Source organism: Arabidopsis lyrata (genome assembly GCF_000004255.2).
Source record: "Arabidopsis lyrata subsp. lyrata unplaced genomic scaffold ARALYscaffold_1, whole genome shotgun sequence".
Lineage (NCBI taxonomy): Eukaryota > Viridiplantae > Streptophyta > Magnoliopsida > Brassicales > Brassicaceae > Arabidopsis > Arabidopsis lyrata.
The window spans coordinates 32,748,521-32,820,609 of record NW_003302555.1 but is presented as its reverse complement, the minus strand read 5'-3'; the positions used below and the strand labels follow the sequence as shown (position 1 = coordinate 32,820,609).

The window sequence follows — 72,089 nt, the reverse complement described above, 5'->3', positions numbered from 1 at the left end:
TTGGTTGTCCCATCAAACTTCCGATGTAGGACTTGGATTGTATCTCCAACACGTTCATGCCACTAGCACTTCTGGATGGGCAGAAGAAGAAGAAGTTGCTGTTTTATTCTAGTGAGTCAAGGCGAACACTGGTTTTACACGATCCTGAGACCCAATCATATGATGCTGATTTTGCTACTAACTCCTTCGAAAATCTCATTTGTTATTTTCAGAGTTTAATCTCATATATGAAAGTTGCTGCTTTTCTTGTCTTATGTAGTCTGCATGCAAAGCCGCAGTTGTTCACTGCAAATCAAAGGGTAAGAAAATCACAAAGTTAGCTCTGCAATACAGTTTAGTAAACAAGGAGATTTCATCGGTGTTGATTGGGATGAGCTCTGTCTCACAGGTATTCAAGTTTCGGGTTCCCTCTTGAATCCTTCAACTTAAAAGTGGAAGCAGCTTTGAGATAGTAGAGGGGTTCTCAATGTTCTGGTCTCTTTCTTTGGATAATAACAACGACTGGAATCAGAGTATCACCAGAGGCTACTATGGATTAGACCTCAGTTGCTGTGCTGTGTGACATTTCCTGATTTGAGGAGGTCATTCAAGCTCTTCAATGGTTTTAGAGCTCTTAAGTATGAAATGGGTTTGTCTCTGTTGTGGTTTGGTATGCACTTGAACAGTCTACAGAACAAGTTACACACATGTGAATTGATTCTGAAGTTACTAGTCTCCTTGTAGAGTCAACACAGCTAGTGTCATTGCAAGAGTGGTTTCAGTGTCGTCCTTGCATCTGAGGCTACGGGCCACTATCAAACCACGGTTGGAAGAAGCGAACCAACGGATCCAAGTATGGATGATGCAGAGCAGAGGTAAGTATGTAGCAAAAGACGAACCAACACCAATGAGAAATCCCATCATTTTTAAAATAAAATAATAATAGTAATAAGTGTTTACCATAAACAAATCTCTCAAAACTATATATGTAACATAAAAAGAAAAAAGTCTTTTAAGAGTAAAAAATAATTAAATTACATATTAGCCATAATGCTTTCTAATATTTGCAAGTCGTAAATTATTCAGTCCACTATTCATGGTAAATGTAATAATTTCATCATTATAAAAATAAAATAAAATAATAATAATAGCTTTTTACCAAAAAAAGGTTTCAAAAAAAATATATGTATGTTGTCCTCTCTGTAGCACCTCGGTGCGTTCCTACCGAGGCCGACCGGATCAGCCGATAGGGTTTATCCAAAAAATAATATATATGTAATAGTTTTGCACTGATTTGGTTCTCTTCTCATTGTTGCTCTGTTTTATTATTTCCACTGCACACTATCTTTTTCTTTTATTAATGAAAGACGTTAAAAGAAAGGGTATCTACATGTGGTGCCAATGCAAAACTTAATAATTAACACAATACTGTCCTATTCAGCCGTCTACAGTTCTCGACATAGAGACCATTAAACCCCTACAAATCTATGGTCGTGTAAGAGAGAGGAAATAGGGTTCAGAGGTTGTGTGTGTCAGGGTTTAGATATGCGATCTCTCTTTAGATATCATTTTCTAGATTTTTTGGAAACCAACGAAGAAAATAAATATGGAAATCGGGAGAGTCGCATACTTTCGTCTCTTTTTAATCGGAAGAAGGACAAGAGCAGGAGGCAGCTTCTTAGACTAGTGTTGTTGCAGTTCCTCCGGGGCGAAGGAGTAAAAGACTCATGACCATTTCTAGCAAGCTAGATGGCCGTTTTCAGTTTGACAAGAAAACCAAGGGTTTGGTTGGTCACCCTTCCCCCGCAGCTAATATCCCCAAACTACCCTTGTCTCCAATTGACCCGTAAGAGCAATTCAACAATTCTATGAAGAAACTCAAAGCTATAAGGTTTGTATATATTTGTATACGTTGGAGTTAGATGTTTTTGCTAATTATTATCCACTAATAGTATTCTAACCATCTTGTTATCCGATATAGTTCTGTTTCCCTTGGGGGCGAGGTATCCCTTGCGAGCAAAGACATTCTTGAGTTGGCTGAGAGGAAGAAACCAATGGCAAACATGATAAGGATAACTTTGATATTAGCAGGCACCTACTGAGGACAGACGACTTAGATGGGGAAAAGCTTCGAGTTCATGTCCTTGTTTCTAAGTTTGTCTCCCAATTATGTCGCCTATATCCGAAGTATTCAAAAGCTCATTCACCTGAGGAATTTCAGTTTCCATCAGTTATGATTGATATTGTCTGTGGTGTCGGGGAGGTTGACCGGGTGTAGTTATATACTGAAGTTGACTACCTATACTTGCCCTTCAACTTTGAAAAAAAGCATTGGGTGGCTTTAGTTGTTGATTAGAATTCTAGGAAGATAACTGTCCTTGATTGCAACGTCCATCTGCGCACCGACAAAACTATCAAGTTGGACCTATAACCCATTACGGCAATGCTTCCGGTGCTATTCAAACAAGCAGCAGCTAATCCAAGAGTGAGTCAACTATTAACTTCTCCATTTACCATTGAAAGGTCCGCATCCCTCAGGTGGCTACGTCTGTTGATTCCTCATTCATGCCCATGCAACCAGTGGGATGGAACAATGTCATGACTTTCACCATAAAAGTCTTATCTCCGAAACCAAAAAACTTGTGTCTGCTATTATATTTGCTGGTGTCCCTTAGACTTATCTTTATTTTACCGCCTTTTAATTTTGTTTCTTGTTTTCTATGTCTTTCGTATCGCAAACATTATTATACTTACCCTGGCTACTTAATTGGTAATTGTTTTGTTATCTACTTAAATGTTAACATATCTTTTACCTTTTTTCCACTGTGTCCAGTATAAAAATTTGTTTACATTGATTTTACTCAGCCTTCCAGACGCTATTTACTAATAATGTTAACCGTTACTTATATTACCGATTAAAATTTTATTTAAACATTTTTTATTTTTTATTTTTCGTTTCTCTACTTTTTACGGCCGGATCTATTTGAAAACAATTTTCGTACCGACTACAATTTGCTAATTATAATATTATTTGGTACTATTTATGTCTTCGCTTATATATAATAAGTGTACATTTGTTATCGGGTCTTTAAAACTATAAGGTTTTCTTCTTTCTTTGAAAATCATTAAATTTACATTATTAATATATTTAGCATCGCATACCCGTGTTTTGGTTTTTTATTTCCAACACTTCCTAATTATTTTACCAGTCACATACGTTACCGGGTAACATTTATAGGTAAAATACTTTTGTTAAGAGATATTTTAAGAAAATAAATTAATTTATTTTACCGGAAATATTTGGGTTACTGTATTTTGCATTCGTTACCTTTTGTTTTACCAGTTTAACGATTCTAAAAGTTTTTCTGTCTTAGTTATAAAAAAAAAAGTTTTCTGTCTTATCTCTTTCTCTGAAAACGCATTACTTATTGTCTACTGTTTTGGTTACCATATAGATCATACTTTTGTTAAGTGATTGCTGACTCTTTCTTCTCAATCCGTTAACTTATTTACCCGGCATGCAATTTGTGTGTTACTGTTTATTGCATTTGTTACCTTTTCTCTTACTGGTTTAACGATTCTTAAAGCTTTTTAAGTCTCACCTCTTTGTTTGAAAACACATTTGTTAACGTCTACTGGTTTTATTACTATATAGATCACACTTTTAAATTGCTAGTTCTGTTAACATATAAGTAACGACTAATAATTTGGGTCACATATTCTTATGAATACATTTATTTACCTGGTCATATATTTATTACAGTTTATTGCATTAATTACCTTCTTTTGTACTGGTGTCGAGATTGTTTTTACTATTTTCTGGCTAACTTCATTATTTGAAAATAAATTTGTTAGCTGTTAACCTATTAATTTAGTTGGTTGGTTACGTCTGCTTTCTCATCCCTTTATCTCCGAAATGTCAGAAATTGCTTACTCTTCATTGCATTTGTTTCCTTATGTACTGGTTTCGAGATTCTATCAAGTTCTTTCTATCTTACTTCTTTTTTAAAAATAACTAGGATCGGACCCGCGGTCCACCGCGGGGAATATTAGTTTACATACGTTGAGTTTAATATTGTGTGTGTTTTTAGTAGAGCGAATCGTATAGTATACTTATAAATATTTATAATAACAAATTGTAAAAAAAATGTTAAATTGTTTATAAATAAACTCATCGTATTAATTATGATTTACAAAATAGAATTTTGTGTTTTAGAATTCTAAAATTAGACGATTCATGGGAAATAGAGCAGTCACTTAAGGTCAAAAACCGCGGATCGAGCCCAAATCATCTCACTATGGGGCAGAATTAGGAAAATATATTAAACCCGCAAATAAGCGGACCACATGGATTAATTCGCAGTGGATCATAGGTTTAATGGGTTTTTATCCGCAGATTGGCGGATCATCCCGCATGTTAGTATTTATTGATAAAATTATAATTTATTAAACATGTGGTAATTTAAACAAACTTTTAATAGTATTTTTATTTATTTATTTATTTTAGTAGTATTTTAAATTTTGGTTACTTTAAAATTATTTAAACAAAATTCACAGACAATTCCGCAAATCCGCATACATTCGCGGGATGGGTTTGTATTTCATATATGCTATATGCGGGTCGTGCGGACCGACTAACTACAAGTCAAAATATTTTTTGCCTTTTCGCAAAACGGGCTTAACGGGACGAATCAATTCGGTTTGACAGCTCTAATGACACTACAAGAAAACAGACCGTTTGCGACTCCCATTTTAGTCGCAAAACAGTCGCAAATACTCTATTTACGACAGTTTTGCGACTAATTTAAATGGTCGCTAAAAATTGGTCGCAAAATAAATCAGTCGCAAATTAGTCACTTATTTGCGACTAGTTTCTGACCAACATAAATAGTCGTAAATAAGCGACTCATCTGTGACTAGTATTGGAAGTTGTAGATACCCGACTAAAACGCAACGAGGCTAACTACGAGACCGATTTGTGACGATAATTACCAGTCTTATCTTGCAACGGTTTTGGGACTAACATTAGAGTCCGAGTTATGCGACAGATTAGAGACTAAGATTTCGTAGGTGAAAAAATTAAGTAGTCCCACTTTAGTCGCTATATACGTTTCTTTAAGTTACAATTTGGTCGCAAGAGAGTCTTTCTTATTTGCGACCTTTGTAAGACACTGTTTTATAGTCTCGTATTAGCAACCATATTGTCACAAGTTTTATAGTTTGTGAAACTTAGTTTAGTCACATAATCGTCACAGCTTTGTAGATGGTCGGTCACAAAGTGGTCACATATGTGGAATAGTTTTGGTCACAAAATGGTCATTTGTTTCTTATTGGTCTGGTCACAAATTAGTGACATGTTAACAGTCATAAACCTAATTAATTTCCGAATTGAAAAGCCATTAATCAAAGAAAAATATCCATAAAACACAGTAATCAAGTAAACATTCCAGAAATTATCATCCTACATAAGTTATCATCCTAGATTCCTAGTCATACACAAAAGGATCATCATCCTACATACCAACAAATAATTCAAGTTCATAAGTTAGAAGAAGTAGACAAAGTAGGTGAAGTGGAGGATGCTACTCTCTTGGCCAATCCTGTCTCTTCTGTGGTGCCTGCGGTTGGGATGGCTGGTTGGGTGGTTGTAGCTGTTGTGGTTGGTAAAATGCTTGTAGGTGTGGTGGTTGCTTGGTTGGGTTGTTCAGGTGCTGTAGAAGCAGATGACAAGAAAGCTGCCAACTCAGGATCTTTCTCCTTCATGAATTCAAGAAGTTTCTCCAAGCTGGAGATACGAGATTGAGATTGGCGGTGCTCCTCATCAGGTCTTGCATTTTCAGCATCGTGTTCAGATATCTTGCGCCGCAGCTGTTCTTGAAGCTCCACAGTGGTTGATGTAGAAGAGCTCGCATAACTCTCCTTCCTCTTTCCTTTGTTCAACGTCTCCACAAGTGATCCAATACCATAAGGAGTGCCTTTGTCATCTTTATGAGTACACTAAAACAAAAGACAAAGATTCAGTGAACAAGAACAGGGATGTCAGAAAACGAAATCCAGAAACAATTTAAAGGCATATACACTGATTATCCACTTTAAAGGCATATACAATTTTAATATATCACATAATCAACATCAAACCAACATTATATGCATCATTGTAATTTGTGGACATAAAGAAAAATAGGTCACAGTTAATCGATTATCATTCTGATTAAGTAACCATAATGCACATATAATAATCAGACTCAGTCTTAAAAAAAACAGAGAAAGGAATGCATAATTACTCATATCATCAGAACAAGACAATCAGATACTAAGCAAAATAAAAACAGAAATCAATTACCTTAAGAAAGATCTCATTCTTTTCATCAATGCTGAGCATACGGTCAGTGGAATGTTCAGAGGAATTAGCAGAATTCTGAGGACCCTCCTCGTCCAATTCAGACATCCTGTCTTCAATGCCCTTCGCATACGCCTCAGCAACTTCTTTAGCTTTTTGATCCACAAATGATCCATCAGCCCTTGTATGTGTTTGCATAAACACTTCGCCAAGTGATACAGGACGCTTGAGATTTTCCTCCTACAGTTAAACTCAAACAGATTTAAATCATGGAAGCAATATTAGAAAATCAAAGAAATGATTTGTTTGGATGGAAAGAGAATTCTTACCATTTCTTGATGAACTTGCACAAAAGATTTCTGACCGGCTAAGTGTTTGTGCACTCCAAGACCTCCACGATTAGAGTTTCTGCACTGTGAAGCATTCTCACTCCTCTCAATAGCATCCTCAGTGTTCCAATACACCCACATCTCAGCCCAAAGTGTATCACGGATCCACGGTGGTTGTACACCACTCTGCTTTGCTTGACTGACAATCCCTTTCAACCGTTTCTTGGCTATCACCAAGAATCCTTCTCTAACAAGCTTAGTAATCCCGACATCCCAATTATACTTCCGCTACACAACAAGTAGTTAAGTTAGCAAAGTTACTAAGTCATATATAGTAAACAATAACAGAATAAAAAGTATATATGACATTACCGCAAAACTTCTGAAGTATCTCTCTCGAATGGGTATTGGAGTAACCTTCCAGCTGAAGTAAGGCCCATCAAACTTCCTCCGAAAGATTCCAGCAATCACTCTAGACAGCTTTCCATTGTGCCGATTAAACCTGTAATGAAAGACAGAGTATTAAGTCTATATAAAGTACCTTTCATGTTAGTTAAGCACTAAGACATTGCAAAAATACTCCTAATTATATTCATTTGTTGAAATCACCGACTTTAGATGATGCAAAACAACTAAGAGAGAGTCAGCGAGAATGAAATGTGTTTGATTATATGGAGAATCCACTAAAATAAGTTGTATTTAGTGAAGAAAGTCTGAAAGCTTGAATATAAACCATAGAAAGTCTGAAAGCTTGAAGAATCAGACTCAGTTTGGATCAACTAAAATAATTCTCCAAACTTCTACTAAAGGACATGACTAGATGACTTCACAGTGTTTAAAAAATAGAGATAAACTGTACACAGATGCTCCAATACACCAATATACCAATACACATGCTCAATATCAATCACAAACACAAGTAACTCCAATACAGATGCTAATTATCAATCACAAAATCATCACAATATGGTCAATGACAAAAGTATATAAGGAGAGAGATTACCAGAGAGTCTCAACTTCTGGTATCCGGTTCGGAGACAGAAGTGGAAGATGTTCTCGGCCTGGAAGGGCTAGCAAACGATCCAACAGTTCTTGGTAGTCGACATTTGGATCTTCATTCTGTTCCTCAGGGTTATCTTCATTTACATCTTCCTCAAACTCGTCTTCACTATTATCGTTTAGCTCCATTGGTAAGTTCTGTTGCTCCGGTGGATCCTGACGAGGAGGCTATTGTTGAGGACGAGGCTGTCGTTGAGGAGGAGGAGGCTGTCGTTGAGGAGGAGGAGGCTGTTGTTGAGGAGGAGGAGGCTGTTGTTGAGGAGGCTGTTGTTGAGGAGGTTGTTGTTGAGGAGGAGGTTGTTGTTGACGAGAAGAAGAAGGCTTTTGATGACGGCCTTGAGGTTTTTGTTTCCGACGAGCTGCAGGTGGTTGTTGAGAGCCAGCAGGCGGTTGTTGAGAGCCAGCAGGCGGTGTTTGTTGAGAGCCAGCATGCGTTGTTTGGAGAGAAGGAGTCGAGTTTTGGGTAGATGGCGGATACTGTGAAGGACGACGACTCTGAGATTGGGTTACTGACTGTGTCGCCGAATTAGGGTTCGACGAGTGAGAGGAGGCTCGGACTGGACTCGCAGGTAGAAGTGGATTTTGACCATGGAAGACTCTTGGACCACGGCTGGTCGATTTGCCTCCGCGACCTCTGGAAGCCTTGCCCTTACCAGGAGCCATTAGAGAATCGAAAGTGTTATAGTCGAGAGAGGGATTCGAAAGAGAGAATTTGAAGAAAGGAAGGATTGAAAGAGAAGCAGAGAGGTGAAATGAAAACCCTAGAAAAGTGTTGAAGAATCGATTGGAGTAGATAGAGAAGAGGAGAGAAGAATCGATTCGTAGAATTAAACCCTAGAACTGCGAAGAAGAATCGATTCGAAGAGATTGAGAAGAGGAGAGAGGCGAGAGCTTTTTCGGCAAAAACCTAGATCTAGGATGAGAAAATGAAATGTCTAGGTCGTGTTTGTTTACTAATTAACGATAAAAGTCCCACTTTGGTCGCAAAAGAGTAGGTCCTTAAAATATTTGGTGGGAATCTTAAGCGCCCAAAGACTTAGTGAAATTTTGATAAAATTTTACTAAAATTTGGAAACGTTGCAAGACAGTGGCAAAATAAGTCGGCAAATAGTCACAAAGATTGTCCTAAAATAGTCGCAACATTTGTACGAGTCGCGTTAAAGTTACAAAATAGTCACAATGTGTGACTAAATTGTGACAGACTAGAACACGTCACAACATAAAATTTAGATATCTATGGATTTTGTTTCATTCTATTGATTGTAATCAAAGATAAACACTCATTTTAGTAGCATAAAGTACATATATAAGTCTTAGGTAGGTAAAAAATTGCTTCCACAACTTATTTCATAATTTGTTATAAATTCCCTATCATTCTCTTAAAAGAACATGTAACACTTCATATGGATTAGGTATTTTTGCATGTTTGGTTTTTAATCATTGAAATTCAAGAGGTTGGTTAAGTATTTATAACTAAATTCGATCATATCACACTAGTAACGTATAATGGAACATATAAACAAACCCCAAATTAGAAATTTGGATTGTTCAATATCGAGAGTTGGTAATATGTAGCAAAGTAGTCGCTAGGTTTCAGGTGTTAGACGGAAAATGGTGGCAGAAGTATGACCTTCTTGCGACTGTTTTGAAAAATGGTGATATATTCTCATTTTTAGTCGCTAAGTCTCAGGTGTTAGATGCAAAAGGGTGGCAAACGTGTGACGTTTTTGTGACCGTTTGGTAGATGTGATCGTTTATCTTGTTTAGTCGCAGAATGGTGGCAAAAGTGCGACTGTTTTGTGACTGTTAGTAAAATGATGGAAAAAAAAGCTCTACTTGACTCGAACTGAGAACCTGCTTTCAAGTATGGCAAGTTTGTAACCAAATTGGCTGTTTAATTAATCGTTAAATGTTTACCAAAACTAGTAAATAAACATATCAAATCATCAAGCCATTTAATTAAAATATATTACAAAACACACATTAAAATTTAGTCAATTATTTTACAAATGACTTATATTTATAATTATTCTTCATCTTCACCTTCTTCTTCATCTTCATCTTCGGATGTTGATGAATTACAATGAAATTCGTCTTCTCCTTCAGCATCTTCAATATCAAAATCGATAGGTTCATCTTGATGATTTCCGTCAACTAAGCTCTCCACTATAACTTCTTCAATCATGCTCGTAGGTGCATCATCAACAGATTGTTGCAGTATAACCTTATCATTTTCAGTAAACTTCCCTTGAACAACATTCCTTGGATTAACGTTGCAAATTGAAAGCCACGTTTTTCGAGGTCGTTTTGTGTTCGGGTATGACAGATAACACACTTGATCAGCTTGAGACCCTGTACAAAGCCAAAAATTTGAAATAAAATAAGATCGTCTCTAGCAAATACTTGAAAATAGGATGAAAAATTACCTAAAATAAATGGTTCGTAATTTTGGTATCTCTTTGATTGTAGCACGTCTACAACGCCTCCATCTGAAATACGAATTCCTTTGCCAACCTTTGGGTCAAACCATTCACAGTAGAAAAGTGTGATCTTTAAGTTAACCAGTCTTGGATACTCGAGCTCGATTATCTTTTCCACAGTCCCAAAAAAATCTTCTTCGTGAGATGCTTCAGAATAATTTTGTCCTCGAACACATACTCCATAATTCATTGTCTTTCTTGTGCGCCCATGATTCCGCGTGTGAAACATATATCCTCTAGTAAAATACATGGGCCATGACTTGACTTTGTTTTCAGGACCTTCCACTAGTTCATGAACCCATGGAGGAAAATTTTGATGATTTCTCGTTGCTTCCACCTAAAATGAAAATTATATAGATTATAGTAAAGATATATCCAATCCATGAGTCGATTTAAAGTGAGATCGTTAGTGTATACGACGTACGTATTGGCGAATCCATAAATGAAAATCTTCGTCTCTTTTAGAGGTGACCTCATCATCAGAGAGTTCTGGATATTCATCCCGAATTTGCGCGTCCAACATACTGTTGTTGGATGTGTAAAAAGATATTCTCATTAGTCGATTAATATAGAGAACACTCTTAAAACTAATATTATTACTTGGTAAAAATGTACGTATACCTTTCAAACGGTCGAAAATAGTCACAATTACGCAAAACATATGCATGTGCGCATGTATAATCTTGCTCAGTTAACCAGAACTCACTACTTTTGCCACTTGGACGACTCACTACTTTTGCCACTTGGACGACCGACTTGTGTGAATATGTCTGGTACCGGGACAGGATATACAGGAACTTCACCTTCATCATACCGACTTGTCCTGCGAACATAAGTATATATATTAATTCATAAAAATATTTGCTTTTATTAAAATAATGGTATTCTCATTATAATATAGTATGAAATACCTTTTTCTAATAGCTGTAGAAATGTGCGATGCAAAATAGTGTTCCGAGAAGTATGATATCTCATCATTCATGTACGATTGAACGATTGAACCCGCTGGATATCTTTTGTTCTTCGCCTTGCCTTTCAAACGTTTAAAAAACCTTTCGAAAGGATACATCCATCTATATTGAACTGGACCGCCAAGCTCTGCTTCGTATGGTAGGTGTACAGGTAGGTGCTCCATCACATCAAAGAAAGAAGGTGGGAATATTTTTTCCAAGTTGCACAAAATCATGACAATATTCTCCTTCAAAAGTTGGATGCGACTTAGCTCCAATGATCGAGTACTTAAATCACGGAAAAATGCTCCAATGCCTACAATACAAATAAAATAAAATTAATAGTCATATTATTTTATATATAGAGCAAACATATATTTATAAATTAAATATATTTACCTGATAATGCAAGATGTACGTTTCGCGGCAAGAGTTCTACAAACACAAACGGAAGCAAACGTTCCATAAATACATGGCAGTCGTGACTTTTCATTCCCGAAAACTTGCCAGCATTGATATCTGCACAACTAGCTAAATCTGCTACATAGCCATCTGGAAATCTGACCTCTGATTTGACCCATTCAAGGAGACTTTTTTTTGCTTTCGCACTCAATCTCCAAATAGGAAATGGAGCTCTCCCTCGATCATCAACATGCAATTCAGGCCGATCACAAAATCTGGAAACATCTATTCTTGACTTCACAGTGTCTTTTGATTTGTCTTTCACATTCATCACAGTGTACATGACGTTATCGAGAATATTTTTCTCAATATGCATCACATCAAGATTGTGTCGTAGATTTAGATCGGTCCAGTAAGGTAGCTCCCACAGTATGCTTTCTTTGTGCCAGTTATGCCAATCTCCATACCCATCCACTTTATTTTCATGCCCATTTCTTCCGCAGTCAGATGTCTTAGGCGGCTCGGCAGTCTTTATAAGCTCATATAAAACTTGTTCACCAGTCAACGATTGAGGTGGATACTCGTTCACTGCATTTTTACCCTTCACAAAGTGCTTTTTGTCCTTCCGTAAAGGATGGTTAAGAGGAAGAAATCTTCTGTGGCAATCAAACCAACATGTCTTCCGACGACCTGGCAACCAAAATGATTTTGTATCCTCCATACAAATTGGGCACGATATTCTTCCATGTGTAGTCCATCCCGATAACATGCCATATGCTGGGAAATCGCTAATAGTCCACAAAAGGACGGCTTTAAGTATGAAATTTTGATCACATGACACATCGTATGCCTCAACTCCGTTATGCCATAACTCTTTCAACTCCTCGATCAGTGGTTGGAGGAAAACATCAAGACTGGCTCGTGGATGATTTGGTCCCGAATTCAAAATTGTAAGAAACAAATACTCACTGTTCATGCACATATCAGGAGGCAAGTTGTATGGAGTCAAGATCACGGGCCACAACGAATGATTTTTGGACATGCCAAAAGGATTGAAACCGTCAGTACATAATCCAAGATAAACATTTCGCGGTTCTTCTGCAAATGAGGGATGGAATTGCTGAAAATTCTTCCACTCAGCCGCATTTGATGGATGACACATTAATCCCGCTTCCGATTCATGCTCAGCATGCCATCTCATCGAAGCTGCAGTCTTTTGAGATTGATACATTCTCTTCAATCTGTCCCCAATCGGTAAATACCACATCTTACTAAATGGTATTCTTGTTCTTCCTTCACTCTCCTTGTATCTTGGTTTTCCGCAGAACTTGCAATTCCCCAACTTCTCATCATCTTTCCAAAACAACATACAATTATCTATACATACATCATATGTATAGTACGGCAATCCTAGCTTTCGCATCAAAGTCTCTGTCTCGTAGTAGGAACCGGTCGCTTGATTACCTTCTTGTAAATATTCTGTAAACAATTCTGCCCATCCGTCCATGCAAGTTTCTGACAAATTGTAGTCCACCTTATTGTTCATGAACCGAGCTGCCAACGATAATTGCGATTGACCTTCCCGACATCCATCGTAAAGTGGAGTGTTTGCGGCAGCTAGCATGTCATAAAATCGTTTTGCTTCTTGGGTGGGTTCTTCATGAACATGATCGTTTCCACTTTGATCATGTTCATTATATTCGTTATATGGTACAGAACCATGAAATGCATCATTAACCATCCCAGCATATACATTCTCCCCATCATTAGCCATCCCATCATATACATTCTCCCCATCAAATCCTATTGGTTCATGCGTACCACTAGTATAATTGGTATTATCAGCATATTCATGATGACTACTAGTTCCCTCCCCAACAACATTATAATCTTCACCATGTTCATACCATACATAATAATTCACCATAAACCCCCTACTAAGCAAATGACTCGAAATTGTGGCAGCTTTCATGCGTTTAGAATTTTGACAGACTACACAAGGACAATAAAACCGACCTTTTCTGTCTTCAACGTGAGAGCTCGCAAAATCGATGAACTGTTCCACACCAGCCAAATACTCTCCCGAAACATGACTAGTGTATGGATCGATTCAGTTGTACATCCATTCGCGTGATGGATTATTCCACATCGTTTTTTTCTTTCTTTTATTTCTCTCTTTTTTTTCTTTTTTTTTCTCTCTTTTTTTTTCTTTTTTTTTCTCTCCTTCGTTTTTTCTTTCTTTCTCCTTACGTTTTTTCTCTTAATTTGAAGTTGGATGGAATGAGAAATAAAATGACGAAGGCCTTGTATATATAGTGAAGATTTTGTGACTCTTTTGTGACTGATGTTGAGGAGTCACAAAGTTTGGTACACCTAACTCTATCGCATTTTTCACATTGTGCCAACTTTTGTAACTCTTTTGCGACCGATATCAAATAATTCGCAAAATTCAGTACACCTAACTTTTTCGTATTTTTCACGTTTTTTTACCTACATTTTGTGACTAATTTACTACTAAACCGTGATCGAAATATGTAGTTGCAAAAACGTCGCTAAATTGGGACTTCTGTGCGACTGATTTTTTTGACTACATATTAGGTCGCTAAGTGGTCTCATAGTGCGACGTTTTTGCGACTAAATAAATAGAATGGCAAAACAGTCGGATATGAGTCGCTAAATTGAGACTGTTTTCCAACTATGTGTTTCCGTCGCTAATTAGCGACTATTTTACATCTACTTGAATTGTAGTCGTTTAAGAGTCGCATATCAATTACAAAATAGTCGCTCTTTTTTGCGACCAAATAAATAGTCACAACAAGGAGTCCCAAATTGCAGGTTTTCTTGTAGTGTGAGAATATTATTTAGTCATACAACAAAATGAAGTTTGGACATAGGAATAATAGAATATGTATCATTATTTGTTAGATGAGAGATTGAAGATGAAATATAATGATTAAAAATTAATTATTAATTTTCATGATTCACAAAATTTAATAAATACTTATCATCTTGTTGAATAATTCTAAATGATATTCAAGAAATCTTTATAAATTTATAATTAAACTTCTTTGGTAAGCTATTGGTATGAAAATACCTTAATTTTAATTTAATCTAATTAAATTAAAAATATCAATTTAATTTATAAAACAGATGGATTATTTGTGATAAATTTTCTAGAAATCTTTAGAAACAAGTAAGATATCTTTCAATTAATGATAATTGGCTAAAATGAGGGAAATTAATGACAAAAACGTTGATTGCTATGGAATTAGTTCAAAAAATATATGAACAAATTTATTATACGTAATTAATGTATAATATTGTTCATAATATGCTTTTATAATTAGTTACCATAAGTACAATCAGATTTTATTTGATTTCCATAAATATTTGATTTTAATTCGATTATCATTATTAATTCGAATTTATATTCCAAAAAAATTTTAAATATCTGATTTCAGAATTTCGGGTCAATTTTCTGATTTTAACCCGACCCATTTTCATTTGTACTTCTCTTTTAATAGTATAGAGATTTTGTTAGCTGTTAACCTATTAATTATGTTGATTTGTTATGTCTGCTCCGAATTTTCATTTTAATTATATATCATTAACTGGCTTCATTGTTTGGATGGGTATATGCTGACATAATTATACATAGTTAGGCACAAGATTCCGCTTTCTTCTATACAACAAAAATATTCTAATGCCTTCCTCTTCCTTATTTATAACACATCCCGTTGAGGTCTTCGTAGTTGCCCAATGCTTCCATCCTTTGTGTCAGCCGCCAAAAAACTCGTCTTCCCAACATTCTACTGCTCCTGCATTTGCCCATTTTGGTTACACTACATTTATTAAGGTAAAACAATATTTAACTAAATATTATTTTATTTACTGTTACTGGGCCTCTGCAAGTGGCCCGGTTGTGTCCCAGCGAACGGCAGCGACTGCAACGTTTACTGGATGTCCTCTAAACAATTTCATATCCCCCTAAGTATTAGCTTCCCGCAATAACTAATAGTTTATTTTTAATATCGCAATGGTCATGTATTGTATATTTCCTTACCTTGAACTTGAACTCTCCTCGTGACAAAATACATCTTTTTCTTGGTCGCCTCGGTGGTTTGCGAACATACGGTGGGGCCAGCTTCCCTCTTCCAATATCACTTGGCGATGGGGCCATTGTAGCCATATCCGGTACCGGCATTATAATTTCTTGGTAAGCCAATCTTAGGGACTATATGGAGCACTCCCACCATTGTGTCTACTCTGATCCCTTCTCTGATCGCAGCAGCAATTGCATGGGAACATGGTATAGTCACCAGCTGGAATTTACTACAAGTATATGTCCTCTCCCAAAGATGGACTGCGAATCCTGAATCCTCCATCTCTCTAACCTCATATTGCCCATCCCCTATTTTCAACACACCATAACCTGCTCCTTTTTCAAAATTTTCAATCACTATTTCATTAACCTTTGGTGGCAATATGTTGTCCTCAAGCTGAGCTGCATCTCGGCGAAGAGCAAACCATGTTACTAAAGTGGTCCGTAGGGATTCTAGGATTGAGATAACTGGGTAGTCCCTCGCCATTTTCAACACATTGTTCAAGGACTCCACGATATTGCTTCTCATCACGTTAAATCTTTTTCCCACAAAATGAGAACGTGTCCAATGTTCAAACCCTATTCCGGTTAGGTAGTCTGCACATGACCCGTTCATAGCCCGTATTTCAGCAAATATTTTGTTGAAATCACTTAACCGGTAAGCTCTTGCTGCGCTTGACACCAAACTTCCTAGGGCAGCTGATCTGAATATTGCGACAATGTTCCTTTTTAAATGTACAACACACAGCGTGGGATGACATGATATTTGACTTACCAGTTAATAAAAGATTTAACTTTTCATTGCGACAATGTTCCTGTCATAATTGCAACAATGTTCCTGTCATAATTAACACACAACATTAAAGTTACAGGATATTTGACTTACCAGTTAATAAAAGATTTAACTTTTCATTTTTTGCTACAAAATTATTACCGGTAACAGTTACCATGTTTAACAAATTATTGCAACATTAGACGCTATTATATTACTTAATCCAATAATTAATTATTTTTACACTACCAATAATGCTCTCACAACATTAATTTTAGAAGATATTCAACTTACCAGTAAATAACAGCTTTACAATCTCATTTTTCTTCTTCAACATTTGTACTGGTTACATTTATCATATTTTCCTAACTATTTCTATATTTTACGCTAATATAAAAGTTAACCAGATAAATAATTATATGGATTACTTGATTTACCTTTCGTATGCTTGCATAAATCGAAGAGTTCTGCCTTACAGGAATACCAACTCTGACTCGTCCGACACAACTTCGGTAAGCTTACGCATGAATCAAGTCTATGCGTCATCGTTCTCACTGTTAACTATTCCAAAAGCTAGCGGGAATACTTGGAAATTCACATCTTAGGCGCTTGCCGCTATTAGACACCCTCCATACCGGCCTCGCAAATGCGTTCCATCAATTACTATGACCTTTCTCATGTACTCATACCCAAAAATAGATGCGTGTAGCACAAAGAATAAATACTTGAACGTGGTAACTCTAGAGTTATATGTATCTGTTTCCAAGTAGACTAGTGAATTTGGATTTGTTTCCAACAGGAGCCTAAAATATGGCTGGATCAAAGCAAAACTTCCCATTGCTAATCCCATGGCATTGTCCATTGCAATTTCTCTCGTTCTCTATGCTTTCCAATAGGAAACATTCAAACTGAACTCTTGTCTTAGCATTTTTCGCAGCTCATTAGGCCTTGGCCTTCTTCCAACGCCTACGTACCTTGTCCTCATTAATTTTCCTATCAGATTTGTTGATGCTTGTTTATGGAAATCACCTCTGGCGTCTACACTACATGATTTTTGTAGACTAGCTGTCCGCACTTCAAACCGCTCACTTTCTTCTAACTTAGTTGCGTATACCCGCCGCAGACAAGTATTTCCCACGCACACTGCTATCACCTTGGTAGGACACGATTTTTCATGTATGAAGTAAAACTTCCGACGAATGGCGTGGATGGCTAATTTGGTACATTAGTCATCTTTGTTTTAAAGATTCTCCTAACGAAGATGTCATCTCCTTCATAATCAGCATCTTTTAGTGCTCGGTGGAGATAATCTGCTTGTTATACAAGTGTTGCCAGTTAGTGTTAAATCTTATTACTTACCCGATATCTAATTATTTAGGTAACATTAAGTACACATATTTTCAAGTACCTTCTTCTCCCGGATCATCAAGGTATGGAGGTGCATCCCTGTCATACAACACAGTCGGGGCTGGCGTCTCTCTAACAACCATATCTGAGCCTCCCCTATGAACAACATCTTTGAATCCCTATCCTTTTTCAAATGCATCCTTCTTATTAGCTTCAACTACACCCCCTCCGATTGCTCATTTGTGTTGGAACTATTGGTGATATATACAATGGTCTATTTGGGTCTGTAAAATACTCCTCTCGCGATGCGCCATCTGTTAACAGAAGGTATCAATATATTTACCGTATACTTTATAAGGGACAATAACATTTGCTTTACTTGCTAACGTACCTATTACTCCGGTAGGAGAATTAATATCCATCAAAGCATCCATCAGTTCTTCGCTGGAGAATGATATGCTTGTTGATTGTGTGGAGGGCGTCCCAAAAGATGAGTCAGTTGATGACAGCGTTAAAATTGTTGGATTCTGTGTTGACATTCTCGTTCCTGCCAGTCTTAGGCGGAGACCCTCGTCTTCAATAACTTCACGTTCCGTCTCTATCGCGCCAAAATTCAACGCCCTTGCTATCTGTTGCCCCTGATTAGACTGCGGTGTCCCCCCTTGCAGCCCTCCCAGCGTCATTTCTGTAGCACAAACATCCCGCCACATTTCTGCAACAGAGTTTCTTCTAAACATTTCAAACTCGACGTCAGCAGCGGCTGCACCTCCCGCTGCTTCTTTGCTTTTATCTTGCCCTCCATTTTGCATATGAGTATTTATTTCCTAGGTAATATGTTGTTTACCTTTCTCTAAAGCTGTTGCCCATTTTTGTTCGGAGTTAGAGGGTATTGTCGGTGTAGACACTCTAACTGGGGTTGCGTGCATCGGCTCCTCAATCCTTATCCCTCCTGCCATGTTTATCGATGTTGAGCCTCCTGGTCCTTCGAACATCGCGTGTGGGTCTACGGCTTTATCGTTGCTTGTATTCCCCGCATTACGTGTCAACAGCCGTGTTAGTGCACTATCCCACACGACCCTTGTTTCTGCGCTATTCCAGTATTTATCGGATATTTGCTCAGAAGTCAGCCCCCCCCCACCCCCCCAAATCGATGTGGCTCGAGTACGAATTGACGCTTCTTTGTTTCCCTCCTTTTACTACCTTAACGCGGAGATGTACCTCTTCTAGATCTGCTCTTATAGCCATGAAAAGACTTATGTCTTCATCATCTAGAATGTATATCGGGTTTGCTCTTTTTCAGTCTAGTCCCATCATCCACTGAGACAACTGATAGCTTAGTTCGATATCGTCATTCTCCCAGATCCCCAACCGATTTTTTACCAAAGTAACAGCCTGCTCATACCCGTCTTTTTCTCTCAACAGCACTGCCATGGTAAAACCCTCTAACGCTGAGACATGTTCGTAGCACCCATCTTCATCTTTTTTCCACTCTCCTCGGACCAAACGCACAATCATTGCAATTCCGTACCTGGAGAAAACACATGCATAACTATTTTAATACCGAATATCATTTGCATTATCACATACATTCAACATCTTACGTAAGTGAAGAACAATTTATACCTTTTTTCTTTAATACATCGGTTCTCTTAAATGCACAGCGGATCAAACAAAAACTTTTTGCATGTTCGTCGTCACATTAACTACTAAAAAGTTCTTTGCTCTTTAATGGATATTATGTTTGTTCTTTTAGGCAATGGTGAGGTTGCGATAATAAATAGATGATCCCAAATATCTTCTTTACCCGCAACTCGAAATTTTTCTGCCATAATGATTTTGTTCTACTAAATCTTTATTTTCCCTATGTCGCCGGCGCAATCTTACACAATCTTTGGAGCAGGTTTGTCTCGCATTTAATGCCGAGATTTAGCTTAAGATTATATCGTCTCTCTCTTCAGATTAGGGGTGTTTTCGTCTTTCAACAAAACTAGAGAGGTTACACTTTTAATTAATGTTTTACTCTTCTCAGATATTGCATTATCGTTTTGTTTGTGGTTTAATATTTTATTGTCCCAAAAAAAAAAACTGTTATGTAATTATTTAACATAAATAGCTGCTTTATAATAATATTTGCAAGTTGTAGTACATATAATTAGAAAATACAAAAAAAAAAATTAGGAGAATCTTCAAAGTCTTTGCCGCTTCTCTTTCGGTAATCAATTATCTTCATCTTCTTCACTTTAATTCTTGCTTCGTTCATGAGACGATTTGGTTAAGAGTCCTCCCTCCCTCCTTCCCTCCCTCCCTCCCTCCCTCCCTCCCTCTCTTTAATTGATTTTTATGGAAAAAAAGTTATGAGATCATTTAAATTGAAAATTATTTTATGGAAATATAATCACTTAAAAATGAATGTAAGAGATTATATATGATTTGATTTCCAAAACGTACATGAAAATATAATCATCGAATATGTCTAAATATCTTGATCACAAAGTAGTTATCATGATCAGAAAAAACAAAGTGAAAATAAATGGGTTTCAAAATTGAGAAATAAAAATAAATAACTTAAAAAGAAATGGATTTTTTTTTGTTTTTTTAACAAAAAGAATGGATCATTTAAGAAAATACAAAAATATTAATTATAAATACAATTTTGACTCGAAAATCTCTAAAATTTGGACTAAAATTGCTCAAAAAACAGAGTTCAGTGTAGAAACAAAAACAGAAAAGAATAGAACCCAAACTCAAACCTATAAATTAATGGCCAAATGAAGAAAAGAACAAAAAAGCTAATGTTTTATAATAGTAAATCGGATCATTCAAGTGATAGAGTGATGAGAGATATAGAACTGGAAGAATATATTCACTCTCTTTACAATAGTAGTTTTCAATAGGTTTTATGAAGAGAATCTATATATATAATGGGAGGGTTTTCTCTCATTTTATAGTGTCCACTCAGCATCATGTCATCATATTTTTTTCATGTAGATTCCACATATCTTATTTATTACAACAAAATATTAAAAATAAAATTAATTCAAACACTTTCTATTATTATGTGTCCTTAAAAGAAAACAATAATTTATATAAAAAATATTAAATATTTAAAAAACGTAAAAGCTAATATATACAAAAAATGAATATAGATTGGATAAAAATAAAATTAGATAATTATATCTTAACATATAATGAGTAAATATATTTAAATGGTTAGAGATAGGAAAAAGAAACTTATCATATATTTTTATGGTAGAACAATTATTTTTTAATAATTACAATTATTTAGTAGGCTAAAACAAATAACAGTTAAACAAAATACCAAAATTAAAGGTTTTTACTTAAAACAAAAAGTAAATTATTTATGAAAAATACCCTTTTAAATTTGAGAATAGATTTATTAATATATTTATAGGTTCTATGAAGAGAATGGTATGATAAAATAATCAACCTAGTTACTATAAAAACAATTCTTAGTAATTCTTATATGATTTTTTATTATTATTGTCCAAGCAATGTTCTTGCATCATCTATGGACATATAAAGAGGGAAATCTCAATGAGAAGACAATGTGTTCGGCTCTTACTAAAACAATCAGTTTAGAGAGTATCAAAGTGAAATGGAGAATTTCTTAAATATATAGGTTTCTTAAATGCATTATAATTCGAACTGCATTTAAGAAACTAATTTAGGTCAATTTGGATGCTAAAGGGTTTAGGTCAATTTCACCTCATGGTTGGAAGAATCTTATCACCAAGGCATCTATATGGATGATGCAGTTTCATACCTCACTGCTTTGAAGGAAGAAAAATATAAAGAATTTTTCAAGGTCTTGAATGATATTAGAGCTCGTCGGTATGAATTATTTTCAACTCCTGATACAATTTTTTTTTTTTCAAATTTCAAAAAAAAAATAGATTCTTAAGATTTTCTGTGTAATTTTATATTAATTACTGATAATGAATTGTAAATTTTAAGAAATAATGATTGAAAATAATTAAATATATTGAATTACTAATGGTACATTGTTAATTGAGAAATTTCTAGAAATACCCTTTCTTTGATACCCTTTTTCATAAATACCTCATATTCTAGCCATTTTCATTTATGCTTATTTCAATTTTTAATGACCATTTTACCACTATTTGAAAAACAATTGAGACAACAAAATGATAAAAATAAATTTTCCCGCCAATAATATTTCCGACCAAAATTTTCTGCCAAATATGTTTCCGACAAAATGTTTTCGCCAAAACAATTTCCGACAAAAAAATTCCGCCAAAAAATTTTTGTTTAAAAAAATATGGATTTACAAGGACTTTAAAATGATTTTATAAAGGTTTACAAGGGTTTAAAAGGAATTACAAGAGTTTTAAAAGATTTACAAGGGTTTTTCAAGGCTTTTAAAAGGATTTACAAGTGTTTTGAAAGAGTATTAAAAAGGTTTATAAGTGTTTTTAAAATATTTTAAAAGGATTTACATAGATTTACAAGGATTTTATTAGTGGTTTTAAAACTTTAGAAACTTTAAAATATTTTTTCTTCATAAGTATCAAAACTTTAGTGGTTTTATTAGTGTTTTGAAATATTTTTTCTCCATAAGTATCAAAACTTTAGAAAATTCATTGTTTTACTTGTACTATGTGTATCTCATTTAAGTGCATTCGTAAAACCAGTTTATATAATAAGATGGCAGAAATTCAAATTTTCTTAAATCAGATTCAGAAAATTGTTTTCTCTGTTTTTAAAAAGAAGACTCTCTACGGAAATTTTTTTTTAAAACTTTAATAATATATTTTAAAGCTTTTTTATGTTATTTAATATTAATTAATGATAAAAACTTTTTTAAGAATCACTGATTGAAGATAATTAAATTTCTTTAATTGTATAGAGATATAAAAAATGGTATAGTACCAAAAATGACATCCCTTATAATTAAGCATTAATAATTTTTCTTCATATGTATAAAATCTTTTTTTATTTATTAAAGATATGTATAAAATCTTTCGAAAGTTCATTATTAAGAAACAAAGGTATTATTGAAACAAAACCCTACATGTGACGAAACCTTTAAATAAGCAACACGAAATTTGAGAGATTTTTCTAGAAACTCGTCTCTCTTTCTCTCTCTTCCTCTCTTCGTAATCGTGTGGTGTAACGGAGAACAATGGCAGAGCCAGAGGGAGGGGGTCAAACGACTCCCATAACATTTTTAAATTTTTAATTATTAGGTGAGTTTGATAGTGATAATTAGAAGTTTTGGTTTGAAGTTTCTATATTGACCCCCATACCATGTAACCAATTCCTATATTTGACCCCATACATATTCCTTATATATTAATTGAGAAGCATTTTTTAAAAATAACCTTATTTTCATGTATTATTAACAAAAATGTCATGTTGACGTATCGTTCTCACAAAGTTTCTCAATTTATTTAATTAAAAACCTAACATTTATTAAGATATTTACAGATTTTGCCATTAGTTTTATTTATACTAGGTCATGAACCCCGTGACATTGCGGGGAACTTATTTTCAACAAATATATTTGATTGTATTTTTATATTAAATTATTAAGATAATATATTCAAATATTTAACTATGTTTTAAAGTTATATCGTAAATATTTTCCAAATATGTTGAAACAATTTATGAATAAAATGTAAAAAAGAAGAATTATGATTAAAAACACTTTTGAAACATTTTTTTCTTAAAGTAAAATTATTTATAAGTGACAAAATACATAACGAAGAGTTATATTATAGAGATGAGAAATTCTAGCTGGTCAAAACCAAAAAAATCAGATGGAATCGGTACTCAGCACGACTTGTGGGTGACTAAGAACTTCGTCCGAGAATTGGTGTTTTTTGTTTGTCCACTGCTTTTTATATATAAAATTAATATTTATTTTATTATATATATTCTAGAAAATATAATATTTGATGACGTAAATTACATCTATAACAAACAAATAAACATTCACAAGATCTCATAAATAGAGTACCTAATATTTTGTATATTTATTAATATACCAAGAAATATATCATTAATTATAGTAAACATAAACATTAATACATAAATAAAATTTCACTAATCTTGATAATCATTAATATACCACCGTTTATCTATCTAATAATAAAAATCGAAGACCTTCAATATCATCAATACATTAAAATTGGTTAATAATCGTTTTATCTCACACATAGTGCGGGCTGTTATCTAGTTCATTTTCTTTATTTAACCTTAAATCTCTTTCCAATTTTTTTTTTTTTTTCTTCTTCTAAATAGTTAAAAATCTAAACAATTATTTATATTATTATTTTTTCTTCCCACTTAGACATAGAATATCTTGGTTTATTTGTTACTACGTTATTTTCAATATTTATTTAACAAAAAATGTATAATATGTTAATATGGAAATTAATATTAATTCTAATATATAATTCAATAAAAATAATTAAATATATGACCCTCCGTAAATCAAAATGCTGGCTCCGCCATTGACATAAATGCGTTCAATTCTTTTTTTCTCCAAAATTCGATAACAATTTTGTATTTTCTATTGCACTGATTAGAAATTTTTTTGAGGCTTGTATTTAATTCCTTTTGTAGTTGCTGGCATGTGTTTGAATTCATTTTTGTATATGTGATAAAATTTACCTAATTATTTAAATCCAAGTGATGAAAGTTTGATCAACTTGAACCCTCAAGTTAGAGATGATTTTGTTTTGTTCTCAATAGAAGTGTTAACCTAATCTCTAAAACCTATTGGACTTAATCCTCTCGCAATCTCTTAATTGGTGAATGTTCTTTTTTTTTGTACGTTGACTTTGCATTTGTAAGTTTTTATGCACTCAAGGTTCTGTTTTTTGAAAGATTCTAAAGTGGTAATTGCTTTGAGATACTAGAGATATTCAGTGATGATCTAATATGTTTTAATGAACAAAAGTTCACTTTATTGGATACTAAAAGGTTTAGACCAAGTTCAAACTATGGCTGGAAGAAGAGTACCACTGGAGCTAACTATGGATGATTCGGTTTCATATACCTTCATTCTCTGAAAGAAACATTTCATGATGAACCAGCAAAATTTAGAGAATTTCTCAAGATCTTGATTGATACTAAAGCTTATCGGTATGAATTATTTTCGACTCCTAATCTACACAACAAACACACATGTGATTTTGATTCTGATGTTACTACAAGTCTCTTTGTAGAATCAATAAAGTTTGTGGCATTGCAAGGATGATTGAACTCATTAAAGGGCACCCGAAACTGCTTCTTGGTCTCAACGTTTTCCTTCCCGAGGCTAGCAAAGAATTATGCCAATCTCAAACCATAGGTTCCACAAGCGTATCACCGAAGCTACTTAAGGTTAATGTGCCTACAAACCTGATTTCTGTGGAAGAGGCATTTGATGATGAACCTGAAAAATATGTGCCTGATATTAACAAAAGAAAACGTGCTGAGTCTAATGATCCAGATTATGATCCGGATTTTATGAACAAGCTTAAGATATAGAATGCTCAAATTGTAAACTAATCTAAATAAAATACCATTTTGATCATTCTTGTTTTATTATTGCTGGGACTGTGTTTCAGGCTTGTAGAAGTATTGGATCGCAAATGGAAGCATCTTAATCTCAGAAATGTACTCAACACTGCATGCAGAAAAGTATAAAAGCAAGTGAAACAACCCGACCCATTTTTTTTTTTAATTAATTAACTAATATTCCCATAAATATTAATTAATTTTCCCCAATTAAAAATCATGCCAAAACCAACACAACTCAAATCAAAAATCCAAATTCAACTTATTATAATTTAACCAACATAAACCAACAAATTATCTAACAATTCCAACAACTTCCAATCCAAAAATCCATCATACTAAAAATAATAAACTAACAGCAACGAGACCCTAAATCATCCTCCTCTCCTCGCCATGATTCCACGATCACACTTTATCTTTACCTGCACCAAGAAAAGAGATACATAAGTATTTCAATGAATACTTAGTGAGGCGATCCTCCCATTTACGAGCTATACACACAAGAAACTAAGATCACAAATCAACACATAATTCATGAAAACAAACCAAACCAATGACAATCATCCAATAATACAACCATCTCACGGATTTCAATTCTGAATCCATCAAAAATCCAACCTACACATCACAACAAACAATCACATAATCCTAATCGCTTAGATAAGCTCATGGTCACGCACTCACCTCAGCTTAGGGATTATTTTTGAACAATAACAACACCACACAACCATAGTTGACTTCTTCCTCACGTCAATAGTATCTCAAATCACCCTAATAGCCAACCAAAATAATCAAAACAACAATTTAACCCAACTGTACAATTTTGGAAAAATCACAGAATTGTCAGCCTGAAAGATTGGATAACGAAACGAGATCTAACCGTCCAATTTCAAATCCCACAGTTAAAAAGCTTCCCATAGGTGTCCTGAAGCTACCCACAAATTTCGTGACGATTGGAAAAAGGGTTTGCTCGCAATCTCTCTTTGAACACACACTGGTCCAAATCGCGTTTGAAACAGAAGAGCTCACAAAAACAGAGATAACTCTTAGAATATTGTCCCAAATCAATATCCGCAAAAGGCTACAACTAGATATAAGTCTTACCTACTATCCCTGAAAATTTCGTCACCTTTGGAAACGATTTGATACACCGAAACTCTGTTCTTCCAAAATGTGTTATGTCTGTCTCTCTTTTCCTTCACCAATCTTTAACCTCTCCCTCTTTCTCATACTAACCAACTCTCTTTCTCTCTTTTTCTTTGCATGTCACGACACATGAGAAGAGGAGGCTGGTGTCGTGATATAGAGAAAAATAGGGTTCCCTGGTTTAATTGGATTAAACCAAGATTTTACTAAACTGAGAATTAATTAAATCACCTCTTTTGTTTAATTAATAAATCGACCCTTTTAGTAATCCAGTTGAAATTGAACCGACTCTACTTCAATTTCTGACATAAACATCTATTTTTCTATTGTTGTTAGGAACACGGGCGATACAATTCTCCCCCACTTGCAGAGATTCGTCCTCGACTCTTAGGTTAATGTCCATTATGTAATAATTCCAACTATCATAGTCGCAACGACTTACTCATCCCTTCACCCATCCGACAACATAATCCGATCACAAGGTCATACACTAACGACCTCCGAGGTCTCCATCAAATCACTATGCTTTAGACTCCCATCATAGATTTATTGCTCACAACTCACTTCATACCCCTCCACTCTCAGACGCAAAGTCTTTCGAGTTCTGGGTACCCCATACCACTCCCACTCTCAGGCCACAAAGTCCCTCGAGCTATCGGTATCACACTCATACCTCTCTCACTCTCACTCTGGAAAATACGACCTTACGAGCTCTGGGTATCATACTCATACCACTCTCACTCTGGATCGTATAATCTTACGAGCTCTAGGTATCATATCCGTACCACTCACACACTGGGTTATGTAACCTTACGATCTCTGGGTATATAACCATACCACTCACACTCTGGGATGTATAACCTTACGAGCTCTCGGTACTAGGGAAACTATTCATTCCCTAACGAGTTGTCCATGACCAAACCGTACTCCGAGCAATCATGTCTAAGTGTCTAAAAGCATTTCTGACCGAAACAACCTTATATGGTTTGCATGCAACATAGCAATGCCATACTTACCACCCATATTCCCACTCCAAAATATCGTCACAACCATGACCACTCTCTTAGGCCATCTAAAACATCCCAGTCACTCAGGGTGTTTCACATACTCTCTTCCTGAGTATAAGTCAAGTTTTTTTAATTTTTAATTTAAACCTCATGTTTTCCTTCAATTTTTTCATGACATAACAAGTCATCAATCCATAAGAAATACTCATCTTATTAAAACTCCAAAATGTATCAATCGTTACAATCTTAAAAGAATTACATAATGAAATAACCGAAAAAAATACTCAAACTCTGAAACCGGGACTATCGATGATAAGCTAAACCCTCCGCCTGCTTCTCAAACCACTTCTTGAATCTCGCTTTCATCGTTGCCTCTGGTTCCCAAAATTCCTCCTCAACACCATAACAATCCCAAAAAACCTTGATCATTGGAGTTTTCTCCCGATGATCCTGCCTGACCTTCTTGTTGAGAACCCTCACTGTCCTCGCCTTCAAGGTCATTTTGGGCTGAAGATCTGCGGGAATCTTAGCCAACAACTCATCATTTTTATGCAAGCACTTCTTCAGCATCAACACATGGAAAACCTTATGAAATGCCTGCATAATCTCCTGTAACTCTAACCGATAAGCAACCGGTCCAACTCGCTCAACAATCCTAAACGGACCCATATACCTCGGACTCAACTTGTTCTCGGTAATAGACCTGTTATGACCCCTCAACATCGCCATCTTGAGATACACAATATCTACCACCTCAAACTCAAGCTCTCTCCTCCTATTATCTGCATAACTCTTTTGCCGATCCTAAGCGTCTTTCATGTTCAGCTTCAAAACCCGAATCTTTTGCGAGGTCTTCTGAACAAAACCCTCATCATAAAGACTCATCTCCCTCACTTGGGTCCAGCATAAAGGTGTACGACAGGGCCTCCCATACAACGCCTCAAAAGGAGCCATCCCAATACTCGCCTGGTAGTTATTATTATAAAAAAACTCCACCAAACCCAGATGATCCGCCCAATGACCACCCCAATCCAGGAAACACATCCTCAGCAAATCCTCAAGAATCTGAATGGTCCTCTCAGATTTTCCATCCGTTTGAAGATGATAAGCCGTACTCAGATGCACATTAGTGCCCATCTCCGCCTGGAACGCCCTCCAGAACGCTGAAGTGAACTTAGGATCCCGGTCTGATACTATACTCACAGGTACTCCATGACATCTCACTACCTCCTGCACATATTTCTTAGCCAAAACCTCCGCCCCATCGGTCTTGTGATCTGTAAACACCTGAACCTTCCCGCCATAAAGATAAGAGCTCCAAATCTTCAAGGCAAAAACAACAGCAGCTATCTTTAGATCATGGGTAGGATAGTTGCCCTCATGCTTCCTCAACTACCGCAAAGCATAGGTAATCACCTTCCCCTCCTACATTAACACACATCTGATACCCACTCTCAATGCATCTGTATACACTGCATGTGGCTCGCCCTGCTCTGGCGCCAAAACTGGTGTGCTTGTCAACATCGCCTTTATATTCGTGAAACTCTCTTCACACTCTGGAGACCACACAAAAAAAACATCGTTCCCTATCAACTTCGTCATAGCTTGAGCCATACACGTGAAACCCTTGAAAAATCTCCGATAATGCCCCGCTTGCCAAGAAAACTTCTAATCTCAGTAGCATTCATCGGCCTTGGCCATTCCCTAATAGTCTGAATCTTCTCTGGATCAACAGACACTCCAGCCGCTGAAATAATGTGTCCTAGGAACCCAATCTCCCGCTGCTAGAAACTGCACTTGCTCAACTTAGCGAACAGCTTTTGCTCTTGCAGCTTCTCTAGAACAACTCTTAGGTGTACCTCATGCTCCTCAGAACTCTTCGAATACATCAGAATATCGTATATAAAGATTATCACAGACTCATCCAAGTACTCCTGAAACAAACCATTAATCAACCTCATAAATGCTGCTGGTGCATTAGTCAATCCAAATGGCATCACCACAAACTTGTAGTGTCCGTATTCTCTTCTCCCTCTCGAACATGACACGAACTGTATACTCATGGTCACGCACTCACCTTGAAACAAGGATGATTTCCAAACCGAAAGCTACAATTCCACAACTAGCAGTGAGTTCCTAGTCGCCAACAGTAGCTCAACTCACCCTATAACTAACCACAACAACCAAAAATAACATTTAACCTAAACTATAAAGTTCTGGAAAAATAATAGAACGCTCAGCCTGAAATATGGGGTCACAAAACGAAATCTAACCGTACACATTCAAATCCCACCGTTGAAAATCTTCCCCTTGATGTCCTGAAGCTACCTCAAAACTTCGTGACGATCCCACTAAGGTTCAATCGCGATCTTCCTTTGAATAGACGCTGGTTCAAATCGCGTTTGAAACATAACGGCTCAAAAAAACACATATAACTCTTAGAATATTGAATCAAATCAATATCCGCAAAAGGACACATCTAGATATAGGTTTTAGCTACAATCCAGACATTTTTGTTATCTTTTCCTACTATTTAAAATGTCAAATCTCTGCTCTACCACGACGTATCTAATCTGTCTACAACTCTCTTTTTGAGAAAGTTGTTTCCTCTCTTTTTAGGCACAATCATCCTCTCTCTTTCTCTCTTTGATGGTGGCCACGAAAATTCTGAGAAAACACTAGGGCTTCTTCAATTTTTTGGATATAAATATGCTTAGATTTAATTTTGGTCCACTTAAACTAAACCAGAAACTAGAATTACCAAAATTAATCTATTTCCCTCTTGGTTTAATAATAAACCTACGAGCTTACTAAACCAAGTGGAATTGAACCGACACCATTCGACATGAACTCAATTCATTCTTTTTGGAATGTGGGTGTTACAGTGTCAGTATTCAACATTTTTTTGTACATGTTCTATAAATTTTATACTTGCTTTCCGTACGAAAAAATTTCAGAAGTCCGAATATCAAATTTCTAAAATATATAGAATATGCACGCTTTGCTCTATGTTCTAATTTTTTTATGAACTAGAAATTGACCCGCGGTACACCGTGGGGCTATATTTTATTTTTAAAAGTCGAAATTTAAATCTTTTGAAGTTTATCTACAGATATAACCTATATTTTTTTTTTTAAATTGTACATATATATCTATATATTATTCAGTGTGAGTGTACGATTAGTATGTTTTAGGTTTCAATTTTTAAAATATAGAAATGAAAACATACAGTTCATTAAGTAACGATGTATGGCGGATTTAAATTTAATTTCTTTTGTTGTTTGCATTTTATTATAATATTTTTAAATAATATAAATAATTTTATATATGTCAATAATGATATTTTTGAGTAAATAAATATTATAACAATGCAGTATGGATGTAATTGTAGCAAGGATAGTTATGGCTAATAAATATATTTTGTAGAGATCTTTTGGCAATGATTGTTTAGGTTAATATCTTTGATTTAATTTTGAAAATCTAAATAATAAATGCCAATGGGATGCCATCGTAAATAGTAGTAAACTCAAGGGCTATGTTTCTTTTTAAAAATTAATTTTTTTTTTAAAAGATTATCTATTGATATAACCTATTGTTTATTAAAAAAAAAATCAACCCGCATGAAACAATATTCTTGAAGAATTTCTATTGTTGATGATATTGTAATGGTCTCATGTGTGTGTCCTTTTTCTACACAAATTTTTGAATTAAGAAATAATTATTTGTTACTGATAAATCGATATTAATTATAATAGGTTTCGAAATATTGAGGGATTTTAAAAAGATTATTTTCTATTTTAAGTTTGTATAATCATATTAAATAATCTGAACTAAATGCGATAATTAAGGGATTTTGTTATAATTAATGGAAAGAAAAAATCTTGGAATAGCTTTCCATTACTCGATTTTTTTTTTTGATTTTGTCATTAACCTCTTTTCATTAATATTTTTTTTTACATAATAAGAAATTAAAACGGATCAAAACTAACTCTAATTCATAAAATTATTATATAATAAATGTGATCAAATTACATATATATTTTGTTTGTAAAACATTCTTATTGTTGATCCTTGCTTAAGTAGTACACCACATTACTCTTTCTCCAATAATACTTTCACGCTTAAAAAATAAGATCAAATCAAAAGAGGATTGCTATAAACTTCTATTTTCCTTCAAGAAAAAATAAGCAAATTAAATCAAGAACTTATATATATATATATATATATATATATATATATATATATATAAAATTAGTTAAAACTAAAACATACATAGAAAAGAAGTATAAGGAATCACTAAATATAAAATACATTAAAAAATATATATATATTATATGATGTCATTGTTAGCCATAGAAAACCCCGTAACTGTTAGAAAATATTTTGAGATTAGAAAAATTATACTTACCAACCAAAATCCGTATCCTGAGTTTTGTAAAGGCTTATATCATAAAAACAATGAAAACCAATAATATTAGAATAATTAAAGTTAAGAATTAGAATTTTATTTTATTGAAAATTTATTTTTCTTCCTACCTTAAAGAAAATGAATTAAAAGAGTGAACTTGTTAGCCTACAAAATAAAATCATTAACAAACATCATGAAGAAATTAAACATGAAAATGTAAAAAAAAAATACTAAACACTAAAAACAAAAATAGTATACATGATGATTAGAAGAAGGACTAACTAACCTTTTATTGCATACCTTCTTTAATAGTTTATAAGAGATGAAGTTGATGATCTCCATAGTTTTCCAAAATTTCGATGAAACTGAAACAAATTTCGATCAAGTCAATGGTAGTGATACATCCTCATGATCGTCTCTCATACATACATGCATAAATAGACAAATAATAATATGTTAGAAACGACAAAGCTTCATAAAATTATAAACAATAACAATATAAAGAAATATGAACTAAAAACGAAATTAGAGGTTTGGCGGAATGAATATTTTGATTAGTGGAATAGCATGATCTTATATATATAGTGAAGTAGACCGTGCTGGTTTAGGGTTTTCAAGAGGAATATTCTGTTTATCTTGCTTTAAATGTTTTTAATTATTTACGTTTTAAGAAAATTTTATAGTTAATTCTTTTTGTAAACTTGTCGAAGAATTATTAATACTCAAATCGTAAAGATATTTATGAGAGTATATTTCTATTGTATATTCATTACTTTTATATATTTATTGTTACGATCTATTTTAAGTAATCTATATTTATGTCAAAGAATAAAAATTAATTTTTTGCTAAACTGATTCGAAATTGATTTTCAAATGATTATTCTTTCCAAAATCTTAACTAAAGATTTGAGCATTAAACGTTTTTAAAGTAATGATATATAGAGTAATTGGTTTCTTTAAAATCGAGATTTACGCAAGATTTTAGGAACAATAGATGAGATAAGGTATGTGATAGTAATTAGTTTAGATTGTGGAAATATTCGAAATCAATTAGAGATAAAATTTATTACGGTATGATTAATGTGGCTATTAGTTTAGGTAATATTAACAAAATTTATTCTGCGATTTATGATTGGCCAAATAAGGGATTAAAATTATTACAAACTTCCTAAAATTTTTTATCCAAGATCCGGATAGAGTTAAACCCAGGTAAAACCCGGATCCAAATGAATTAATGCAAAAAAACCCTGTAAAAATGTATATGTAGATTGTTATTTTGATTTTAAATTTATTGCAATTTAAATGGGCAATTGCCTATATTTAATCTGTTATTGTAAAAGAAAAATGACATAGCTTATTATTAGAATATTAAACAAATTTATTAACATAATATATATATATATATATACTGTTAAAAAAATAAATACATTTTTTTCTTTATAATTTCATAATATATGTATATATTGTTAAAATCTGGACATTTATTTTGAGTATAAATATGAAAACGATTTTCCATTAAAATCGGCTATTTATTAGGGTCATTAATATGAAAGATATTAAGACAACATGACTTCATTTATTAGTTTGAAATTAAGACAACATCCTTTAAATTGCTAATCCAAGATCCGAATAGACTAAAACCCGGATCAAACCCGGATCCAAAAGAATTAAAGCAAAAAAGTACTATAAAAATGTATATGTAGATATTCATTCTCTTAATTACTGCATGTACTGCAATTGTTAGAAATTGTAATCTTCTTTTATAATATAAATTCTACCAAAATGTAGATTCCATTATCTGAATTTTTTAAAATTCTCTAAATATAGAATGTAAATCTTCAGAAAAAGAAACTAAATATTATTTTAGATTACGTTTTAAATAGAATTTAATTTGTTTAGATTACGATCTACAACTTAATGGCAAACACAACCTTACCTGTCAACATGCGTGATGCAATCCCTTGGCTCTTATGGGGTTTATGGAAAGCACGAAACTCGACTATTTTTGCAGGACAGGCCAGTAACCCGAACATTCTCATTGCGTCGGCTTTGGAGGAGGCGGAAGAATGGATTCAACAAAGTTTGATTATTTCCCAAGACACGAAAGTGTGGAACAGACAGACGATACGGGTAGAAAAAACTTGGCTTAAACCAGCTTGGGGAGGCCTTAAGTGTAATGTACATGCTTCTTGGGTGAATGATTCTCTACATTGTGGCGGGGCTTGGCTGCTACGAAATCATATGGGATATGCAGTACTACATGGTCGTGACGCCTTCCTGCCCATGATCAATTGCGTGGCTGCATAATTGTTTTGTATACTGTGGTGTCTTCGAAGCCTCCATAGTGTGTGGATTCATTCTTGTGAAATATGGTCGGATTGCAGCGTAGCGGTACGAGCTTTGGAACAGCCAGCAAACTGGCCAAAATATCGATCTCTCCTTAATAAAATTGCTCAAGTGATACAGGTGATGCGGGATGTGAATTTTAAGATCTCTTCACCAAAAGCCAATACTTTGGCTAGGGATATTGCTTGTAGTGTTACACGAGAAGGTCGTTTCAATTCATACTTAGCTTCCGGAGGACCAACTTGGTTACAGTCGCGAATTGAGGAAGAACGCAGACACGGTTGAAGTGGTTGGAGTAGGAGGCTGGTTTTTTCACGCCGTTGGTGTTGGCCTTTATGGCTCTGTTTTTTTAATGGTTTATTGCTCTGTTTTACTCTGTTTCTTTGAACAGCTGTGACTTTTCTCTTCATTTTATTATTCTAATACAAGACATTAAAAAAAAAAAGATTACGAATCTACATAATTTAGAAATTGTCTAATTTTTTAAAAAAAATTAAAACTAAATCGTCTAAACCATAAGGCCCCATCGATTTGTGTTTTATGCTACTCGTTTTTCCAAATCTCACCCCAAAACCTCAGAAATTATTCTTCAAAATTTGCATTAACGTTTCTAATAAATTTTAGTTAAATAATGTAGCCATACAAAGTTACATAATATTGAATAACATTTAAATTTAATAGAATTGAAAATTTAACATCTTCAATAACACTAGAATTTAAAACAATTTATAAAATCTCTTATTGAATAACACTAGATTTAACTTTCTATTAAATTTTGTCACATTACGTAGTTCAATACCCCTCCCCCCATGTAGTTCATCAATACTTATAATTATTTCTCACATATAGGTGTCCAAAAAAAACTATGAAGTGTGTATATATAATTTTGTTATTCATTCTCATATAAAAATAAATATATATATCAGACTTTTTAGAAATATATCAGCAGATATATACTATTTATTCAATTAATAAAATAATTTTAAAATAAATTTAAAAGAGAATGTTCATAAATCAAATGAAAAAAGAAATTATAAAATTAATGATTGTGGTGGAAGTAAAAAACAAGGTCAAAAGAAGAATAAAATGCTTTTAATTAACTAGTCTCAAATCTAGGTAAGGTAGGAGGAGGAGTGTAAGCACTTAACCATTTGTGGTTAATCATTCTAGTTAAATATTTATACAAATTAGGAAATAAATTAGGAAGTCTTGAAAGCGCGAAATTCCCAATTATATGCTGCAAAAACTGTTGATCATAACATTCTGATCGCTACATCATTAGAGGACGCGGAGGAAGATACAAGGTTAAATCATCAGCAAACAAGGATCGAAACACGTTGTCTTAAACCAGCGTGGGGATGGCTTAAATGCAATGTTCATGCCTCATGGATAAAGGACGTTTTCCATTGCGGCGGAGCGTGGCTGTTACGAAATCAAGCTGGAGATGCCTTCCTCCACGCCAGAGATCACTTCGGAACTGCACTGCATCTTGTGGTGCTTACAAAGACTCCATCAGGTTCATGTGGATTCATGTGAGATTTGGTTAAATTGCACGGCAACCATTCGTGCTTTAGCTCAACCGGGAGATTGGCCAAAATATTGTTCTATTCTCCATCAAATTGATCATGTAATACAGGTGATGCGGGATGTTACGTTTCAAATCTCTTCACCGAAAGCGAATTCTCTGGCTAGAAATATTGTCTCCAGTGTCACACGAGAAGGACGATTTAATTCATACATGGCAATCCGAGGACCAGCTTGGTTACACAACAGAATCGAAGAGGAACGGCGAAGATGCAACTAAAAGCTCACTGGTGTATCAGCCTTCTCCGTCACTTTGAAGACGCTTTCGCTTGGCTCTATTTTTCTAATATGGTTCCCTTTAATTATTTGTTCTGTTTTATTATTGCTCTGCTTTATATCTCTCTTTTGCCTTTGCTACTAAACTCTGAAGTTTTTCTCCCTTATTTTAATGAAAGACGTTAAAACAAAAAAAAAAATTGGGAAGTTTTTTTTTTTTTTAATGAAATTTGAGAGAAAATGAGGGTAAATTTGGGTTTTGAAATTTAAAAAACCTATATGATCAATCTACTAAAATAAGGTATATATGGATAAAAATTGTAGTAGATATCCTTTATATCTAATTTTCCCAAATTATAAAGAAAAAAAAAACATAGGAGCAAAGTTATGAAAAAAAAAAATTCTAGAATTTGATTTGCAATTTACCTTTTCAAGATTAGTATAATCCTCCATTTAAGACTCGTCTTTACTAATCATACACTACACTTTATACTACTGTTATGTTTTCTATTTTTGACCATGCAATGCAATAAACATGACAGTTACTTCTGGTAACTAAAGCATCATCATCATCTTCACATGTGAACCTTACACATTCCCATGATATTCTGTATAATGTAATTGCAATGCAAGGCAAGACATCTCTACTTTGTCTCTCTCACCATAAAAATTAAAGAAAATAAATAAAAACACTAAAAAAAAATTTCACTACCTAACACTTGATACCTCCATCTCCTCTCTCTTATTACCTTCCACCAGATCTCACTCCCCACATTTCAAAGTTTTCTCCTTTTTTTGTTGGTTTCCTTCTCTTCTTCATACTAAACCCAAGACTTAATAAATTCCTTTAAATTATCTATTCACTGGCTGGGCCAGAGTGTTTATTTGAATATGTTTTTTTACAGTTTTAGTGTAGTTGTTGTAGTTACATGACAGCTCCTTACAAGCTTAGATCTCCACAGTCCTTTCGTTATCTTCCTTCCACATTGACACTTGCCTTAAGAAGAGGGCCAAAGAAAGGTCTTGTCTCTTTGTCTGAGCTGTTTATTTTCTTGATTTTCTTGCATCTTGAATTTCCTTCATTACAGTCTTTCTCCTGAAATTTTTCTAAGTGTTCTTCGCACTGCTCTGTTTTTATTTGGTCTAGGATCTGGAATTCTTTCTTCTTCAAGATTGTTAAATGGGTGCTAATTCTTCAAAGATCTGAAAACATCAAGATCAGGTAATTAAACATTAAATTCTCATCTGCTTTGGTACTTACTCTGTATGTATTGTCTGTTTATATTTATTTAAGACCCAACATTTTGCTCAAAAAAAAAAAAAAAAAAAAAAAGACCCAACATTATTGCTTGTGTTCTTTAATATGTCCTTGATTTTAGCTACTTCTGTTGTCCTTTTGTGTGCTTTCCTGGGAAATTTTTGTCATCCTGTGAATAAATTTCAATGTGGATAAACTTGGGACCACAAAAAAACTTCGAGACTCCATCATTAAGCTCATAGCATTTTCTTGTATCAACTTGGACTCTGTTTATTTCAATATGATTTTGAAAATTCAGATTTAATTTTGGAAAATTTTAGGAAAAAATGGGAGGTGACTTGAAAAGCCAGCTATCTAGAGAGAGTCATGTCTTTGGACTTAAGGTTTGGGAAGTAATTGGTATAGCTGTTGCATTGCTGACCATAGTCATCCTCTCTGTTCTTTCGTTTTGTCTTACTTCGAAAAAGAAGTCAAGAAGATCGAAAACCGGTCTTCCCGTTATCCAAACTCCTCCGGTGGTCTCCAAGGAGATCAGAGAAGTGAGAGTTGAGCATGTCTCAGCAAGTAACTTTGCTCCTGGTGAAGGCATTCTTCTTACAATTCAAGACAAAAACAATAAAGACTCAGAAAAAGTCATGGTTCATTTGGATATGAGGAAGAAGAGAAGTAGTAGTGGCCGGTCAGGCTCGTTTCATCATTTAGAGATCATAGATAAACATTCTGAGTCGGCCGAAGAAGTTTCCGCTTCTTCATCATTGTATAACATTGCAACTCCATCACCATTGTCTGGTTTGCCTGAGTCTCACCTTGGTTGGGGCCACTGGTTTACACTCAGAGATCTTGAAGTAGCAACTAATAGATTCTCAAAGGAGAATGTGATTGGTGAAGGCGGTTACGGCGTTGTCTACAGAGGAGAGTTGCTCAATGGAACTCCTGTTGCAGTTAAAAAGATTCTTAACCAGTTGTGAGTGATCTTGTTTATAAGAATTTGAATTTCTTTTAGCTTTTATTTGTTTTGGTTTTGCTTAATTGATTGATTTTTTAGGGGACAAGCTGAGAAAGAGTTTCGAGTCGAGGTTGATGCTATCGGTCATGTGCGTCACAAGAACTTGGTCCGGCTTCTTGGTTACTGCATTGAAGGCACACACAGGTTGGTGAATAATTGTCCAACTTAGGAACCAAATTTGTGAGTTAGTTACTTAGACTAATGGGAATTGCTATTAGGATATTGGTTTACGAGTATGTGAATAATGGAAACTTAGAACAATGGCTTCACGGAGCAATGAGACAACATGGATATCTAACTTGGGAAGCTAGAATGAAGGTTCTCGTCGGCACATCGAAAGCGTAAGCAAGCAAGATTCTTTCTTTTATCGCAATTTCTTCTACTCATATACTGATCGTTTCTCCTCTCTATAGTCTTGCATATCTCCATGAAGCAATAGAGCCAAAAGTAGTGCACAGAGACATCAAGTCAAGCAACATACTAATCAACGACGAATTCAATGCAAAGGTTTCAGATTTTGGCCTTGCAAAGTTGCTTGGCGCTGGAAAAAGCCATGTGACAACTCGAGTGATGGGAACATTTGGGTGAGAGGCTTATAAAATTTAAAGAAATCAAGAAGTCTTTAGTATCGAAGCTAAATGCTTTTTGTGGACGTTTTGTAGGTACGTTGCTCCCGAATATGCAAACACAGGGCTGTTAAATGAAAAGAGTGATGTCTACAGCTTCGGTGTTGTTCTTTTAGAAGCAATCACAGGACGAGACCCTGTGGATTATGGCCGTCCTGCTCATGAGGTAATAAACTATTGTCATTTAGTTTAATGAGTTTCATCGCAGACCAACATCGGATTATTTCAGGTGAACCTAGTGGACTGGTTGAAGATGATGGTTGGAACAAGACGATCAGAGGAAGTAGTGGATCCAAACATAGAAGTAAAGCCACCAACAAGGTCATTAAAACGAGCCCTTTTGACGGCTCTAAGATGCGTTGATCCAGATTCGGACAAACGGCCGAAAATGAGCCAAGTTGTACGTATGCTTGAGTCTGAAGAATACCCAATTCCAAGAGAGGTTAGTGTTCTAGAGAGCTGATTAAACCAAACATAGTGATAGACCATAACAGGTGATGGTTATAACTGGAATTATGTTTCTTTCAGGACCGAAGGCGTCCTAGAACGAGAGAAGGGAGTATGGAGATAAACTCAGACACTGACATGAGTACTCCAGTTTCAAGATCACAGAGCAAGAGACAATAATCTGAGTAATTTATCAATCTGCGTAAGCTTTCAACGCATTTCATGATTATGAGCTATTCTTTGAACTTGTTCTTTTGCATTTTCTGTTTTTTTTTTCTTTGAATTGAGATGAGTAGAGGCCATATAGGATTGTTTGTACATGGAACTTGGTTTGTATTTAGAGCTCCTAAATCAAAATAATATATTGGTGTGTACAGTATTATTGTATCAGCTCTTCAGATTCTACTCTACCACATACCATACAACAATAAAATCACACGAACCATTGAAAGCAAATTCATTCACTCCCTTGTTGAAAAAATTGGTAGGCGTTAGTCGGGCGCTCGAGCCGGGCCTAACGATTAATCGGTTAATCTGAGATTACACGGAAATTAGTCGAAGATTAGTTTAAGGCTTTTATCTAATTAATTATATATATATATATATATATATATACACACATTATTTGTTGATAAAACATATAAAGTTGGTTTGGTGTCGTGGTTTTAGTTATTATTGTGCACTTATATTCACGAGTTTTAGGCCCCCAAAACTCATTTCAATTTATTTTTTAACTTACCCTTTAATAAAGGGTAAAACAGACATTAAACAATCATATTTTTCATAAACGTTGATGAGTTCATAATCCTAATAATGACGGTTGCTCATTTTTCATACATTTGACATCATTTTTAACTTGATTTTGTTCTTGTTTGTGCACAGATATGATAGATCTGACATGTATCATAGAATCTTATAAGTAAACTACAAAAAAAAATTGATTTTCGCCGATTACTTATCCGATTTGGACAAATTCTGACGGCTACCGAACGCTTAACTACCGCTTAGGAGACCGTGGAGGTCGCGTTAATTCACTCCAAACACCAAGTGTTGACCGATAATATCTAGTATCCACTAGACCAACGTGAGGTTGTCCTTTCAATAAAGAGAACACTCGAGTGTTTTTCTTTGGTATGTACAAAAAATTTAAAATGTAAAAATTGAGTCATTTGGTCCCGTAGACTGGTTAGAGCGTTGGTCTTATGAGCCGAAGGTCGCGGGGTCGAGTCCCGCCGGGACCAAATACTGTCTAAGTTTTTAAAATTCTTTTTTGTTGAAATTACTATTCTTCAAGTGTTGCCCATGTATGGCCATCTCGGGTGTTGTAGAGTCTATTTTCTTTACCAATTTAAAAAATGCATGCTCAAAATTTGGATTCAATCTTAGATTCACCAAAAGTCTCGTACTTATAAATTTTCTTTTTTTTTACCGTGAGATTGACAGTATTATCGATGGAGTATCAAATGCTTCTGATGAAAATTTGTTTGATTCATATGGACAAATTAATAAGTAATCATCGATTCGTCCAGAAAAAGATTATATGGTTTCATTTTTCAAGTAAAGTTGGTATTTATTTTATTTAGTACTCCCTCTGTTTTATATTAGGGCCAAATAAAGCTAACAAATAAGCTTGAAGTTCAGAATATTTACGAGAAAACCACTTCTTTTTAAATGATGCACGTGGAAGCAACAATTTTGACTTTTTAGGGAAAAAAAAAGCAACTGACGATCAATCACACACTCTTTCAGTGTCACCCGGCACGACAGATTCGGGCGCTTTCACAGATTCCAACAGCTATAGGGATTTTTCCCACGGAATCTATTTTTGCGAATTTGGATCACTTATTTTGGAGGATACATTCGGAGTTAAATTCATCAGCTTTTCCATGGATCATCTGATATATTTGGAAAACAAGGAATGAAAAAATCTTTGAAAATATAGACAACGACCCATTAGAGGTACTACAGTCAGCGGGAAAAGAGGCTCAATTGTGGCAGACAGCTCAAATCGAGATTCATAATGAAAATCATGGTTCTATGGATTTGGTAACTCGATCTCGAGTGAGGGAAGCTTCACTTGATTCGAATTATTCTGGATATCGTTGTTTTGTGGATGGATCGTGGAAAGGAAGTGATAAGTTCTCCGGTACTGGGTAGTTTTGTACATCATCAAATGGAGAGCCGCCAACCATGGGAGCTGCCAACCTCCGTCGAAGTCTATCTCCACTACATGCAGAAGTCGAGGCCCTTCTCTGGGCGATGAAGTGTATGATTGGTGCAGATAATCAAGAGGTGGCGTTCTTTATAGACTGTTCTGACCTGGTGAAGATGGTGTCTTCCCCAACCGAATGGCCGGCGTTTTCAGTGTATTTGGAGGAATTTCAGAGCGACAAGGAAGAGTTCTTAACCTTCTCTTTATCTTTAATTTCTCGTAGTACTAATGTAAAAACGGATAATCTGGCACGAAAAAAAGCAATTTCGGATGCCTCTTTTAAGCTCTAAGTAATTTCGGATGACAAAAAAAATGCTCTAAGTAATTTCGGATGACAAAAAAAAAGCAACTGACAGGTAATAAATGTTCATTAGTTGAACTAACATAATAAATAAGACATTTGATTTATTGCAAAAACGTAGAGAACCAAAACGTATGTAGAGTGTTATTAGTATTTATATACATGTAACCACATATATAAAGAGTTATTAATATTTTTACATTTGTAAATATTTAAATATAGATCTACAATAAAATTTGAACATTTACGCAAAACAAATTTTGGCATCCACACTGATCTATAATGCAAAAGTGCAGATCTAATTGAACTCTTGGAGAGATATTAAAGAATATAGATAAATAAAAAATATCCGGATTCTCCGGTGCGACAGAATGAATAGTATATACGGCGAATTCTCCGACGCATCGGAGTAAATAGTATACACGACACAGCAAAGTAACTAATATACACAACGAACCAGTTAAATCAGAATAGAGAAAATTTGAACAATAGTGTTAGAGGAAGCTGAGGAGACTTGAGAAAATGATGAACAAGTAAAGCAAATGAACATCCAAGAGATAATTTGACGTGTTTGTCTCATTTATTACGATGGAAACGCGTGGGTTTAGTCTAGGCAAAAAATTGGACTAAATATTTCATTGTTTTAGACTCTATATTGAATTACCAAAAAACTAATTTTGCCCAGATCCATAGTCTTTCACCCAATTATCTCTTTATATTATTTGTGGTTTAAGGTTTTTGCACAAAAATTAAGAAAACAATTAAGTTTTCTACTTTATCCTTACTTAATATATTTTCTAATTTTTTGATTGGTCAAGATATTAAAACAATGAGGATAAAATTGGAAATTCAACTAAATCTATGTATTGAAAATCTAAAACGACAACTATAATGAAACAAAATTTAAGTGCTAAAATTTCCAACTAAACTAAAATAGAGGGAGTAATGTTTTAATATTACGGACTTATAATTTGTATTGATTTGAGCATATATGATTTTTTTTCTATTGAGTTTTATTGTGATCGAATACTTTTTCGAAATAACTAATGTACATTTTAAAAAATCAAAGTATTATTAGACTAAAAACTCCCGAATTCTCTTCAAAATTCTATATATGTCAAACAATAAAATAATATGATATTTAACATAACTATTTGACGCATTGATCATGATCTCGGAGACATTATATAAAAATAAAATATAAAAAGTTAGTATTTCTCTTAAGCTGTTTTGTTTGGCCTTTATTTGGTGAACATGATCAAAAGAAGGCGTGGCGAGCTCGATCGTTGTGTAGCGATTGAGAGCCTTGCATATCGTAGATGTTGCTTTGCTTCTACAGTTCTACGATAATGGATTTTGCATGGTCCAATCTCAGATGTGAGATCCAATACCAATATATATATTAGAAGGGTTTTATTTCATTCACATTCCGATTTTCTCAAAGTTTTTTTTTTTCTTTTTTTCTTTTTGTTTTACTTTTGCAATGAACGCTTTCAAGTCTTAGTATTACCAATTCACCTTGAACTGATACCAAAAACACCAGACCACACCTATCAGTTCATAGACAACCAATTAACCTTCCCAATTGGATAAATTATATTATATAGTAAATAACCAAAGAAAAATAGAATTGGAAATAGAATCAAAAATCAATTTGCTTAGCCACACTTTTGGACTTCAGAGGCAGAAGAATGGGAAAAGGTGGACTCGACCACACCTATAAGACAAGTTGAAATTAAGAGAAAAGTGAAGCTAACATACTTATCATAGGTTTTTAGGGGTTGAGACTGAAGAGCCTTATACAAACAAAAGATTGTCCAATACTTGTGACCACATTTCACATATTCACAAAACCAAGTTACTTCGGCTATTTTGCTAATCCGTCATTTTCATGTTGTTGAACTGTGTCTAAAGAGTAAGCTCTCTTTGTTAACTCTTTAAAAACACTAATCAAATTAAGGGCTGAAAAATATAGTAATTAAACTAAGGTTATATGCATTAGACAACAATAACTGAAAAATGGACAAAGGTGGCGTTAATTTGCAACCTTACCTGGACATAAATCATATTTTCTCTTGCAAAAATAACATTGGCATCAGGTTACAAATTAAGGCCAAAGTAAATTAGATTTTTCACTTGCTATTAACAAAAAAAGATATTAATTTATTCCATAACACAAAATATCATATACACTACTGATAAAAACAAAACCATAATATATCCTGGCTCAACTCAGCCAATAAAAGTACCTCAATTCCTTTTCAGAAAACAAGTAGTCCTAGTTCGAATCTTTTAATAGTGACATTGTAGAAATATGTTTCGTAAGAATGTATTTCTATTCTCAACATCCCTTTTTACCGCTACTTGGTAGTCTAAAGATACTTTCATTTTAGGCTTTTATGTGAGTACGAAGACCTCTTAATTCCTCGCATGTGAGATTTGGCTAACCTATTAAACCCTAAAGTAGACCATTGTAGAATCTATGTTTAGTAAGAATGTATCTCTAACCTCAAAAACCTTTTTTTACTGCTAGCCTCAAGATATATATCCTTACTAATTACTAGTCCAAAAGATAACATTAAACCTCTTCATTCCTCGCGTGTGAGACGATTTGGCTAAACCTATTAAACCTTAAAGTCTACCACATACATACATAGGAATAGGATAATGAAGTCCATTACTCTTTTTATAGTTTATTCTCTTTGTATACCTTCACAATTGGTGTATATATGCGTTGCTCATCATTCTTCATCTTCTAAGACATTAAAAAAAAATGGCATTACCTAATTCACTCTTCTATACAATCTTCTTCATCTTATTCTCATCGATTCCAATTGCTCACAACATGTATCTAAGCCCATCACCGGCTCCAAATCCGGCTTACGATGATAACGACAGTATTGGGCCAACCGTCTTCGACGTGACTTCCTTTGGAGCCATCGGAGATTGTGCGACCGACGACACATCAGCATTCAAGATGGCATGGGACGTTGCATGTATGAGCACAGGGTCTAAGTCAGCCCTGCTTCTTGTCCCCTACACATTCTGTTTCTTGGTCAAGCCAACCACCTTCAACGGTCCTTGCAGAACCCAACTTGTGCTACAAGTAAGCTAATTTCATAATCATATTTTCATGTAGTGTTTCATAGTTTCATGTACGGATTGTTTACTTCCATATAGATCGACGGGTTCATTCTGTCGCCGGATGGACCGGGGTCGTGGCCGTCGAACTACCAGAGGCAATGGATGATGTTTTACAGAGTGAATGGATTATCAATTCAAGGCTCTGGTGTTATCAATGGCCGTGGCCAGAAATGGTGGAACCTTCCTTGCAAACCACACAAGGGCATTAACGGAACGACTCAACCCGGTCCTTGTGACAGTCCTGTAGTAAGCCATTCGTCTCACAATCAAACTTTTTCTTGTTATGAAAAAATTAGTGGATTACATTAGCTAAAAATGTCATTTTGATTCGATATCAGACGATTCGGGTATTTCAGAGCTCAAAAGTGAGAATCCAAGGGCTTAACTTCATGAACAGCGCCCAGTTCCATGTAAGGTTTGATAACTGCAGTGATGTAGTTGTTGATTCCGTGACAATCAAGGCACCAGCTTCTAGTCCTAACACAGATGGGATCCACATTGAGAATACACATAACGTTCAGATTCACAATTCCGTGATTTCCAACGGTAATTTTTCCCCGTTTTCGCGGTTTCTCAACAGTAAAAGTTAGCTGATTCCAATCCTTTTTGTTCGGTTATAACAGGAGATGATTGTATTTCAATTGGAGGCGGCTGCTTTAATGTCGATATTCAGAATGTTACGTGTGGTCCAAGCCATGGGATTAGGTATCACCTTCATAACTTCCATTAAATATTTCCATCTGCCAAACTCTATGTGCCTCTTAAAGAATAGGCTTTAGATTCCCAGCCTTTAGGCTCTGTTTCTCAGAAAGTTTTGTTTTGTTTTTCTGGTTTGAAGTGTGAACAACGAACCTATGGGTAATGTTGCAGCATAGGTAGCCTCGGACTCCACAACTCGCAGGCCTATGTCTCGAACATAACAGTGACAAACTCAACCATATGGAACTCAGACAACGGTGTTCGGATCAAGACATGGCAAGGAGGGTCAGGCTCGGTTTCAAGAATTGTGTTCAGTAACATTTTGATGGTCAACGTTCGTAACCCTATAATGATAGACCAGTACTACTGCCAAACCAATAACTGTGCTAACCAAACCAGCGCAGTCATTATTAGAGATGTTCTGTATGCAAATATCAAAGGGACTTACGACCTGAGAAGCCCACCGATGCATTTTGGTTGCAGCGACTCTGTCCCCTGTACCAACCTGAGACTCGCGGATGTTGACCTGTTTCCTTCCAAAGGCCAGCATTTGGAAAACCCATTCTGCTGGAACGCATATGGAAGCACACAGATTACAGTGCCACCTGTTTATTGTCTTCTTGATGCACCTCCGGACTTCTAACAGAAGAAGATGTGTTCAACGCTGTTCACCAACTTGTATTTGATGTCAGTAAAGAGTATCGAAGAAATTAGTCTAAAGGTTAGCCATTATCCTGAAAGTATGAAACTTTTTAGGATGCACACTACATACAGTTGTGATAGGCTTAAAGAAGTCAATATAGTTTGTAACATAAATAAATAAAAAAGTACTTTGTCAAACCGAAGAAGACCATTAACTCAGATTCATACTCTGAATTTTCCTCAAACATTGCAGCTTTCCCGAATTCCCAACGCATTCGCACCACTAGAAAGTAGGCGTATATCATTTTTCATTTGATTAAGCTAACACTTTTGAAGAAGGAAATGAATCTAGTTTCGAAAACTTAAAAAGACCTAATGCATATATGAAGAGGAGATAGTAGAGAACTGAACTTATATTCCATTTATTGGTAGGCGTTTTTTTCGTGGGGAGACAATCAGTCCATGATGCACATTTCATGACCAAGAATAGCCACATTTGGGATAACATTACTTGCAAATAGAAGCGAGTACCTCCAGCAGAGAAACCGTGAATCTCATTTGGGTTTCTTCATCCACGGCAACAAAAAGAGGAACGTGAACAAAGAGTGATTTGGTCTTATTCTGCTCTGCAAATCTCAGAGAGTGGTAATAGACATAGTTGCACACAAATCGACCTGCATCATCCGATGTTATCACTTCAAAGCCCTTCTTCTCCAACGCCTTTCTTATCTCTTTAATAGGAAGATTCGTCTGCAAATCATAAACAAGATTCAACATAAAAACAAGAATGGCCAATTCTGTAGACCAAAAGCTCAAGAAACACCGCTTGAGGAGTGAGTGTCTTCGACATACCTTTCTTACAGTTGAGATTGGACCATCCGAGGGAACAATCGGCAAATTCTGCAGACCACAAGAATGATTCATGGAACTAAACAACTTATCAAATAAAAACAACCGAAGGAGAGTGAAACAAAAACCTGAGGTTTCCAACCCAATTCATCAGGACAACGAAAAGTCGCTTCATTCACAGCTTGTTGCTCAATTGCAAATTTCGTAGCGCCGCTATTAACTCCAAAGTGAACCTAAAGAGACATCACAATGACTTCAGAGAATCCTCAGCTCAAATCACTTGGCTTAACTAACTAAATAACTAACTAACTAACTAACCCAAATGGTTTTCCCGGTCAACAACTCTGATTCTTTCGTGTTAACCGCGGATTGTAACATCTGATAAAGAGAAGCAAGAGCTCCTTGACCAGCGGTTTCAAGCACAGTACAGCTACCGAGAATCAGATCTTTCGACACACAATTCTTCGCCAAATACTCTTTCAAATTGTTAGCCATTTTCTCTGTAGGATTCTCAGCTACTCCATGGAACTTCTTGAACCCTGTGATATGAATCGTCACACCTGTTGGTCCTTCAGAACCCATCAATACAACTGAAACATAAACCTGTTTCTGTCAGATACAGGACACTAACAGTCAAATTTAGAACAATCAGACAACACTCTATGTTTAAATGAGAAAACGAATCCAGACCTCAACAAGTTCAACATAAAGTTTATGACTTTATCAACATAAAGAATAAAGTTTGCAGATTTTTCTATTTCCGTACGAACCCAACTGATTCAGATGATGAAAAAGATCAAAACTTTCAGAAGTCTGATCATCAATACTAAATTACTGATTCTAAAATCGCAAATACTAAAAATACCCAATTCAAAAAACTAGATCAAACCCAGTTCAAAAAGATGATCAAGAAACGTAAAAATCGAAACTTTTACCTCAAAGAAACAGATATTGAAAAGCTTTGTGTGTATCTTCGAGAGAAATCGATTTGAGAGAAAGAGAGAGATGAAAATGTGACACAACAACCAGTCTTTGTCCTTATCCAATCAATTGAAACCTAACTTTAATCATGTTCCACTTTGGACGGAAGTTTGATAATCTCAAAACAAGACATTAAGACAAAGAGATACATTATGTTTTGTATTCTTTTATTCCATATAACAAAAGTGGTAGGTCACTTCCCAAAGAGATAATAACAACAAATCATCAACGATTCAATTATTAAAACGAATAATGTCAAGATGATAATTGAGTGGTGCATTGATATGTGTGAAACATTCTTCTTATAATATATAGTAATAATACACAAATCTCAAATTAAACCAATAGAAGTTGAACCGAATTAAACCAATAGAAATGGACCAATCTCACCAATAGTCTCTACAAGAACACTCTCCATTGTTGAAATGATGGAATCTGTTTGCATCTCTTAGAATGATCTCTCTTTCTGTGACTTTAGAAATGAGTTTAATGGCGGCATGGCAATCTCCACAGACTCTAAGGTTCTTCATGACTCGAATAGGTACTCCTTCGGGTAGCTTTAAGAGTCCATAAGCTACCGCGAGTCTCTCGCTGTGACGGCTTAAGCTATCAACTTTCTCTTCCTCGTCTACATCGTGTAAGACATGACTGCAATCAGGACTATAACCAGCTTCTCTTAATAATCCATCTGTTTTCTCCAACATCATTAATATCATTGCTTGTTCGGGATGGTTTCTTATACCTCCGCGAGTGAACATGTGCACTTTTTTCCCTACCTCAATCCAGCTACATCCAGGGAATTTACTTACGTTCTTTGTCCTCATGTTTTTCCTCATTTCTGCAACATCTCCCCACTTGGATCGAGATGCATTTATGCTTGATAGCAAAATGTATGGACCAGCGTTTTCTGGTTCTATCTCGAAGAGTTTCTTTGCAGCAACTTCGGCTAAATCTAGTCGTGAGTGAGTTTTACACGCTCCTAACAGAGCACCCCAAACTGTAGCATCTGGCTTTATAGTCATACTATTGATCAATTCCATTGCCTTGTCTACTTTTCCTGCACGTCCAAGCATATCCACCGTGCAAGAATAATGCTCAACTGTTGGCGTCACGCAAAACTTGGATTCCATTGATTCAAATATCTCAAGCCCTTCTTCGAGTTTTCCACCATAGCTACATGCTGTCAGAATTGCAATTAAGGTCACTTTGTTTGGCATGGTACCAGACAATGGCATCTCATGGAAAACCTTAAGAGCTTCCTCTCCTAAACCGTGCGACGCATAACCAGAGATGATTGAATTCCACATGATAATGTCCTTTGAGGGAAACCTGTCAAATACTAGCTTTGCTTTTACAAGCTCACCGCATTTGACATACATGGTCATCAAAACAGAGGCAACATACACATCACCATCAAACTGACATCTAACCAAGTGAGCATGGACCTGCCTACCATATTGTAGACTTGCTAAAGTGGCACAAACCGAAAGAATGCTGATCAAAGACGGAAAACTCGGTCTAACTCCTTGTCTCTGCATTTGAGCAAACAATTCAAGAGCCTCCAATTCAAAACCTTTTCTTTCATAAGCTTTAATCATTCCTCGCCAAGTCGCATTATCTCTATCCTCCATTTGATCAAAAACCCTCCTCGCTTTCACTATCTCTCCTACCTCACCCAACGCAACAATCATAGCATTACACGCAATAACCGGCTTCATCGGCATCACCTCAAAGAACTCCTCAGCATCCTCAATTCTCCCACTCAAAGTATACCCCAAAAGCATAGAAGTCCACGAAACTTCAGTTTTCTCCGGCATCACTTCAAACAACTTCCTAGCAACATCCACTCGCTTATTCTGCCCGTACCCCGTAATCATCGTAGTCCAAGTAATCACATTCCTCTCCCTCATCTCATCAAAAATCTCTCTTGCCTCATCCACTCTTCCTTCTCTACACAACCCACCAATCATATTAGTACTCGCTACAACATCTTTCCCCGGCATCATATCATACAACTTCCTCGCATCATCAATACGTCCACCATCAATCAAACCACCAAACATCACAGTCCAAGAAACCTCATTCCTCTCAGGCATTCTCCAAAACAACAACTCCGCTTCAACAACCATACCTTCTTGCACATAACCTTTAACCATCGCGGTCCACGACACAACATTCCTCTCAGGCATTATCTCAAACACATTCCTAGCTTCTTCAATCATCCTATTCTTAATATACCCTGAAACCAACCCGTTCCAAGAAACTATATTTCTCTCAGGCATTTCATCGAACATTTGGCGTGCTTCTCTCGGTAAACCGTTTGCGAAGTACCCAGAGACAATTGAGTTCCAGGAACCGATTGCTTTATAGCGTAACGAATCGAAAAACTTTCGAGCTTCATTGATTTGACCGATTCGTGAGAGACGAGAGATCTCAAAACTATTATTGACTCCAGTGCTTGTGGAGTACGCTCTGTGTAAGATTAACTTTAAACTCTTCATTAACGAAATGTGGTTTAAGATCATAATCAGCACATAAAAAGACGCGCGAATGCTCTAAAGCTGACAATTTTGGGCAGACCGTTTCAGTCTCTTAGAATTTGTAATAGCTAGGTTATTTAGCCGCGATACTCGCGGCTTGTTGCATATCATATGATACGTTTTTTTAATCTTAAGGACCAAATTGTTTTTAAAGAAATTCTTTTTAATTTGAAAAAATATTTAACCTCAAATTTTAAACAAAATAAACAGTATAACGATTTTTATATAATTATCTACTGTATCACAAAAAGTAAATATAAGAATACATATATTAAAAATAAATTACAAATTTTATTCGAGATAAGAAAAAGGTAAGAAATCTTTATTTAATAAATGTATTACAATAATTTATTTCATTAAATATTGCATAATTAAAAAAATTACATGAATATATTAGAAAATAATCAAACATCTAAAGTAGATAATGGAAATGGATCTTTTCAACTTCATTATATTGTTGTGTTATGATTGGAATTGATATATTTAACTCTCCATCACCAATAAACCTGAAAATTTTGTTATAACCATCAAAACTTTTAGTATACATATGTGAATTTAAACTAAAAATATGAAAATTAAAGAATAAATAAGTATATTTTAGTATGACTTTAGAAATATACAAAAATAAATACAATGTTAGATATATATAATACATTCGAAAATAAATTTAGAATCAAATTCTTGATTTGTAATCCATATAACAACATAAACAATAGACACATAAATATAGTAGAAGAAGATGAGAGAATGATTACTTATAAGATGATTATCTAAAATAGACAATGAAGATTCATCTTTCAAAAAAAAAAAACTAATGTAAAAACACAAAACAAAAAAATATTAAGATTTGAGTTATAGTGGAAGAGGGTGAGAGGATGAGAGTATGAGAGAATGAGAAATGAGTATTTATAGGATGAGAAGTGAGATAAGTTACAATTAAAAAAATAAATTATGGGAGTTACAATTCTAATTTATTGTGTGTTGAATAAAATTGAGTGGAAAATTATAGTTAATGTATAATTTTAATGATTTCAGTTTTTATATTAAAGTGTGACTTAAATGTGTTTTAATTATGATTTAATTAAAAATAAAAAAAATAAGTTACATTTCCAAATGGACCAATAAGAAGAGAGTGAAACCTTACTTTTATATGTATGATTAAAATTATTTAATAAGCTTTATTAAATCAAGTTAATAGATTGGATTAATTTACTAAATTTAATTAAAACCCCAATGACAAAAAAATATTTTAAAGTTTAAATTCATAATCACAAAAAGTAGAAGGTCAGATACGGGCTAACGGCCAAAATCAACCCTAACTATTTTTATGCGGCGTTTTTCAACTTAAACTCTGACCCTCTGTACTTATTAACTCGAACTCACACAATTTTTAAGTAACAAACTTCAACTATGTAACCGTTAGCGAATTTCAACATAGTTTTTTTTTTGTATTTGTTAATGTCGATTAGAACTGTTAAGTCGTAATTATCTGTTATTTTGTATCTGAATCATTTCTTTTATTCAATTGGCTATATGTTACATAATTTCAGCCAACGACTGTGAGATTTTTCTCTCTCGATCTCTTATTTCACTCATCCTTCTTTCTTTCAATCTCTTCTTTACTCTTGGTTCTTGATCTCGAGTTTTTCCTTAATCTTTGGTGCTACTTTTTTGTGTGAATGATAGGTGAGTTTGTTTCCCCTCTTTTGGGATTACAACATTGTCCCCTTCCAGCCAACTATGACGTGAAGGATTTATCGAAGAATATCATTACATCTATAAGATTAGTGTCTATGGGAGATCCAAATGGTCCAATATATCATCAGCTTGGAAAAATATATATATTTGGGACTTCTGTTCAAAGTTATGATTGCTAGAACTTAGAATATAAAGAACAACACTTCTTTATTAGATTTAGAAACTCTCACAAAACTATATCTCTTCTCTAAGTCATATAGAACATTTCTCCATGGACCCTTGTATTTATATAGAGCTTGGATATCTCCCAAGTCTATTAGGATTTGGTTATACACAAACTCTATCAAGATACTTTATCATTATCTAAAACTTATTTGTGAATATCCTCTCTTATCTCTAGAAGCTTCATCTTCAAGAGATAACTTCTTCCTCAAGTCTTGAATTATCCAACATTCCCCCCCCCCTTAATTCCAACTTGAATTTTGGGAGTCTCGATCTCTTCAACACCGATTAGGTTCCGCATTTCCTTGAACTTGATTCTTCCCAATGGCTTGGTAAGAATGTCAGCCTTTTGGTCCTCGCCGGGTACATGCTCAACTTCGATTTGTCCGTCCTCCACACATTCCCGAATAAAATGATACTTCGAAAGTATGTGCTTACTTCTCCCATGAAACACCGGATTATTGGTCAAAGCTATAGCCGATTTGTTGTCAATCTTTAGTAAGACCTTCTCACCTTCAACGCTTAGTATCTCACTCAACAATTCTTTAAGCCATATAGCTTGTTTAGCAGCTTCTGTAGCTGCCATGAATTCCGCTTCGCATGAGGACAATGCGACCTTAGGTTGCTTTTGCGATGTCCAAGTAATTGGTGATTGATGCGGTCATCAACCCAAGAACCAACCATGGAGATGGGCGAGAAACAACAACCCAGGAGCAGCCAAGTGGGATTTTTAACCAAGTTTTATCTAAAACTTCGGGCCAAACCAGATTCAGCCTACCGGAGAAGACCCCTGAGCCTTGTTCAGTCCAGACGAAGTCCAAGATCATGTCCTACGTCCTAGCGAATACTTGGAATACATTCTCAGCTCAAATACCGAGCACCTCGAAGAAGAATCAGCCCAAAAGGAGTTCACACGAAAAAGTTATTCAATTTACAAGTCGGGTGATTCCCAGCTTGCCCGATTTGGACATACACGGAGTCATTGGAGGATTCCGACCCGATCAGAAGGAGTTAAGCTACGAAGTGAATTTTCATACAATCTTAACTCATCAGCGAACCACGAAGAATTGGAATCAAGTCAATACCAATTTTTGTTTGAGAGATATTAAGTTTCTAAACCGGAGGACCCTCGACTTGCCTTATTTGGAACCTTATGGGTTTAGGAGACTCGAAACGTATCATTGGCGCCCAGGAGACTTTATGATACTTCTAGAAGATCCCTACAACACTATAGGGTGCACCAATACACATGGGATCAGGTGGATCCTCCCACACCTTCACTTTCCATATCCGGAACCGAACTTGCCTTATTTGCCTTCTTTGGAGACAAAGGAGATCAACCAGCAACAACTCTTTCTCCAGCTGTTTGAGTGCGTTTTAGAGACCCTCCAAGAGCACAAGAGACTTCCAAGGACGCACCATTTCCTTCCCAAGCTTTCAAGATACAAGCTAAAGGCTACTTTCCTTATTTCGCCGGATTTTGCCATTTAATTTCCAACGGCTAGTTTCTCATTCAATTTTGCGATTTGATTCTTGTTTTAGACATTAGAGCTGTTGTATTTCGAGCCTATATAAGCTCAGCTCATTCTTCATTGTAATCACCCTTGATCACATTAAAGTAATAAGAACATTTTCTTCTTGTCAAAGTTTGAGTCTTTGTCGTTTGTTCATTAGTCTTAAGTGAGTGAGTCTCTTAGGCCTATTTGAATCTGCGGATTAAGTTTGTTGATAAGTTCAACATCCTTGTTTCGTTCATTGATCGAGTGAGTCGATACCCATTGATTGAGCGAGTCAATCATACACTATCTCCACATCGTTTCCATCCATCCGCGGGATTAAGCTTGGAATCTCTTGATCATTGAGTGATCATAAGTTGGATTGGTTCCAATCTTATATCAGTGATGAACCATAGTAGAAAACGTGTCCCGAGGTGCTTCTTCCGTCGTCAACATCAACATTGTGACTACTATCACTATATCCGGTGATCCTCCTTGACCCGTCTCTCTTAAAAAACAAACCAAAGTTTGTTGTTCCTCTTACATACCTTAATATCTGTTTGACCGCAAGCCCATGAGAATTTCTTGGACTTTGCATATACCAGCTTAGAACTCCAACAACAAAGGAGACATCCGGTCTTGTGTTTAGGAGGTACCTAAGACAACCAATGGTTCGTCTATATTCGGTTGCATCAATCTCTGGTTCTTCTTCCAATTTATTGATGTTTTGACTTGGATGCATTGGTGTATGAGTCAAGTTACACGATTCCATCTTAGCATCAATAAGAATTCCTTGAGCGTATCTTTCTTTCTTTATCTCTATCCCATCCACTCCTTGAATCACTTCTATGCCAAGATAATACGTTAACTTCCTTAGATCCGACATCTCGAATTTCTTTGACATATCTTCTTTGAATTTCTTGATGACTTTAAGCGTGGTTCCCGTCACAAACAAATCATCCACGTAGATAGCCACAATCAAGACGTCCTTCTTGTCGTTCTTCCGATATACCGTCGGTTCTGATTAGGAAGTTTTCTATCAATTAATATTTCCTCAAGGTCCAAAAACCACAATCTAATGGTTATCGTTTATAGCACTTAAGAGTCGAATCCACAGAGAACTAGAGATCTAAGACACTAAGAATACATAAAATTTCTTAATCTAAGCAAATATAAGATTGGTTTTAAATTAACAACCTAAGTGAAATGAAAACAAAAGGAACTAAAATGCAAATGAAATAAACAAACCAAAAGCAATTGACAAAGCTAAACAAGTGTCTAAGCTAAGCAATAACCCATAAACATAAAGCAATAGCAAAATAAATGAGAAAGATGCAATTTATAAAAGTCAACAAAAACTCAACAAAAGTCAACAAAAAGTCAAAGACGAAAATGCTAAATGAATAAGCCTTTGGGTTAAGGTTATTGACTTGGGTGGTCAAAGGATAATCTATGATGCTAATACAATCAATCATTTGCTAATCCTTAGGTCTAAGATCACTAATTTAAGCTAATCCACTTCCATGGCAATAACTCTACACTAATCAAGCAATTAACATCAATTTCCATTGGCAATCACATGACTAATATGCATTAATTTCAAGCCTAACTAACCACCTAGCACCCTAATCATCAATTTCCATTGGCTAGGAATGCTAAGCACTCACTAAGTTCTTTTGGGAATTTCATCGAACACCTTCCGGGCATGAAACTTCCTATGATCTAGACTAGCTTAATCAAGCCTAATCTTGCACTAAGAGCACCTAGAGAGTAAGAATATATTAAGACTAAGTCCTAAGCATCACAAATCATCACCTAATCACCCTAATCTACTTGACCCAAAAGCTCTAAAAAGACTACTCACTTAAAGCCATGAAAATCCAAGAAGTTGACACTAATCCTTGAAGATTCATGTTAGAAGAAGAGTATAAGAGATAGATAGAAGTTGAATCTAAAGAAATACTTATATAAAAGCAAGAATCATAAAGGTTTAAAATTGATTACAAAGAGAAATGAAGAAAACTAGGCTTAGGTAGCATGAGAAATCTAGAAATTAGGTTTAGACATATTTATATAGAAAGAAAACGAACCGGGTCAACCCGGAACAAACCGGGTTTTGACCCGGTTGTAATTTGGATCTTGACTGCTTAAATGACTCGTAGCAAGCAGCAGACGTCCATATGGTTGCCTGATATAAATTCTGGAAACGTCTTCATCTTCAGGGGAATCTGTAGCAAGCAAGATACATTGATACATTTGGTCGCTATGGCTCTTCTTTCTTCCTTTGGTCTTTCTTTACTTCTTCAATTCCCTTGGTCTTTTCTTGGGTTCTTATGGTCCAAAACTCCTCTTTTAGCTCCATTCTTCATGTCTCTACTCCAAACACCTAAAGACAAAGAACTTGATGCAAATGCAATCTAAACAACCTAAATGACATGAAAATGCAAGGACTTAAAGGTAAAACAAGGCTCAAAAATCGTTAAAATCATAAGATATCAGGTTCCTTGACACACTTGTTGAAGCCCATCTCTATTAAGACTTGGTCGAGTTTTACATTCCATGCTCTAGGAGCTTGTCGTAAGCCGTATAGAGCCTTGTAAAGTCGATACACTCGATCTTCCTCACCTTTTTTCACAAAGCCTTCCGGTTGAGTTACGTAGACTATCTCCTTTAAATCTCCGTTTAAGAATGCGGTTTTCACGTCTAGGTGGTGAATCTTCCAACCATTTGTTGCTGCTAAGGCTATGAGAAGACATATAGTTTCAAGACATGCCACCAGAGCAAACACTTCGTCAAAATCTATGCCTTGTTGTTGTACATAGCCTTTAGCTACAAGTCTTGCCTTGTATTTATTCACCGAGCCATCCGCTTTCTTCTTGATCTTATAAATCCACTTAAGACCAATAGGTTTACATCAACCGGTTTATCAACGAGTTCCCATGTCTTGTTCTTGAGAATTGAATCCAATTCGGCTTGCATCGCATCAATCCATTCCTTTTGATGTTCGGCTTCAAAGTAATTCTCGGGTTCTCCATCTACCGTAAGTAGTAACCTACCACTTTCTTGTTCTGCAAGTAACACATAATCATCAAGGTAGCTAGGTTGTCTTATCGTACGGCCATATCTAGTCACTACTTGTTGATTCTCTGCTCCTTGGTTCACGGCATTGTCAACATGTTCCTCTTCTTCCTCTTCTTCTTCCTCATCTTGGTCTATAGGATCTTGATCCGGATTATGGTTTTCATTGGCTTGACCATCCCCGTATCCATCTCCATTATCTATAATACCTCCACGAGTGAGTTTAAACATACCCGGTTCACAATTGGATTCACTTGTTGTAGACGACCCGTACCAAGCTTTCTTTTCATCGAAGACCACGTCTCTACTAACAGTTACTTTCCTTGAAACTGGATCATAGAGTCTATAGGCTTTAGAACCCGGCTCGGTTCCAAGATTTATCACACTCCTTGATCTTTCATCTAGCTTCTTAAGATGTAGTCCATTGATTTTAGCGTAAGCCATACAACCAAAGACTCTCAAATGTTCAATGTTTGGTTTCTTGGACGTGAAGCACTCGTAAGGCGTTTGACCCTTCAACGCCTTCATAGGAACTCGATTAATGAGGTACGTTGAATGGCGAACAGCTTCTCCCCTTAGGTGATTCGGAATCCTCATTGCCTTAAGTAAGCTTTTTGTCATCTCCATTAAAGTCCGGTTTCTTCTCTCAACTACACCATTTTGTTGTGGTGTGTAAGGGACAGTAAGATGTCTTGCTATTCCTTTTTCTTCACAAAAGGAAGTGAATTGAGCTGAGGTAAACTCTCCTCCTCTATCGGTGCGAAAAGTTTTTACGGTTAACCCGATTTGTTTCTCCACAACTTCTTTAAACTTTTTAAACCGATCGAACGCCTCACTCTTTTCCTTTAGTAACATGGTCCACATGCACCTAGAAAAATCATCAATTAAGACGAATACATACCGGTTGTTAGCTGGTGTTGGTGGTGAGATTGGCCCGCATAAGTCTCCATGAATTAGTTCCAATGCTTGTGCCGCACGGAAGCTAGTTTTGATCGGGAATGAGTTTCTTGTTTGTTTTCCGGCTAAGCACACGTCACACACACTCTTTTCATGTAGAATTCGTGGCATTCCTTCGACCATCTCATTTTGTACCATATTATTCATGACACCAAAGCTCACATGTCCAAATCTTGAGTGCCACTTCCATGTTTCTTCATCATCACGTAAAAGTAGACACATTGGAGTGCTTATTTTCATCGGGGTTTTGTAGAGTCGGTTTGGAGATCTTGTGACTCTTACAAGCAACTTTCCACATGGATCACTTAGTGTTAACACGTCTTCTTTCATGTGTACTTTGCATCCACCTTCAGTTGCTTGTCCAAGACTCAATATGTTGTGTTTTAGCTCGGGTATGAGATATATGTCTTTGAGTGCTCTTTTCTCTCCGGTCTTGCACACAAAAACAATCATTCCTTTGACAACGATATTCACACACGAGCCATCGCCAAACCTCACTTTTCCTTTTACGTTCTCATCTAGGTTTGAGAAGAAATCTTTGTTCTCCGACATGTGGCTACTTGCACCGGTATCTAAATACCAAATACTCGAATTGTTAGTATCATAGTTCTTGGGGATTACCTTGTCTTCATTGAGAAAGACCACTTCATGTACGTAGAGGGCATCGGCTTCATGAGTCTCGTTCATATTTGCTTCTTGATTTTGCATTGGTTTCTCGGGACAAGTCAATGCAAAGTGGCCCGCTTTGTCACATCTCCAACATATTACCTTGGAACGATCTCTTTTTGGTTTTGGTTTTTCTTCCGCAGCTGCTGCTCCTTGGTTTTGGCTATTGAATCTCCCTCGACCCCTGCCTCTACCAAAGCTTCCTCTGCCCCTACCAAAACCTCCTCTGTTTCCGTACCTTCTCTGTTTCCGCCGTAGCCTCCATCACTATTATTTGTAAACAAGAGTTTACTTTGGTCCTCTCCTTGAGTCTCATCCCTTATACGCTCGTCGTATGCTTTTATTCTCCCTACTATGTCTTCAAATCCCGTTGTTTCTAAGTCTAGGACTTGCTCAAGAGAAGCTACAATTTGTATGAACTTGCCTCTAGGGAGACTTGTCAAGAACTTCTTCACCAACTTTGATTCTTCAATTGTAGTTACGAGAGAAGCAGATTGGGAAGCTATTCCCGAAATCTTTCCCTCAAAGTCATCAACCGAGTCGGTGTCTTCCATCTTCAACCGATCGAGTTGTGTCATTAGGGTTTGGAGTCTCGCGACTTTAACATGGTCTGCTCCCTGGTGACGAGATTTGATTGCTGCCCACACCAACTTAGCCGAGCCTTTTTCTCCAATCTGTAGGATGAGGCTCTCCGGGATTGATTGAAATAGAAGGGCTGTTGCTACATCGTCATCGTTCCTCTTTGCGTGTTGATCCTGGTTCTATGGTGTCCCATACTTCGCTTACTCTTAACATGATCTTCATCCTCATCGCCCAAACTGTATAGTTTGTCGATGTTAACATAGGACATTGGATCGATGGGGCTCCAATGTCTTTTGTTCGTATCGGCGGTTCCACGTCTCCCATCTTGGATACGTGAAGCTTTGATCGCCGTCTTCGATCGTTTCTCCTCCTTCAAGCTCTGCTATCAATTCAAAGTTATGATTGCTAGAACTTAGAATATAAAGAACAACACTCCTTTATTTGATTTAGAAACTCTCACAAAACTAAATCTCTTCTCTAAGTCTCATAGAACATCTCTCCATGGACCCTTGTATTTATATAGAGCTTGGACATCTCCCAAGTCTATTAGGATTTGGTTAAACACAAACTCTATCAAGATACTTTATCATATCTAAAACTTATTTGTGAATATCCTCTCTTATCTCTAGAAGCTTCATCTTCAAGAGATAACTTCTTCCTCAAGTCTTGAATCATCCAACATCTGTGACATGGATTAATCAAATACCATGGGTTGGCTAAAATTTTGAGATTTCGAATTTTTAGATATGGACAAGAAATATATACATACAACAGGCCGCATAATCAAAGGAAGTCGAGCTTACATGTGCCTGAATTCTATTTGAAAAAAATCTCCGTTAATCATCCTAGAAGAGAATCCTTTATTCACCTTTTTTCTAGTTAATAAAAAACAATTAAATTCGTTTAACTATAAAATCTAATATGACATCAAAACGAAGTTATATATCGGTTTAGGTTTATAAAGAATGTTAGAGTTTAAATTTTATAATTAAATATATATATTTTTTGTCAACAGCTATATATTAGATTGGCTCAAACAAGCCAAAGCTGGGGAAAATTGTTTACATAGGTGATAAGATGCGACTGGGTACGAACAGTTCGAGCCAGGTAATCTGCTTTCACATTTGCATTTCGAGAAACTAAAGATAAAGAAAAAACATCGAACTCTTCTATGTCACTCTGAATCGCCTCTAGGTATGTTGCGAACGCTGGCCACTCGTGCGGGGAAGACACCATCTTCACCAGCTCTGAGCAGTCTGTGATGAAAGCTACGTCTCTCTTGTCTTGGTCGATCATACATCCCATCGCCCAAATTAATGCTTCGACCTCTGTGTGAAGTGAGGTTAAGCTTCTTCGAAGATTTGCATCTCCCATCTCTTGCATTCCATCATTTGTTCTAGTACAAAACCATCCTATCCCAAAAAAGGATCACTCTCTTTCCATGACCCATCTATGAAACACTGAAACCCATTTCCAGACTGCCCGTTATTATCAGACTTGGAGTGTAAGTGAGCATTCCCCACCAGTTGGTCTGAACCGTCATCCGGTATTTCCACCTATGCTAACTGCCAGGCTTGCTCTTCGTTTTCTGCTAACCTTAAAATCTCAGGTGGGCTTTGATCCACATTATTATAAACTTTATCATTTCTAGCTTTCCATAGATACCAAATAATCCATGGAAACGTGGCTTTATAAACATCTGATGATATCCGCCAAAATAGGTAATCCATGTTTGCATATAGTGAACTTGATGGAAAAACTTCAGGGGCTGTTGGAATCTGTGAGAGAGCCCATGGTTGGCGTGCAGGCGGACACTCAAAAAGGACATGATTAATTGTCTCTTCGGAATCTGCACATCTATCACATCCCACACTGCAATTTACCCCACGTTTTCGAAGGTTTGATGTAACCGAAACACATCCATTTAGTGTCTACCATATAAAATACCTCAATTTAGGAGGACATTTAATCTTCCACGTAAAAACTTTTAACGGTTTAATATCTGGTCCAAAACCACATCCACTAGAATCCTTTGGATTATCAAGACGGGATGTATGATATCCTGATTTCACCGTATATTTACCAGATTTTGTGAAGTGCCATCCCATGACATCTGGGTTTGACAGTTTCCCCAAGGGTAGAGCATTAATCAACTGGACATCCTCCGGATCAACAATAGCATTTAAACTATCTATAATTAAATATTATAATAAATGTTTCTTTCAATGAACACTTATCAGTTAACAATTACAGTATTAATTAACATAGGAATGTTAGGCCAAACTACTCTATCACTTGATACTAACTGGTTATTTTCAAAACGTGCTGAAACGTAAAATTGACTTATTCTAAGTAACAAAGCGTAGTTAAGTTTTCACTTGATACTAATTTGTTCTTTCGAAACTTGTGTTAAAGCATATAAAATTGAGTTAATCTAAAAAAATGGGCGTAGTTAAGTTTTCCAAAATCATATCAAATATCTTTAAAAACATATAGTCCCATGAATATACAATTGTAGTAAGTTGTCTATGGATGCATGGATTAAAACGATGGGTGTATGTCAGCTAAATAATAAATTACGAATAGCCGAATGATTGAAGAATGGAAAATTTTGAGTTGAGTCAATTTTCTGCAGAATAATGATAAAATATTAAAATGGTAAATGTTGATTCTGAAAATCACAAAATGAATTTGTTTAAATGGGGAAAATAAATTCAATTATTCTCTAACAAATTCTGATCAAAAACTCGAAAGAAAAGGGGATTTTATTACTTAGAGACAAAGTTAGGGTTTTTGCTCAAGAACAATTAGGTTTTTGCATAAAGTTGCGAATGCCTAAAATAGAAGACAGACCCCTCTATTTATACGAATTTAGCGGCGGTTTAAAGATATGTAAATTTTCTAAATCTTCAAGGGCTTATCTTCTGATTTTCCTTTCTTTTCGGGATTCTCCTTTTTCTTGAATGAAAAAGGCGGTTTGGGTGATCTCCCGTCTTTGAACCGAGCTCGCCAGGCGACCTCTCTTATCTGGCCCATTAACAGGCCTAACCGGAATTCCCCAATTTAACTAAATTCTTAGTTTAATTCGTAATTCATCCGGTTTAAGCCGGTTTTATCGGAGGTGCTAATTCCTGCACCAACAGTAAAATTTTGGTTTCAATAAATTAATGACGTTTGTTTTTAGTTCTATTTTTAACATGTTCACAGTATATAGAAAAATTACATTTTCAAAACGTTAAATTTTTTAATATATTGAATTTCAAAAATTAGTATAGTTATTATATTTTCAAAACGTAAAAACATGAAAACAGTGTTTTTTTAGACAAAAATTGGCTTAGTTGTTGTTTTGACAAAAATGGTGATTTTTTTGACATTTTTATACACTACACAGTAAAACTTCTATGATTTTCCATAAATTAATAAATACGGTTAAATAATAAATTCTCCAGTTCCAAAAATAGCCCATGTAAAAATTAACAAATTTGATAAAATAATAATATAATATTTTTAAAAAAATCTCAATGTAAATAATTAAATATATGATCCCATTAGTATTAATAACTATATAATTTCTTATATACATACATAAGATAATATACTAATGTATTGTTTTAGTGTTTTTTAAAAAGTTGGATTTTTTTTAGAGAGTGTCTCTAAATTTGTGTTGTATCAAACAATTGTTGTGTTGTGTTTCAAACTATCATAATGTAAGTATCTTCTATAACTTCCTCACTACATTTGCCAAAATTTCATGTAAGTTTTTACAATCTAAATATGTTTAATTTTTATTTTGATACTTTAATAGGTTGTTAAAATACGATAGTTGAGGATATTAATCATAAATTTAAATTTATGTATATTATTTGCGTATATAATTTATATATAGTCGTTGAGATTTATCGTCCAAAGAGTTAGTTTCTCCTAGATAATAAATGTTCAAGTCAAAAATACAAAAGTTATAGTATACAAAACAATGATTTTCTTTAATCAAATTGTTTCAGTTCCCATTTTTCTCTAATTTTAAGATAAGATCTTAAATGATAAAAAACAATTAAAACAATTCTCTCTCAAAGTTGGCAAATATGAATAAAATTGGTACCACTACAATTAATAAAATATTACAGTCTTGATATTATTAATTATAGTGGTTTTACCGTATTATTTTTAATTAGCAATTTATTTTGTAAATTTGCAATATTAGTATACACAATATGCATATGAAGGAGATTCACAGAAATCAAACTAAGAATAAGTACATAATGCTTGTGTAATATAACCAAACACGAAATATTATGATACAACAACACATCGTAATGTGTATTATTCTGCAAGACACAACAACAACAACAACAACAGCAACAAAAAAAGCACACAACACAACGATACCAAGGGAAGGGATACAAATTACATAAGATTCACAGAAATCCACTTAGAATAAAACCCAAATGCTTATTATTTTTTTTAGCAATTGAAATAACAGAAACAAGCTCTACCATGGGTATCTACGTGACACGCTCCAAACTTAGCTTTTTCCGTATTAATGCATCGGGAATTACATCTGCTCGACAGAATGCAAACTCCGCTCGACGAGTCGCTGTACCTTTTACATACCTTAGCCTCCACCACCTTCAAACCTGCGTCTTTAATCATTTGCATAAAGTTTTCAAAATTATAAAATCTCTAATTATATAGAATACGAAAATGTTGTATAAATAAAATCACTGACCAGTTGAAGAGAAGATAAGGAAGTAGAGGCAAAGGAGAGCAACGAGAGTGCATGACTTAGACATTTTCTACTACTTACTTTTTTGGTTGATTACTCTATTGTTTAGTGGTTTGAGATAAAGCGTAACACTAGGTTTTATATAGAGTCACGGAGATGTGATGATTGACGAAGTCTATAGAGTAGTGAACACTTTTTGTAATTATTTAAAGTATGAGATTAAGTATGTAACAGGGTTAAATAAAAAATTTGATACAGAATCGATCCGAGAATATTATCTAAGAAAATAGAAGAATAGGTGAATGACCTAAGAAACTCACGTAACATAAATCTTATATATTTTCAATTCAAGATAAATACTTCCACTTCGAAATTTTTGAAAGTCGCATATAAAAACTTTTAACTCGCATAATATAGACAAAGGGTTTATTAAATCCAAAACTCAATATTTTCACAAATGAATTACGAACTTTGATAGAAAGGTACCAGACATAGAAATCTGTTGGATTAAATCGGGTGAAAACAAGTATTACGCACGGCACTTTTTGATCAGATTATTTGTAGTGCATGGTGATGAAACACACGAATATGGGATGAATGATAAAGGGGAAAATTCCCAAAAAAAACCTCAATTATTTTTTATTTGGACGTTTAATACCCAATTGTTTTCGGTTGGAAGAAAAATACACATATTAATAAAATTGTGCGATTTAATATCCAAACAATTAAATGTTGTTATTTTCATACTGACGATCTCACAACAAAAATAAAATTCCAATTTTACCCTTACTATTTCAATTAATTATTAACTTTTAGATTACGTCACAATAGTTTTTTATTTACATAAAAATTAATTTTATAAATATTTCATTTCTTTGTTATCCCAAAAAAAAATTCAAAAAAATTTTCAAAATAATTTGCAGTTTATTTTACAAATATTTAATTTTAAAAATTAAAAATAAAATTAATTAGCAAAAAATTTAGAAAAAGTAAAAAAAAAAAATTAGCCATTTTTATGAATTGATAAATCTTGAGAGAGACGATGAGATTCGGATTGAGATTTTGTCGAAAATAGTTTCATTCGTGAAGGATTTATATTCGAATAGAGAGTTTCTCACGACGAAAAAAAAGTTCATATTGATGCTCGTTGATATCATATGCATCACGACGAATCAAATCAAATTAGTTTTATTGGCGATGAAGATTTTGGATAGGATTAAAAGGAGATTGCGAATGGTTATCGAATTTGATGGTTGCAAAAGAGGACGACGGAGATTGTTTACCGGTAATTCTCGTAGATATTAATCGAAAAAATTAGAACCGAAGAGGAAACGTCTCTTTGACATTGCAAAGACGGAATAAGATTGTACAAATGACTATTTTTAATATTTTTGATTTTCTGCTAATTTTTATGTTTAATTTTAAAATAAAATAATTATATAAATTTAAAATTTATTTTTTAGGCATCATAAAATAAAGCATTAACAAAATTAATTTTTATTTAAAGAAAAAAAATATCACCTTATTTAAAAGTTAATAATTAATTGAGATGATAAGGGTAAAATTGGAATATATTTTTTGTTGTGAGTTCGTAAGTATGAAAATAACAACATTTGATTGTTTGGGTATTAAATCGCACAGTTTTATTAATATGTGTATTTTTCTTTCAACCGAAAACAATTGGATATTAAACGTCCAAATAAAATATACATGAGGTTTTTTTTGGGAATTTTCCCAATGACAAAGTGTATAAAGTATTGAACACGATTCGTAAATACTCCATCCGTTTCAGACTCTGATAGAAAGGCACCATACATGGAAATTGATTAACTGTTTGATAATTTGGGGTAAACACGCAGATACTACTACACGCGGTATCGATAAGAATACGTAGTTGTCATGAACATACGGAGATGGGATGAGTGAGGAAGTGTATAAAGTAGTAAACACGTTTCGTACTTATTTAAAGAATGAGATTAAGCGTGTAACAAGGTTATATATAAAAAATGATGCAGAATTGATCTAAGAGTATTTTCTAAGAAGATAGAAGAATAGGTCAATGACCTAAAGAACTGATCACATAAGAAATCTTATGTATTTTGAATTAAAGATCCAATACTTTGACACTACAAAAAATTAAAGTCACCACACATGGAAATCGATTACGCACCACGTTTTCGGTCAGAGTTTATAGCGAACACACGACGATAGTGAACACGTTTCATAACTATAGTATAAGATTAACTATGTAACTAACGTAACATATATCTGATGTATTTGGAATCGAAGATCCAATACTTTCACCACAAAATTGTTGAATGTGGCAGATAGAATTTGTTAACTTGCATAGTATTAATTGAGATTGGGTTTATTAACTCCAAAACTTAATATCTTTACAACTGAATTACATACCCTAATAGAAAGGCACCAGGCATGGAAATTGATGAATCGTATCATAAGCTGGGATAAACACACGGATATTTTGCACCGCGGTTTTCGATCAGAGTTCAGAGTGATATCGAACACACGGCGATGTGAAAAGTGACACAGTTTATAAAGTAGTGAACACGTTTCATAATTATTTAAAGCATGAGATTAAGTGTATAGGTGGGAGAAAAATAAAAATTGATGCAGAATATCGACTAAATAGTATTATTTTAGAAGATAGAAGAATAGGTCAATGACCCTAAAGAACTAAGGTAATACAAGTCTTATGTATTTTGAATTCAAGATCCAATACTTTTACCATGAAATTTTTGAAGGTTGTTGATAAAACCTGTACTTGCGTAATATAGAAATTTGGTTTGTTAAATCCAAAACTCAATAGTTTCACAACCAAATCATCACATGGAAACTATGAAATGTTTCTTAAGGTGGGTTAAACACAGATATTACGTACCGCGGTTTTCGTATATTACTATACGACATAGAATCATACATATAAAAGTAGGGTTTCACTCTCCCATGATTGGTCCACTTGGTATTTTTTTTTTATATTTTTTTTTAAATTTACCTCTAATATATTAATCTCTAATTAACTCACTTTAAAACTGATGTGTAACTCCATATTTATATTCATTTGTAACTCCTGCACTAAAATGCATTAACTATTTGAAAATTATATTGACTATAATTTAAACTCTACATTTAAACTCAAAATTGTAACTTCTACCAAAAAATAATAATTTGTAACTCTTACTCAATAATTATAAGAGTTTCACCACTTCTCATCTATAAATATCGGAAAATATCAATTCTCTTATCATTCTCCACCATATTTTCATAGTTTGCTAAAAGCTCATATTTTCTAGAACATTAAGGAATCCTCGACCCCAACATGTTCATTTTCTTCACCAACTCCTATATTTTTCAAAGTTTTACTTTCTATGTTTCATTTTTTTTGACCCCTTAATTCTCGCTTCTCACTTCTATAAAGTCAAAAGGCTTGCTATAAAATAGTATCGTCATAACTGGTTCAACCTCTCTATTTTCGTATTTTCTCTGTGATAATAAAACGTCACCTTTAGGTTAAAAAATTGAAAGTAGTATCAGCCAGCGTTATCCCCTTTTACCATATTTGAGTTTAGTAGAAATATTTATAAAAAGTATGTAGTGATGCGACACTCTTAAGTGGTAAAAGCTTATATCTAATGAAATGTTTACAAAATTTGAAATAAGATTTAAAAAAAACAAGTTAAAAAAAAAAACTATGCAAAAATGAGGAAAACATAAGCAAATTATAATGAAAAAGTTAGACAAGGGAAATTCTTGTAATGATTATTGGTTAATAAACCAAATAGAGGCGTTTAATAGAAATAGATTTATGGTGAATATAGTGCAGAAAGTCTTAAGAATCAAAATAAATAGTGAAGAAGATAATACTTGTTTAAATAGTTAAGAAGATAAAGAGGTTATATATAGTATTTGTTAACATGATATATTTGAATAGAATATATTATGGGTTTAGGCAAAGATATTAATATAGTAAGAAATTAATGCCTGCCAATTAAATGTGTTTCAAATTATTTATCAAATTAACATACAGTCAACATGATATTTAAATAAAATATAATTAATCGTTGTTATTAGAGTAACTTAATTCTAATTAGTTTTTGGTCAAAGCACCAGTCTCTTTTGGATTCTAATTCATATTCAAAAATTTGTTTTTTTACCCTTAGAATAACACACTTAGAGTAAGTGGTTATCGATATGTTTCGTTTCGGAATTAGGATTGTTCTTTTGAATCATACCAATCAATCTTTGATTATTATTATTTATTACCTCATGTCCGTGGTGGTAATTTTTGGTCTCAGGTTGTATCCATTTGCGTGACCTAACCGTATTGGCACGGTTCCTTCTGGATACATTGCAGTACTGACTTGAGCTTCTCATGTTTGTCTTCTTCCTTTTTGAGTTTCGATTACTCTAGGCATCTTAGATGGTGATCCTGTATTATTTTCATGAAAAAATTGTTAACATTGAAATTGAAGAGACAAAATGGCTAATAGTGAAAAATCATTCACTTTGAAGGGTAATTATAGTGTTCAAGTTTTAGTGTTTTTTCACAGAGGGAAAAATATGCGTTACGTAAGAGAACCCGTGAGATGGAGAAAGAACTCGATACTGAGCATGCATTGAAGTTGGAGACAAAGATCATGAGGGGTGACCTGTTGACCAAAGTAAGCAATTCTCAGCCTCACGAACATTTTTGCTGTTGATCTAGCGAGATACTTCATATAAAACATAAAATAATAAAACTAAAAATTAAACAACCTGTAGTTTGTGATATTTTAGAAGTGGATTGTCAAATGCTGGTTGTTTTGCTTTGTCGATGCATTCGACAATATTCCCAACGGAAGTCTTCTAAAAATAAATTACAAAAACAAACAAACGTATTAGTAGAATTTCAAATAAGTCATACCGAGATTCAGAAAATAAAAGAAATTTTGTGTATATATGGATTGATATATAACTTTGGAATCGATTAATATTATATTACTAATAATAAATCCATCATCTTCTACTACCTTCACTATCATCTAGAATCAACTCTAATATCGAGCTATCACCAACCAATGAAGGAATCCTTCATGAGAAATCCTCACATACCAATGCATGACATGTCAGTATGGAGAAACCAATGAAATAGATCCATAGCCATTGCGATGAATCTTTTGCCTTCTCCATGCCGTCATAATAATATCATATATATTGTTATTTAAATTAGTGATAACTCAATCGTCGCCGATTTTGCTAGTGCAAGCAACACTTCCACGCGAGAAAAGTTGCACCGGTGCGACATTCAATATGGCATCAGAACATGATAAATTTACAAAATTTATATCTAATGATATGTTTAGTGATGCGACACTCTAAGTGGAAAAAACTTATAAGAGATTATCTCAAATGAGTCAACTATGAAAAATATTGTTTACATATGTGATGTAGTGATGCGACACTCTAAGTGGAAAACACTTATATCTAATGAACTCTTTACAATATTTGAAACAAAATTAAAAGAAAACATGTTTTTCTTTTGGACAACAACTTAAAATAGCTTAATTCAAATGAGCAAACTTTGGAGAATATTATTTACATATATGATATAATGCGATTCGATACTAATATTTTGTGCGGAAACATGATAAAGAAAACTATGCAAAAATGAGGAAAACATATACAAATTATAACGAAAAAGTTAGAAAAGGGTACAAGCAGAAGTTCGACAGAAGCTTAATTTATGAATTTGGAAGTTATAAATCATAAATATACATATTTAGAGTTGTACTTAGACAAAAGGTCACCTCCGAACTGTTATTATTCTATGTAAATTTACTTTATTTTATGTTCTTGCATGAGTTAAAAACAATTGTATCATAGTGATAGTAAAAGTTTGATTGTAATATTTTATTTTAAAGATTATATGATATGTAGTTTACATTGTATTCAATTTTTATTTCGTTTATTTTATTTTTAGAGATTATATGGTATATATGTAGTTTATATTGTATTCCATTTTATCTTGTTTCTACCGCATTACAAGAATATATTTCTTTCATTTTTAGTTTTCAAAATTCTTACTATAATATTTATCTGTTTCCCAATTTATCTATGGAAGTTCAAAAGCTAACTATTCTAATATTCACACAACAAGTCAATCAAATTGAAATGATATATCTTCGTTTTTCACTATTGATGTATGATTATTCTTTTTATCTATTTACTCAAACAAAAGACATTATTCGATATTATAACATTTTCAAATTAAAATTTGTAAAGCATTTCTCAAATATATGTTCCAACATGTAGTGATATGTATATCATTATAGTATTTTTCCAAGGTTTGTGGTCAAGATTACTTTTTTTCTAACAAAAATAATTTAATAAAAACAGTTAGATAATCAATAGCAAATGTTTTTTTTTTTTTTTCGTCATCAATAGCAAATGTTTAAATATCATGGTAGTATAAAAGATGTGAGGAAGAGTATCTTTAATGAAAAATGTATGTTATTCATGTTAAAAGGAAAACTGTTTCTCCTTTGCATCAAGTACATAAAATTTTGATTGTATCTAAATAAGTTAAATTTTCTTAAAATTGAAGATATTAGAACTTAGACTTAATAAAATAGTGTAAGTATGTGTTAGATCTATCTAGAAAATACACTATTCTTGATATATGTTTTTTAATTATAATATACAAATAATTTATAAAATATTTCGAGTCGTACAACTTAATTCTTATAATACTAAAAAATAAGTGGTGTTAAACAATTGTGCACTGTAATAATAGAATAATATGTGTGATAATATCAAAAGCATAATTTTCTTTTAGTTTTCATATCAAATTTTAAATTCATGTTTACAATAAAAATGTAACAAGTCACGCGTAGCGTGGCTACATTCATCTAGTCATACATATAAAAGTAAGGTTTCACTCTCTTTTTATTGGTCCATTTGGAAATGTAAATTAAATTATTTTATTTTTAGTTAAATCATAAATAAAACACATTTAACTCACCTTTTAATATAAAAACTGAAATCATTAAAATTATACATTAACTATATTTTTCCAATCAATTTTATTCAACAACAATAAATTAGAATTGTTACTCCCATAATTTATTTATTTTAATTGTAACTTATCTCACTTCTCATCTTATAAATACTCATTTCTCATTCTCTCATCCTCTCATCATCTCATCCTCTCATCCTCTCACCCTCTTCCAGTATAGCTCAAATCATATATATTTTTTTGTTTTATGTTCTTACATTAGTTTTTTTTTTTTTGAAAGATGCATCTTAATTTTCTATTTTAGATAATCATCTTATAAATAATCATTCTCTCATCTTCTTCTACTATATTTATGTGTCTATTTTTTATGTTGTATATGGATTAAAAATCAAGAATTTGATTCTAAATTTATTTTAGAATGTATTATATATATATCTAACATTGTATTCATTTTTGTATATTTCTAAACCCATACTAAAATATACTTATTTATTCTTTAATATTCATATTTTTAGTTTAAATTCACATATGTATACTGAAAGTTTTGATGGTTATAACAAAACTTTCAGGTTTTTTGGTGATGGAGAGTTAAATATATCAATTCCAATCATAACATAACAAGATAATGAAGTTGAAAAGATCCATTTCTATTGTCTACTTTAGATGTTTGATTATTTTCTATTACATTCATGTAATTTTTTAATTATGCAATATTTAATGAAAACGTTATTGAAATACATTTCTTAAATATATATTTCTTACCTTTTTCTTATCTCAAATAAATTTTATAATTTATTTTTAATATATGTATTATTATATTTACTTTTTGTGATCCAATAGATAATTATATAAAAATCGTTATACTGTTTATTTTATTTAAAATTTGAGGTTTAAGTATTTTATCAAATTAAAAAGAATTTCGTTAAAAAAAATTG

The 72,089-nt window shown here is 34.3% G+C and overlaps 6 protein-coding genes and 3 long non-coding RNA genes across 11 annotated transcripts; 2 read left to right on the top strand and 7 right to left on the bottom strand.

The window, feature by feature from the left end:
* Positions 1-5,465: 5,465 nt before the first annotated feature.
* On the bottom strand, positions 5,466-6,534 carry LOC110224510. Its single transcript, XM_021010608.1, has 3 exons — positions 6,323-6,534; positions 5,671-5,976; positions 5,466-5,492 (listed from the first exon to the last, which is right to left on the bottom strand). Exons 1-3 carry the CDS (start codon positions 6,515-6,517, stop codon positions 5,466-5,468), a joined length of 528 nt encoding a protein of 175 aa, XP_020866267.1. The 5' UTR covers positions 6,518-6,534.
* A 135-nt stretch (positions 6,535-6,669) lies between these two features.
* Positions 6,670-7,836, bottom strand: LOC110224509 (the record flags this gene model as incomplete). The annotated part of the gene is made up of 3 exons (XM_021010607.1): positions 7,652-7,836; positions 7,021-7,150; positions 6,670-6,936 (listed from the first exon to the last, which is right to left on the bottom strand). Coding segments are annotated over exons 1-3 (582 nt in total), but the record flags the coding sequence as incomplete, so codon positions are not given.
* Positions 7,837-10,509: 2,673 nt separating this feature from the next.
* LOC110225260 lies at positions 10,510-10,905 on the bottom strand. The gene is made up of 3 exons (XR_002329657.1): positions 10,809-10,905; positions 10,612-10,711; positions 10,510-10,524 (listed from the first exon to the last, which is right to left on the bottom strand). It is a non-coding gene; the product is annotated as an uncharacterized LOC110225260 (long non-coding RNA).
* Positions 10,906-25,499: 14,594 nt separating this feature from the next.
* LOC110225484 lies at positions 25,500-26,322 on the bottom strand. Its single transcript, XR_002329844.1, has 3 exons — positions 26,189-26,322; positions 25,993-26,079; positions 25,500-25,730 (listed from the first exon to the last, which is right to left on the bottom strand). It is a non-coding gene; the product is annotated as an uncharacterized LOC110225484 (long non-coding RNA).
* Positions 26,323-36,649: 10,327 nt separating this feature from the next.
* LOC9330730 (probable receptor-like protein kinase At5g18500) lies at positions 36,650-39,739 on the top strand. 2 transcript variants are annotated; one of them, XM_021014338.1, is made up of 9 exons: positions 36,650-37,035; positions 37,163-37,237; positions 37,594-38,237; positions 38,319-38,423; positions 38,498-38,620; positions 38,693-38,863; positions 38,942-39,071; positions 39,135-39,347; positions 39,434-39,739. In XM_021014338.1, the coding sequence occupies exons 3-9, from the start codon at positions 37,600-37,602 to the stop codon at positions 39,530-39,532; spliced, it is 1,479 nt and encodes a 492-aa protein (XP_020869997.1). In that variant the 5' UTR covers positions 36,650-37,035; positions 37,163-37,237; positions 37,594-37,599; the 3' UTR covers positions 39,533-39,739. The 2 variants fall into 2 exon arrangements, with proteins under 2 accessions (XP_020869997.1, XP_020869996.1); XM_021014337.1 differs by having other exon boundaries at positions 37,025-37,237.
* A 4,897-nt stretch (positions 39,740-44,636) lies between these two features.
* LOC9328056 (polygalacturonase At1g48100) lies at positions 44,637-46,365 on the top strand. Its single transcript, XM_021013287.1, has 5 exons — positions 44,637-44,971; positions 45,046-45,255; positions 45,348-45,555; positions 45,633-45,714; positions 45,880-46,365. The coding sequence occupies exons 1-5, from the start codon at positions 44,639-44,641 to the stop codon at positions 46,349-46,351; spliced, it is 1,305 nt and encodes a 434-aa protein (XP_020868946.1). The 5' UTR covers positions 44,637-44,638; the 3' UTR covers positions 46,352-46,365.
* A 347-nt stretch (positions 46,366-46,712) lies between these two features.
* Positions 46,713-48,470, bottom strand: LOC110224129 (pyrrolidone-carboxylate peptidase 1). 2 transcript variants are annotated; one of them, XM_021013288.1, is made up of 5 exons: positions 48,135-48,470; positions 47,518-47,789; positions 47,328-47,432; positions 47,203-47,250; positions 46,713-47,100 (listed from the first exon to the last, which is right to left on the bottom strand). In XM_021013288.1, the coding sequence occupies exons 2-5, from the start codon at positions 47,779-47,781 to the stop codon at positions 46,858-46,860; spliced, it is 660 nt and encodes a 219-aa protein (XP_020868947.1). In that variant the 5' UTR covers positions 47,782-47,789; positions 48,135-48,470; the 3' UTR covers positions 46,713-46,857. The 2 variants fall into 2 exon arrangements, with proteins under 2 accessions (XP_020868947.1, XP_020868948.1); XM_021013289.1 differs by having other exon boundaries at positions 47,518-47,808; positions 48,135-48,319.
* Positions 48,442-50,797, bottom strand: LOC9328055 (pentatricopeptide repeat-containing protein At1g56690, mitochondrial). Its single transcript, XM_021013286.1, has one exon. The coding sequence runs from the start codon at positions 50,703-50,705 to the stop codon at positions 48,567-48,569; it is 2,139 nt and encodes a 712-aa protein (XP_020868945.1). The 5' UTR covers positions 50,706-50,797; the 3' UTR covers positions 48,442-48,566.
* Positions 50,798-63,662: 12,865 nt separating this feature from the next.
* LOC9328054 lies at positions 63,663-64,261 on the bottom strand. The gene is made up of 2 exons (XR_002329777.1): positions 64,146-64,261; positions 63,663-64,059 (listed from the first exon to the last, which is right to left on the bottom strand). It is a non-coding gene; the product is annotated as an uncharacterized LOC9328054 (long non-coding RNA).
* Positions 64,262-72,089: the final 7,828 nt, after the last annotated feature.

Coding starts and splice junctions, on each gene's coding strand:
- LOC110224510 (XM_021010608.1), bottom strand. CDS start 6,517: ATGCAAACACATACAAGGGCTGATGGATCATTTGTGGATCAAAAAGCT. Junction 5,977..6,322: donor AGAATGAGATCTTTCTTAAG/GTAATTGATTTC, acceptor CTTTTGTTTTAG/TGTACTCATAAAGATGACAA. Junction 5,493..5,670: donor CACCTGAACAACCCAACCAA/GCAACCACCACA, acceptor GTTGGTATGTAG/GATGATGATCCTTTTGTGTA.
- LOC110224129 (XM_021013288.1), bottom strand. CDS start 47,781: ATGGGTTCTGAAGGACCAACAGGTGTGACGATTCATATCACAGGGTTC. Junction 47,251..47,327: donor AATTGGGTTGGAAACCTCAG/GTTTTTGTTTCA, acceptor TGTGGTCTGCAG/AATTTGCCGATTGTTCCCTC. Junction 47,101..47,202: donor CAATCTCAACTGTAAGAAAG/GTATGTCGAAGA, acceptor TATGATTTGCAG/ACGAATCTTCCTATTAAAGA.
- LOC9328055 (XM_021013286.1), bottom strand. CDS start 50,705: ATGATCTTAAACCACATTTCGTTAATGAAGAGTTTAAAGTTAATCTTA.
- LOC9328056 (XM_021013287.1), top strand. CDS start 44,639: ATGGCATTACCTAATTCACTCTTCTATACAATCTTCTTCATCTTATTC. Junction 44,972..45,045: donor GAACCCAACTTGTGCTACAA/GTAAGCTAATTT, acceptor ACTTCCATATAG/ATCGACGGGTTCATTCTGTC. Junction 45,715..45,879: donor GGTCCAAGCCATGGGATTAG/GTATCACCTTCA, acceptor GTAATGTTGCAG/CATAGGTAGCCTCGGACTCC.
- LOC9330730 (XM_021014338.1), top strand. CDS start 37,600: ATGGGAGGTGACTTGAAAAGCCAGCTATCTAGAGAGAGTCATGTCTTT. Junction 38,864..38,941: donor CGAGTGATGGGAACATTTGG/GTGAGAGGCTTA, acceptor GACGTTTTGTAG/GTACGTTGCTCCCGAATATG. Junction 39,072..39,134: donor ATGGCCGTCCTGCTCATGAG/GTAATAAACTAT, acceptor GGATTATTTCAG/GTGAACCTAGTGGACTGGTT.